Genomic DNA, 72089 nt, shown 5'->3' with positions numbered 1-72089 from the left:
TACTTGCTATAACTTCCACCTGATCTTTCATCTACTCTGGGAGCTCAGGAGGGGCACCAGGGATTGCTCCGATTTGTCTGATGGAGAGCATCTTACTTGCATTCAAAAACCTCCAATTCACTTGATGATCTCAAACGAAAGAGTCCATGGAAGATTTTGGCTCTGAGAAGCATATCAAAGAAGTGGGGTCACCAGACCGCTATAGGAATTACTAGTTTCTATGGTCATGCAACAACATCACAAGGTAGTTTCTCTGCAAATTGGTCCTTAGCTCAAATAGGAGATTAGCACAATTATTTTAGCTGTTTGATTTTAAATGGCCACAATTGAACGTATGGGTACACAAAATTGTATGAGTTTAAAAAGAAGTGGGATGCTTTTGATTTGATAAAGATTCTGTGCTGCATAATATTTCAAGCCTTGTGTGATTCTTTGTCTTCTTTCCTGTCTTTCTTAGAAATGCTCTTCTTAGAACATAATGTTTGATGGGATTCATATATTGGATAAAGGTACTCTTAACAAAGGTCTTTTGCACTTCCCCAAACACCCTTTAAGTAACAGTTACAATGAACAAACAAGCTGAAACTGGAGAGAATGGAGCATAGAAACTCCACCTGGGACTGCTCAGGTTCCTTGATCACTGGCACATTCTCTCAATTATTGGCTGGAACAGTCAGCACAATTTTATTAGAGGCCCTATTTCAGACTTAATTAGTCTCCAGTGTTAGTAGGTGGGTGACATTTACTTTTCTAATAACAGGGACTGTCTTTTAGAGATCATGACTGTATATCATACCTTTGAAACCAGGAACAAGATGGAGTTAGTTAAGAGCTTCAAGCTGAAAGTGAAGTCAAAGACCCTAGCTTTTGAACATAAACCTGTAGCCCAAACTAAGTTTCCTCACAGGTAGGATTGTCTGTGCACATCAGAAAACTCAAGCTCTCAAGATTCCCCAAATTGCTTCCTAACACTAATTTTCCTTGTGTCCACATAGTATTATACTTCGTTTTCCTTCCACACAAAATATTGTGAGGAAGAACGAAAAGTGGAACATCATGTCCATTTCCCCAAACGTACGCATTGATTTTGCACATTATGAAAATGTATGCATGTTTCTCCCATAGGTCAAAGTGTGTTTGTGCACATTTTTTCAAATATTTGCATTATTTGAGGGGGAAAATGTTCCACAAATTGACTTGTGAGCTCAGGAACATACCATCTTTAATCATCTATTATTGGTCAGGTCCACATATAGTTCTGGAAGACAGAAACTGGTCAAAATGATTGAAATGAATTTCTCAGAAGGCCCACTCATAGAATGTAATAATGAAAAGGTTAAAAAATGTAGTTTGGGTACTATGCTTTGGTGGTTGCAGTGAGTCAGTTTTTATTTTATTTTATTTTTTTAAACCAGTCACTGTGGAACTGGCTGTCAAAAAGTATTCCTTTTAAAGGTATTTCAGTGCCCCCTTTTCTGACTCACTACCCTTGCACAGAAGGAAACCAAGGATCTATTCATAATTGCCACATTATTTAATTCAAATGAAGTAAGCACCTCTGGCTTAGCTGCTGAGCCCTTTTGAAGACTTGGGCTTTATGTTCCCTGAGGCAGTAATGCATAATAAAAGCCACTTACACAAATGCTTATTATGAATCCAGAATTAAGGTAGATGCATGAGGAAGGTGGAGGAGAGCTCTAAAGGCAATTGTATTTGTGTACATCCTTGACATCTGTCAAAAAAATATTGTATGAAATCAGTTCATATTGCCATTGAATGCATCAGTTAGGGGGGTACCCAGTGGAGGCTGCTGGCTTGAGCATTACTGGAATCATGTATCCAGGGTACATTAACAGAGCTATTCACAGTGCTGATCCCAAGCCCTGCCTTAGTCCCCAAGTAGATTCAGCACCATGGATAGCTCCCAAAGATTTCTGACTGCAACACACACATTGGAGCCACCAGCTCCTACTGCTGGTAACTGTAGGCTGTATTAGTTCAGACTTCAGCAGTACTACTCATGTAAACGTTCCCACACAGAACAGACTATGGGCTAGGTGCAGTAATATTGTTTACACAGGTGCTAAGAGATAATGAAGTATAGTGAGCTGGCAAAAAAGATTCCTGCCTATATGGCTGAAGCTTCTTCTCTGCCTGAACATTAATGCATAGCCTCATTACTGCCTCTTGCTTACAGAAGTAATGCCTGATAAGGGATGTTTGAAGGCAGTGTGCATGGTCCTTCTGCCATTTCAACACTGGGAAAGGAAAACTCCGTAGTTTCATGAAAGCAGACTGCCATGGTCAGAGCAACGCTAACTAAAGCTCTATTGTACTTTGTAAGCAACTAGACTTTAATGTCAAGTGAAGCAAGCTATTTAAAGGACTATAGACCCAGGCCTGGCTTTTTGGGGTTCAGGCCTGTCACAGATACAGACTTCGTTGTTCTCAGAGTACACCCATCGAAAGCAATGAGAATGAAATCAGTCACAACTAGGATTCATTGACTTCAGTGAGTGTGCAACTAGGTTTGGATCAATTTGTCAATTAAGGTTTCTCATTTAACCAAACTTAAGCTGTTTCACCTTGAACACAGAGAGAGAGAGGTTGCTAAGTGTCATTAAGTCATCTCTGATTTATGATGACTCTAATTTTTACCCTCCAAAATGCCCTGTCCTTGACAGACCCACTCAGCTCTTGTAAACTCGGGGTTGTGGCTTCTTTATGGAATTGATCCAACTCATAGTTGTTCTTCCTCATCTTCTTTTGCCTTCTGTCCCTGGGATTATTGGCTTCTCCAGTGACTACTGCCTTCTCATGAGGTGTGTGAAGTATGTCAGCTTCAGTTTTGTCATGTTTGCTTCCAGGCCTTTAACATGATCTACGACTCACTTGTTCATCTTTCTGTTGGTCCAGGATATTCACAAAGCTCTCCTCTTGCACCATGTTTCAAAAGCATCCATCTTTTTCCTGTCTGCTTTCTTCACTGTCCAGTTTTCACATGGATACAAAGTGACTGAGAATGAAATAATGCAAATGTTCCTGACCTTAGTTCTGTAATTATTATGCAGTCATGATTTTTATTCTCTTCTTCAGCAGTAGTCTTGCTTTTCAACTTCTGTCTTTCTCTTTCATCAGAAATTTTAAGCCATTGCTACTTTCTGCCAGTAACATAGTAGAAATATCTTACATATCATAAATAATTGATGTTATCTTCCATCAATTTTCACTCCTGCTTCCTCTGATCCTAATCCAGTTTTCTGCATGTTTTCTAAATACAGATCGAAGAGCAAAGGAGATAAAAATGCATCTTTGTCTGATGCCTTTGCATGCAGGAAACCATTTGGTTTCTTCACAGACTCTCCTAACATTAGCTTCTTGTCCATGATATACAGGTTAAATATCAGGACAATAAAATGCAGAGATACACCAATATCTTTTATTCCAATGCATGCATTGCACACTTCCATTCTAACACATGCATTTTGACTAATAAACATATTTTGCAAGCATTTTCCTAATATATTTATGAACAATGTTTCTCCTAATATACACCTTTTTGTATTCATTCTTTGATTGGAGAATTCCTAAAATTTGGAACTTTGTGTAGTTTGGAACATGTGTGAATTTGGAAAGATCTCTGAATTTCAGTTTGCATAGTGGTTTGAAAGTGTGAATTCAGGTAAATTCCCAATGAAATATGAACTGAATATCTTCTTCAACTGTTGTCTACACTAAAAATGATTAGTCTGAGTCAAACCCAGTACTAGGGGAGAGGGCAATTACAGCTTCATCAGGAAGCTGCTTCACAGATTGCATTTTTAGCATGAAAGTATATGGTACACAAGAATAGGATGTGCTATTTTTCTGATGTTCAGATATCAAGAAGGCCTAATGCACCTAGGAAGGCCTCGGCAGTTATACATGGCCTATATATACATTATGAATGAATATCAGATGTGTGTGGCAATGAAATGATCCCTTAAACTTTTCTGTAAACAAGAAATCTGAAGTGCAGAATCCCACTGGAGTCCTTTGTGTCAGGTTGTTATAATCCATTCAGAAATTGCTACTTCACTGGTCAATTTCCCTAATGTCACTGGAATATTAAAATGTTCAAATGTGGCAGCTTTGATTCAGACAAATTGTAAGTATCAGCCACTTCCTCAATCAGCATCTTCCTCAGAAAATACCTTGGCTCTGGAATGCCTTTCTGCTATGCCATAAGAACTTTCATCTGATAAGAATTATTGCATTAATAATTACCAACTCTTTTACAGGCAATTTGCATAAGACATTTTCCAGTAGCTGGATGAAGAAGCTGCTTTCCAAAGGAGGAAAGGACTTCAAAGAATCTCTGGTGCTACTTTCCAGGCAAGGAAAGGACCTGCCTTCCAGAAAAGGAAGTGTTGTACTCATAGAAGACCTGTCCATCTGATTTTGGGGGATGCCTCCTATGCAGCCAGTTACTTCATTCAGTAGGTTTCGTCTTGGTATAGCTTTGTGTGTGTGTGTGTGCGTGTGTGTGCACGCACGTGCACGTGTGTGCGTGCATGTGTGTGTGTAAGGGCTGTCATGAGAAGAACGAGGCAGGAAAATCCTGAGGGTTCAACCACAGAATTCCCCATTCATTTAGAACTACCTTGTTGACGTGGGTGGTTTTTTTTTTTTTTTTTAGCCTGATGGAAAGTTTAAATGGTTTTAAATGATAGCCAGAGGGCGTGGAGATTAGTTTAAGGCTGTTAGAACTAGATACATGAGCAACAAGTTTCATTTGATGGTGAAGCCATTTTAGAAGCCAGCTGATGGTCAGTACATTTAACAATGTATGGATGATCTGCCAGCCTTGATTTTTCAAATACTGTTGAGGCTGCCAAGCACTCGTATTGGCTGTCTATTTCTGGAAGAACAGTTTTGTCCCCAAGGAAACAAACTGAAAGTGATAGTACCATAGGCCTTCTCAAACACGCTTTGAGACAGAATCACAGGAGCAGACCTGTCTCCAACGCACACCTATAATTTTAAGCATGAAACAGTTTTTGCAAAAGTACAACTCTCTCCTTTGATTAGGAGCACTGAAAAGCAGTATTCTGGTCTTGGTTCTAGACTTAGCTACACCTGGAATAGACCCACTATAATCAAAAGAGCTTCAGTTAGTTGATGCCTGTTTCATTGATTTTTGCAAGACGTACTGATTTGTGCAGGATGTGATTTAAGCAAAGCAGCCAATTTTGCAGAAATTGCACTAGACCTATGTTGATTCTAGATGCATATTTGCACAAAATTGGCCAATTTTGCATAAGTAGACTAGATCCACATAATTTCCAAGTACATATTTGCACACATTTCATGAGTGATTTAAAAAAGTTCAAGTTATGATCTGTCTTAGAAACAGAAATCAACTGCCCCCGGGCCTGACAGTGCTGCTGCTTAATGCCAGGTCAGTCCACAATAAATCGTCCCTCATCCACGACCTAATTGTGGATGAGGGGGCCGACCTGGCTTGCATAACAGAGACCTGGGTGGGGGGGGGATGTCGCCCTCTCTCAAATGTGCCTGCCTGGGTATCTGGTTCAGCACTGTCCATGCCTGGAGGGGAGGGGAGGGGAGGGGGTTGCTTTGGTTTACCAAGCCTCCATCTCCCTCACGGGGCTTCCAGTCCCTTCGAGGCCGGGGCTAGAGTGCTTCTACTTGGTGTTGGGCAACGAAGACAGATTGGGGATTCTGTTGGTGTACCGTGCACCCTTCTGCCCAACAGATTCCCTGCCTGAGCTGACGGAGATAGTCTTGGACCTGGCATTGAGGACCCCCAGGATGTTGGTCCTGGGGGACTTCAATCTCCACACCGAGACTGGTCTGATCAGGGCGGCTCAGGACTTCATGGCCTCCATGACGGCCATGGGGCTGTCTCAACATGTCATAGGCCCGTCCCATGAATGTGAACACACTCTGGACCTGGTTTCTCGATGGGCCAGGAAGAGAGTGGTCTGAGGGTGAGGAATTTATGTCTGACACCCCTGTCATGGTCAGATCACTTCCTCGTGAGGTTTGTGCTCAAGAGTAGCCTTTCCCTCTGTAAGGGTGCGGACCCGATTGTGTGGGTCCGCCCCCAGAGCCGGATGGATCCAGATGGATTCCTGAAGGCCCTGGGGGAGTTTCTGCCTGACAAGACTGGTGCTCCTGTCGAGGCTCTGGTTGAGCTATGGAATGGGGAAATGACCAGGGCTATTGACATGATTGCTCCTAAGCATCCTCTCCCACCGGGCAGAACCCACTCTTCCCCTTGGTACACACCTGAATTGTGGGCGATGAAGCGGGTTGGAAGACATCTAGAGCATAGGTGGAGGAAATCACGGGATGAATCTGACCAAACACACTTAAGAGCCCATTATCAGGCCTATGCTGTGACGGTGGGGGGGGGCGGAAAAGAAATTCTTCTCCGTTTCCATCGCCTCCTCACAATGCTGTCCAGCGGAGCTTTTCGGGTGATACAAGGGCTGGTTCATCCTGGCCCTAAGAAAGATCTGGTTCCACCCTCGAAGGCATGCTGTGATGACTTTTCCAAGCATTTCAGGGAGAAAATCACTCAGATTCATCACGAGCTGGACACCACTAGTGATTCAGAGGCTTCTGGGGAGATACCAATGTCGCCGTCTGGTCCAAAATTGATGGATGAATTTCAGTTACTGTGACCTGATTATGTCGACAACGTGCTTGAACGAGTACATCCCACCACTTGCCTATTGGACCCTTGCCCATCTTGGCTAATTAACAACGCCAAGCACAGGATAGAGACCTGGATCTTGGAAGTGGTTAACGCCTCTCTGAGGGAGGGCCGGGTACCTGCCCCTTTAAAGGAGGTGGTAGTTTGACCGGTCTTGAAGAAGGCATCACTGGATCTAGAGATGGCCACTAATTATAGACCAGTGGCCAACATCCCGTTTCTGGGCAAGGTGTTGGAGCGGGTGGTGGCGGGACAACTCCAAGCACTCTTGGATGAAACTGATTATCTGGACCCATTTCAGTCCAGTTTCAGACCCGGGTACGGTACTGAATCTGCCTTGGTCGCCCTGTACGATGACCTGTGCAGGGAAAGAGACAGGGGGAGTGCGTCCCTGTTGGTTCTCCTGGGCCTCTCAGTGGCTTTCGATACCATCAACCATGGTATCCTTCTGGATAGGCTAGCAGGATTGGGGGTCGGAGGCACTGCTTTGCAGTGGTTCCGCTCCTATCTCAATGACTGATTCCAGAAGGTGGTGTTGGGGGACTATGGCTCTGCACCATGGCAGCTATGCCATGGAGTACTGCAGGGATCCATTTTGTCCCCTTTGCTATTTAACATCTACATGAAACCCCTGGGAGGGGTCATCAGGAGGTGTGGGCTGCGGAATCATCAGTACGCTGATGATACCCAGCTCTACCTCTCGTTCTCTACCAATCCAGGTGAGGCAGTGGCTGTACTGAACCAGTGCCTGCCCAAGGTAATGAGCTGGATGAGGGCCAATAAACTGAAGCTCAGTCCAGACAAGACGAAGGTCCTGTTGGTTGGCAGATTGGGCTTCGAGAAAGGGGACCTGAACTTAGTCCTGAATGGGGTTGCACTCCCTCTTAGGGACAAGGTCCACAGCTTGGGAGTGCTCCTCGACCCAGAGCTTTCACTGGAAGATCAAGTGACAGCGGTGGCGAGGAGCGCTTTCTTTCAGCTTCAGCTGATCCATCAGCTGCGTCCCTACCTGGAGAATGACTGCCTGGCGACAGTTACACACACGTTGGTAACTTCCCGACTTGACTTCTGTAACGCGCTGTATGTGGGGCTGCCCTTGAAGACAGTCCGGATACTTCAATTGGTTCAAAATAGAGCTGCCAGGCTGCTGACGGGGACTGGGCGTTATGTTCACATGACTCCAGTTCTCCATCAGCTTCACTGGCTCCCCATTGAAGTCTGGGCAAATTCAAGGTGTTGGTTATGACCTATAAAGCCAGTAACAGCTTGGGTCCTGGTTACCTGAAGGAGCGCTTACGTCCATATATGCCAGCCTGCCCACCCCTTGAGATCAGCAGGAGAGGCCCTTCTCCGGGAACCCTCCGTGAAGGATATTAGGAGGGTAAGTACTCGGAGGAGGGCTTTCTCTGCAGTGGTGCCCAATCTATGGAATGCGCTCCCCAAATAGGTCCGCCTGGCACCATAGTTATTTGTTTTTCGGTGCCAGGTGAAGACCTTTTTATTTAAATGTCATTTTAATTGCTAATATTATTTATTTATTTTACATCTTTGGCCAGGTCTTCTCAAATTATATTGTTTTATATTGTCTTTATATTGTTATTATTTATTTATTGTTGTGAACCGCCCCGAGGCTTCGGCGAATGGGGCAGCATAGAAGCTTCCTAAATAAATAAATAAATCTGAGGATGGGGGAATTTCAATATACTATGAAACTGAAAACAAGTTCTTTCCTATCCTGATCTGAGCATCACATGGAAGGCGACCTTATAAAGAGGTCTGATTTCTAGAACAAAGCAGACCTGTGACTGAGCCAGGTGAGCTGAACTCTCCCTCATGAAAAATTAAAACAGAAGTATGGCTGATCTTTCAACCTTACATTTTTAAACCTTGGATTCTTAGACAGCAAAATATCCCACACTTAAGGATTAAAATGGCTTGAGAGTGGGTTGTCGTTCAACCATAGGTTGTGGTCACATTAGTTATTGTGTTGTCTGAACCCTTCTTAACTGCACTAAGAAGCCATGGCTTGTAACCACAAACAACCCATTAAAAGAAGCCATAGATTGCTGTTGGTTGAGTAACTGTATGTTGTTCAGCACGGTTTATTATTTGGCTAAGTTCAAGTCACTTCGTTCCTTTCAGCACCAGGCAAAACCCTTTTTATTCTCTCAATATTTAATTGTTAAATTATTTTAATTTGTGGTTTTACACCAAACAATGGATATTATGCTAATTTTACTTCCATTTTTATTCTATTTTATTAATATTGTTGTGAACCATTCCAAAACATCTGTGATAGGATGGTACAGAAAAGTTTTAAATAAATAATAAATAAGTCGTCACTGTTTTCAACTGTGCGCCACAGGTCAGTGTCATTCCACACTCAATTCATAGTCAGCCTTGAGCATGTATCGACATGATGTCTGATCCTGCTCACAGTGTCATGTGCCAGAGTCAATAATACAATTCCTTCCTCTTCTAAAGTTTTTGCAGTGATACAAATTAGAACCCCAAGCACCGATTCTCACAGCTGCCCTTTGTACAGGGGTTAGGTCTTGCACTCATCTTGCTGCAAATGCTTCCCCAAATAGTTGTCCTATGCACCAGAGGTAGACTTTGAGGTCACTGGGGGTGGTCTCCGAAAGCTCCTTCTAGAGCACAATGCTAAAAATCAGTGCATGAAGTCTCTGTGTGAGCTTTTGACCTGTGAATCATCACTGTAGTACATGCCACAAGCAGCAAGAAATTAGTGAAGTGGCTGCCATTCCAGGAGCAATTCTGAAAATCAGACCCAAATGCAATCCAGTAAGGGAATGTCCATCATGAACAAAAGTTAGTTTGCTGAAACCTACATCCCACTGAGTTCAAGTGAGTTATTTTCTGGAAATGTGCTTACGACTGAACTTTCTCTCTCTCTCTCTCTCTCTCTCTCTCTCTCTCTCTCTCTCTCTCTCTGTCTTTCTCTGGCTCTCTCTTTCTCTCTCTTTCTTCCACTGAGTGCAAGACTCACTAGAATAAACTATGCAAAGTAAGTAGAAACCTTTATCTCTAATGTGAGGAAATCAGATTTTATTGAGTACATCAAGTTTTATTGCATAATTTGCTCTCCATCTCTATGCAATCTCCTATGACAATTATTTAATTTCTTACTGTAACTTTTTAAATTCAAAGTTTTACTAAAGTTGTACAGTAAGACCTCCAAATGAAACCAAATGGAGGGTAAATCCAGCATTGGACATCCAGAAGACTGGAATGTAAATGACCCCATCATGGTGGAAACTTCATCTGAGTTGCATTCTACTTTTAGGCTCTTATCTTTGAATATTTGATACTGTTTATAATTTCCAGGAGGTTTTGAGTTGAAGGGAAAACTGCAAATGTGTGTATCAGTGAGATCCACCAAGAATTAACACAAGGGCTTATCACAAGTTCAGATCTTTGTATATTTATATCTCTGTGCTGCAAAAAATAATACATGATAATAGAGAGTAATTCTATTTCATCTTTTCAAACTTAACTTATAGAGAAACAGTGTGATCCAGTGGCTGTTAAACAGTGTTTAGATGACCATATGTTTTTTTGGAGTCCCATCATCAACCTTGGAAACCAACCCATCTCCCACCTTTGTAGTCAGCACAGAAAGAACCGTATGAGATATGACTCCAAGATCACCAGAAACACCAAGAGGAGGCTGTAGGAAGGCGTTGCGGGGTGTAGGAAGAGGAGACAGGAGCTGCCTTAATATGAGGAATCCTGGCAATGCCTCACTCCAAGGTGACACAATTAATTGACCAAAATCAAAGCTGTCCAGGCACAAAAGAAGTGCAGTCCTTCCTGTGACCTTGGCAAAAGCTTCCAAATTGCAGTGGGGACTCCACTTCTGGAGGATTCTATCTCCATCTCCTCAGAAGGATTAGACTGTACCTTGGGAGGCTTAAGTAGTATCTGGTGATATGGTGGATACAAATTAAGTAGCTCCAGGAATCTTTATAAGCTCAGTGAACTTAAAGTAATTGATCATCAGTATTATTTTAGGAGGCAAAAATAAATAAATAAATAAATAAGAAAAAGGCAGATTTTCAAAAATAATTACCCTCCAGTAGATGCGGAATAATTATTGCATTGACATGTGTGCATTCTTTTGTAATTCTTCAAGCTGTTTGTTAGGAATAACCTTAATTTTGTACTCATATACTGGTCTTTTTAAGACAACTTATCTAGCTAAATAATAAGTAAAAATAGTCATGAGAAAGTACTCCTTTAAGATTAGCAAAAGGTAATGATTTTGAATGTAGGACCTGGCATGGAGAGAAGGACAGTACACATGATTAGAAGTGCTTGATTTGATAAGTCAACAATCAAAGCCAATCTAGCCCTATTCAGGTGGGCAAAACCTGAAAAGAGCACTCTAGCCCTGCCCGTCCCTTCATCACATGTTGTCTCCCTCTACTTGCCATGAGCATCATCTTAAACGGAGAACCTCCTTCATCTGCAAGAGCTCTCCTTGTGACCTAAAATGACTTTTGAAATGGAAGAAGAGTGTATTCTGTGCATAGATTTTTAAACATTTGCACTTTCTCCCATAGAAAATGAGTGAAATTGTGAGCAGAACATCTTTCCCTGTTCTGCAAACAGAACTGAAGCGTGGGTGTATCGTTAGTTGGGTGTGGTGGGTGGAAACTGGATACTATATTTGCACGGTGCCCTTGCATTGGTACTCCAAAAAAATTTTCTCTGGAAGCACTCTGGATAATTTAAGACAAGGGTGGAATCCAATGAAGTGCTTTTGCTCCCACCACTTAATTCTCCTACCAATTCTCTTTTGCAATCTTCTAGAAACTAGGCACTTTTGCTCATTTCCAGTTATTCGGGAAGTGCTAGTTCCTCATTCTTTAAAGAATGAGTAGTGCTTGCACACTGGAATTGGTGACAAAGGACAATCGGGGAGACATGAGCTCTCAATTGGATCCTGCCCAAAGTGAGCTATGAACTTCCGTATGAATAATTCCAAAATCCAAAATCCATGTCTAGGATGTATCCTTAATAGGACAAGGCAAAGAAGCATAAAATTGTGGCCAGGATTCCAAGGCTTCAGCAGGGGAGCTGATACAGTAGGAAAGAATAGACAGGAGAAAGAAATAGACTTATACCATTCAAATAATCAAATCTTCATTGTCAGAACCCAAAGATGAGTGTAGGAGGCAATGTTAAATATCCAAAAACCAGGAATCCAATCATACTAAAATAATGTTAAGGGAATTCCTACTTCTGAAGTCCTTTCCTTGGTGTATGACTTTGGCTGGACACATTCTTGTGTAATGCTGCATGAACTGTGTATGGGCAAGGGGAGGGAGAGAGTTTTCACCATTTCATTCATCTTCTCCCTGGCACAATTCATGACCTCCTTTGCTTCTTGCGCACGGTAAAAGGCAGTGTTTTATATCTGTTTAGGCTGCACTTGTGACTGAAGCTGCAGCAAAATACTTTTTATCAAATGATTTCTTTTCTAATCTAAAAACCAGCAGAAATAGAGCATTATTGCAATTCCCTCCCTGCTTCAGCCTTTTCTAATACTTGTCAAATTATGTGGATGAAAAATGTTCAGCCCATGAATTGGCTTGGAAAAAGAAAACACTTACAGCTAACTACTATAAAGTCAGAGTAAGCAATGCATCTGCTCTCTTTGCATTTCACAGTTAGTCGGAAGTCCTGGGACTGGCCATATTTGAATTGATGCTAGCTTGTGGGACCATTCATGCATCCTTGTTCATGGACAATGGTGAATTTTCCATTGGCTCGCAGGAGTTGGCACATAGCTAGCAGAATGGAAGAGGGGCTCAGAAGTATCCACTCCATTTGCAATGCTGAACATGAGCACAAGTGCATTTCATGTAGGAGAGCATGAAATCCACTTATTTTTGAGCTTGTGAACATGTCAGCAAAATGTGTTTGATAGAAGACTGTGCATTTTGGAAAGTAATAATGCATTTTTATGTATAGTGAATGGGGGGAAATATGCATTTGGCTGTGCACTTTAAAGAAATGTGTATATACTTTTCCATTCAGCCAACAATTCCAAAGAAGCATTTGCTCAGGAACATGAATGAAGCAAACTGACCTTCAAGATGGAAACTGGAGAACTCAGTGATCTGAAGGCTTGATGATTCTTGCATCCCAACCTATCTGATGACCTGAAAAATCAATAACTGCTGAAAAAAAGGAAAGATTTCCCTTCCCAAGTTTTTGATACCAGCAATCCTTTCAACAGTGATGAATGAAATAAATATCATCCCAAATCCAGACATACCAAGGATCCTTACCTGTGACTCCCCACCACTTCCCCACCCTCCAGAAAGCTGGAGAGACAGACAAAAGGGTGAAATGTCCAGGAAAAAATTGATAGAATTTCAAGAAACAGGTTCCATGGGTCCAAACACAGAATCACCATTCCTAGAGTTGCCCATGAATCAGACAGAAGTCTTCAATCACTACTTACTGGAATGCTCCTAAGGATGTTCTAGGAATGAATTTCTCCTTTTCTCCTGATTTTTTTCCTTGGGGCCTTGTGGGTCACCAAGACTAGTTGGAGGAACACCTATGTTCTATAGGGCACACTGGTTTTGCACTTTGGGGGCTGCTTAAAGTGTTGACAGGGGTGCCTACAATAATGATTAATCCATTGCCAACAGCCCCTTTCCCATCACAAATATCAAAAGTTCAATTCCATCTCCATCTTCAAGTCCATCTTACTGCAGCAAAGAAAGTATCCCAAAATTTGATGAAAATGGGAAGCAATCCAAAACTGAATTAGATCAACAGTGTCACCTACACTTACTGGCAGCAGTTCTGAAATATTTCAGACAGGAAATCCTCCTAGCTCTGTTTGGAGATGATGGGGATACAATCTGCGTTCGTCTGAATCAAAGAGTGTGCTGTACCATTAAATAATCAAGTAGCTACCAGCAGTCCAGTCCATCTCTTGAATACTTCTAATGTCAGGAGGGACTCCTGGGCCACCTCATTCCTTTCCCACAATTCATTCTGTTCTGTGATGTGGCATAAGATGTGGATAAGGGAAAAGTTACTTCTTTGAAGGCATAATGCTAGGTCACAATCTTCTTCTGCAAACAAACAACACTTACACAGTGAACGGGTTGATGCATGCACTCTTGAGTGCATCTCTTGTTTAATCCAATGCCTCCAGTTGCTTCTACAAAGCTTGATCCAAGGGTTGAGCAGAACTGCCATTGTGCCAGTTCACTGAAAGCCACATCAGCAAAAATGGAAGGGAATGTGTGTGTGTTTAGGGGGAGGTTGCCATGATCTCTGATGTCATCCACAAAATTAAAAATTCTGGTTAGTTAACAGGTGGAAATGATGATAATAGCCGCCCCGCTATGTTGTAAGCCGCCCCGAGGCTTCGGCGAATGGGGCGGCATAAAAATGTTTTAATAAATAAATAAATAAATAAATAAATAAATAGAATCATAGAATAGTAGAGTTGGAAGGGGCCATGAAGACCATCAGGTCCAACTCCCTGCTGTTGCAGGACACCTCATTACACTATCCCACTCAGGTGACTGTCCAGTTTCTTTTTGAATGTCTCCAGTGTGGGAGAGCCCAGCACCTCTGTAGGTAGCTGGTTGCACTGTTGCATTGTTCTGAGATGTGATACACTTGCTGAAAAAGAGGTAAAAGGATAGTCAGGTAAAGCAAGTGAAACCCAACAGTCTCAATGGGAGCTATAAGGCAAAGCCATGCTTGACCTCTGATGCGGTTGTGAGTGATGGCTTGGATGGTACCATGATCTTCCATTTTACTCATTCTCCTCCAAGATCCTCTTCCTAGCTAGGTAAAAGGGGCAGTAACAGCAGCCTCCTGCAGATTCCACCTTTTCCTTTGGAACAATGAAACATCATCATGTAGGAATGGGCAAAAGGTTCAGCATCCACCAGCAGCAATTTCATTGCTCTTGTGAAAGTGGGAAACCAGCATGTTAGGAAAGTGGATGGAGACAATGCTGCTGCTGCCTGGCTAGCATTTACTCATGCAACTTCGGGTAGTTTTATCCCACCTCCTTAACACGATCCAGCCACTTGTGACTGGAGCAGCAAATCTGAGAGACTTGCTTCAGCACAGTTATAATCAACATTTCAACACATACTGACATTGTGAGTTTGCATTAACCAGCACAAGGATCTTTCTCTTTTCTGTGGCCTTCAGGTTCTATATGATCCGTATAAAGCTCAGTTCTTTTTGCATACAGCTCTGAGGTCTTTCATAGAAATGGCACTGACTTGGTCAGTGAATGCGCCTTTTTCTTCTTCTTCTTCTTCATTGCTCTGTTGCCCATTTTAACTTCTTTTCTAGGATTTCAATATCCTGTGTCATGAGAAAGGCTGGTGCAAGTCATCCAGTTTCAAACTCCTGATTCTGACTCATTAATTCTGATTGATGATGGACCATGTGGAAGCAGAAATAAATGGAGTTCTTTAAGGGTGATCGATCTACTTTTTTAGAATATATCTGTATATGCAAGAAGCAAAAGTTGCAATAGTGGATGCCATAATAAGTTAATTATCATTCATAAGGAGGGCAGTTATGCATTTATCTGTGTCAGCTCCAGATGATGGCAACTTTGTTCATTTATTCTTCCATGATAAATTGAGGATTGAGAGATGGGCGTGTCACATCAACATCTGCATGTTCCACCATTGTTGATGAGACAACTGGGGACCTCATCCATATGTGGCAAAGATTAATCCTTACCTCCCTTGTATTTCTCCTGGAAGTGATGAATGCTAGGAACATGGTTTTCAAAGACACCATGTGGGCCAGCACAAATGGAAGAAAACTGCTGTGGTATAATAATAAAGAGAATGGCCTATGAGTCTCTCATTTCAAATCTCAGTTCAGCTGTGGGTTTCCATCATTCATCTAGCACCATTTTTCTCTTTTATGTTGTAATACAGTCTTTGTGTGGTGGTTAAAGGGCTGGACTAAGAACCTGTCAGAACCAGATTCTATTCCTCACTCAGGCATGAAGGTCATAGGGGATCTTTGGGCCAGGCAAAGACTCTGGTCTTTGGTCCAACTGCCCCACAGAGTTGTTGCTGTCAGGCTACGAGTATGTAAGCCTCTTGAGTTTTTCACAAGAGGAAAAAGGTGGGCTATAAATGCAATGTTGTTGTTGTTAGTAGCAGTAGTAGGAGTATTGCTAGTATTATTTACCCCCTGACATAATGATAAGTATGTGTGAGATGTGATCTGAAGAGAAGAAAGAGGGAGAAGGGGTGAAAAATCTAGTCTGATGGGAACACCTCCTCCTATAATTGAAAGAGATGTAGCATGCAAGTATGTATCTTGAGGAGGGGTTCTTTTAAAAGACAAAAGTATGTAGGTTATACTTACAGGAAGAAGAATATGTAGAGTGGGGAGGTTTATCATTTTCCATTCAGTGTGATCAAAACAATGCTTCTTCTTGTGAGGCTAATAACGTTAGTAGGCAATCTCCATTGGTGGCCCATTGGCATGGTGTTGCGCAAACATGTAGTTTGGCCCTAAATTAGGCTAGATCATGTTGTGTGAAAAGCAGATTCCACACTGGACAAGCAGAGCAAAGGAACATCATGGCTATCTCTGCTTTGGAGTTTAAAATTCAACCATTAATTCCATACTTACTCTGGAGAACATGGAAGTTTGCTCATTATTTTTGCTATTCCTGTTGTTATTTATAATTCATTGAAGGATTTGTAAAGAGTCTGTTTACAGTAAATGTGCTCCCTTCCCATTCACATAGATGATACAAGATAGAAAACAATAAACCTTCATTTCCCATGGTGCCTTTTCCCTACTACTTCTAACTTCAGCTTTCTGCCATGAATTAAATTTTGTGTGTTGCATATGGGAAGAGCAATCCTATGGTCCCCAGAAAGCATCTGAAGCACCATAATATTATTTGGAGCAACCTGCCCCAAATCTATAGAGAGACTACTGATCCCTACTTCTACATTCTCAGCGTGAGGAATGTATGGCACAAGAAAACTCATTCTATTTGTGTTTGCTTAACTCTCAACACATTTCCAACCTAATAACCAAAAGCAGGCTGAGCTGGAGAGAACAGGCTTCCAGCTTTCCCAACATTGCTCAAAAAGTGCATAAATTGAAGTAGAGAACTATCTGTATCATTATTTGACATTATAGGGGTTGACGCCTTAGATTTGAATTGCCATTGTTCTTCTTGTAGCATTTAACTTCCAAAGTTCAAGAACATCCCATGCAAACATTCCAACCTTGGCCACCTTGAATTTTCTGGCAGTTCATTTGATGTTTTCCACTTTGTACTAAAGTACCCCAACTATGAAAATGTGCAGGGTGGATAATCATAGTTTGCACAAATTCCCCCAGTTTGTTAAATATGCAAATTGTGACCCATTTTAAAAACCAGAAGTCTATGTTTTTATCCAGAGGAGGACCTTCTCTACGGTGGCACCCCAATTGTGGAACACGTTCCCCAGAGAGGTCTGCCTGGCTCCAATGCTTCTTTCCATTCAGTGTCAGACAAAAATCTTTTAATACTCTCAGTATGTTAATTGTTAACTTGTTATAGTTAGTGGGTTTATATTTTAACATTGGATGATGGGCAACTGCTATTTTTATATCTACTTTTAGGATTAATTTGTTGTAAACCGTCCCAAGACATCTAAGTATGGGATGGTATAGAAAAGTTTTAAATAAATAAGTAAATAAGTAAGTGCTGGCTTGACTTACATCAGATATTGCTGGTACCAGTGCAAGGTTGACAGAAGATCCTATAGGGCCAAGTCAAAATGCATCAGATTTTCACCTCCCCTCTATACACACTGGATTCTTCACATATCCGTATTCCCAGTTACCACACAAAAAAATCATAAAGGGTGCCTTCCAAGGACACAAATATGGATTCACAAAACCTCAATGTGGTCAGTAAAGGGCTGCTCCAGCAGGCAAAAGAGAGGTCAGATTCTGAAGACTCTTCTGGCATCTTCAGATCACAACACCACCAAGCTTGCATGCTTTCTTCAGTTGGGCTCAGAAGCCAGTACAAATGGAAAATGAAACAGCAAGAGTATGGAGCAACAAAAATCACATATGCTATTCTTCCTGCTCTGTTGACAGAAGGTCAGCAGGATATTCAATAGATGGAAACCTCCAAGTTTGAAGTCTTCTGTCCAACAACACTGAAACCAAAAGCATTGTAACCTAGACTCTTTGCAGTTATCATATATCTTGTAGAGTGTTAAAAAGAATGGTGGTAAGAAAAGAAAATAAGTACTTGCCATGGAAAGGAAAGAAAGATAAAGACAAAGCAGAGGATGCTGGGAGCCGCACCGCTACATGACAGTGGACCCACGCTGTGACTAGAAGAACCATGACAGAAAAGGCAATCTGTGCCTGATGCCACCGCAAGAGGGATTCAATCTCCAGATGACATGGAGTGGGTGTGTTGTGGCAGATCTTCTGGTTCAGGAAAGGTAGCAAGAGGAAATAGCAGAAAGATGGCAGATGGCAAAGCTGCAGGTGAAGATGCTAGTGTCACAAACTATATTTCCTAGACTATATGCCCTGGGGCAGGGTCTGTGCCTTATTGTGATTTATGTCCAGTACTGCAGAAATAAGTAAATACAAGGAATATTAAAATATTTTATTGTGTTTTCATCACAAGGGCCAGTGGAGAGATGGAAGCACTTCTGGGAATCAGACTTGTGCATCTGTTGTTTTATTCTTCAGCAGCAGTTGAACAAAATCTTTCTGAGTGCATGTTGATGAAACACTTGACACTGATAAGGGAATATGTTACAGGATATGAAAATTTCCTTTAATGCTATCTGATGCACTTTGGAAATGAAATCTTTTCCTTCAACCCTAGCTTCTGTGATTCCCTGTAAATATTTTGACTTACTGGGGGAGCATCTTGAACTCTGGAGGTAATTGTTTCCAGGGTCATTCAATTTGGTCCTTTCCCAGTGAATAAGTTGTACCTAATTTTGCTTTATTGAATTAACAGTATTCCCTGCTACCCGCTGCCCCAAAGCACACATCCCTGGCTAGAGGGTCTAAATATCTCAAACTGCTATGGATATTGGCAGTGCTTTGTTGTTGTTTCGTTGCCAAGTCATGTCTGACCCATCACGACCCCATGGACAACATTCCTCCAGGCTCTCCTGTCCTTCACCATCCCTCAGAGCCCATCCAAAGGCCAAACCCACTGTCCCAGTGACTCCATCTAACCAGCTCATCCTCTGTCGTCCCCTTCTCTTTTTGCCATCAATCATTCCCAGCTCCAGGGTCTTCTCCAGTGAGTCCTTCCTTCTCATTAGATGGACAAAGTATTTGAGTTTCATGTTCAGTGTATGACCTTCTAAAGAGCAGTCAGGGTTGATCTCCTCTAGGACTGACTGGTTTGATCGCCTTGCGGTCCAAGGGACTCACAGGAGTCTCCTCCAGCACCATAATTCAAAAGCCTCAATCCTTTTGTGCTCAGCCTTCCTTATGGTCCAACTTTCACAGCCATACATCGCAACTGGGAAAACCATAGCCTTGACTATACGAACTTTTGGTGGCAGGGTGATGTCTCTGCTTTTTAGTGTGTTGTCTAGATTGGCAGCACAATGGCAGCCATTAAAGGAGCTGTTCATGGTGCTGAACTCTACTCCCAGAATAAACTCTGCAACCTAGATAGCAATGTAAAAGTTGTGAGAGGATACAGAGCCCCACAGACATTGGTGCTGCTGCTACATAGCATGTTTCAGCAATAAATCCCTCTCAATATATTGCATACCCACACAGGGCTAACATTTTCTCCTTTCTTTCGGTGAACAAGCTGCTGGTCAGACTAGATGATTTGAACATTTGATTATGGATTATAAAACTGACATTTAAATGAAATTTCAAAAAGAGCCTGAGAAAAACATAGATTGTACAGCTAATTTGAGGAGCATTAGCTAGAGATTTTATGGCCTTGGCCTATAATTGAAACTTCAAAAGAAAATAAATGACTAATATTACTTCTTTGGGAAAGAAAGGTTTATCTCAAAGTACCTTCTGTGAAAGGTATCTCTCCTAACTTATGCCTGGTTCTTGCTTTAATTAGAAAAGCTTATAATATTGTCTTGACATAGCTAGATACTTCTTGCTTTTTCTTTAAAGCAATTTTCTTCTTTCTTTCTTTGTTTAAGCATTTGTTGCCAACTGGGTAGGTTTGCATGCAATAATATTGTTAGGCAGTATTTGTATTCAACTTCACATATAGCTACACATGATTAACAGCTTATTTCTATGAAGGACTGATTGAGAAGCACAACTCAGCCCACTGCAGTTAATTACCTATGTTTAATCCCAGAGCTCAGTAAATCCAGACCAGTCAATGCTCAGGGATGCTCAGAAGCTGGTGGGAATACCACAAGAACAGAGAAGAAGTGGTCCATTGGTTTCATTTAATAAATGGTGCAGAATATCATGCCTGGTGGCCAAATCCTGCCCAGCTGAGGTCCCAGTCCAGCCCTTGGAGGCTTCCCACAAAGCCTGACTTCTTCTCCAGCTCCATCCCTTGTGTCCTCACTGGGTATTATTTAGCTGTTTCCATCCTTTTCTGCAGTTTTCCCTCTACTTGAAAAGGATGACATGCTTCTAAAGCCTGGTTTTGGGCACAAACAGCTCTCAAGAGACCTTGGGCTAATATAGCAGAATATAAGTTTAATAATAAATAAAAATAGCTAAAATCTGGACATTCTGTAGCTTGGTAGTGTTTAGGCCTCCCTCTTCAGTCCTGCCCCTTTGGGATCAATCCACCATGTCACAAACTTCTCTTCTTAACAGCTTCTGTAACTGAAAAGATTCAACACTCCTCAACCTGCTTCTCCACTTAAATTTTGCAAAGCAATTTAGAATGTGTGTGACATGGTGGGTGGAGCCCATCAGCGGGTGGAGTCAATAGCCTAAGGGGCAGGGCTAAAGGACTTGTGCTTATATATGCCTACACTAAAGTTTGTATCTGGCAGAGAGTGGATAGCTCGTTTCTTTTTTTCTGCCTCTCTTAATACACCTTCTTCATTCTTTGCATTTTTGTGACTTATTGGTAGTTTGAACTTTTCTACCCACCACTTCTGTTTCTGGACACCTTGCAGAGTTAAGGGCTTTTTTTCTATTCCATAACTTCTGCTAGGTGGGACTGTGATATAGAGGAACATAGCAGATCAATGTAATGAAGCTGGTACAGAGTTGAACTTCTTCCTTTCACTGCAAGTTGAACTTCCAATGCTGAACTTTCAATGAAGACAGCATTTCTGGAAAACCGGGAAAGTGGTTGGAGAGCACAGGAGAAACAGAAGGCTGACAAAATTATCTAAAGAACTGGTCAACTTCCATCTCAGGGGGATGGCAAGAGTGCCTTTTCAAAAAAAGCTCTTTGAGTGCTACTCACAAGAACTTGCCTGAACATGTTATCCAAACCCTAGAAAATAAAGGAAATCCAAGCCCTATTCACATTTTTTCTTCTCATATGACTCATGTCAGGGCAAAAAGAGCATTCAAATGTCCTCTGAGCTATAGGATAACCAATGGTCTCTGTATTAACATAATCCCACTGAAATAATGGTTTTTGTTAAGTTCTTCTGATACGTTGAGGTCTGTAGACAATTATCATATGAGCTGCATATGTTAGTAAGAGCAGTTAAGAACTATTGCTTATCACAGAGGTTTATACTGCTCCACTTCCAGTATTGTTAACTCAGGCACTTTGTTCTTGGATTTATTCTCAATACTGATTATTCCTTTGGTGAAGAATGTATGTTTCTAAGTGTATGCTTGCTGACTTAAGCATGTGGAGAAAAGCCAATTCTATCACTTTTGCAAAACCATTCGCTTTGATGTTGCAGAATTTTCTAGATTGGATTTAGATGCTTGGTGCAATTTAAGTAGTAAAGTCCTAAATATCACAATGATTCTCTACGCCCCCCCCCCCACATATCTAGATAGAAAGAAGTCTTTAAGCTAGCTCTTAACTTCCTTCAACATTCAGCCTTTTCCTCTAGTACACCTTGGGGTGTTTGTGGAATCTAGTCTTTAAATCAAATGACCTAATCCACATCTCTCTGATTTTGGACTGGAACTTCACTGTCTGTGCAGTTACTTTCTTCTCTAAGCATCACAACTAAGGATACAGGAGAAAGAATTTGTGATTAAGAAAATTCAGATATGCGAGAAACAGAATCTAACTGATGCATCCATTCAGGCCCAGGGCTTGCATCCTTTGTAGCATTCTAGGCTTGAATCCCTCTCTGTTTAGCCACATTTATGGTGCTGAATTTGATTTACTTGGTCTTGTTACTTTTTCCAAGCTGGATGTAGCATACCTATTGAATTTGACTGATGCCAGTGCATCAGAAACTTGTTTCAGTCCATTTTTAATAAGAATTTACTAACATTTACTTTGAATTTAGTAAAGAAACAATGTGCATCCTTCTCTGTGGGAAAATGTGGGAGAAAATGGAACTGGAAGATTTGTTCTTCCCTAGCTGTAACATGGTTGAGACCAAATTAAATTTATCACAATTAGGAATGAAAGAGAAATTTGGTTCCATTTGTTTCTGAACTGGATTTACTTAATTCTCACCTTCTGAACTGACACACAGATTCAGATCCTAACTGTTGCCATAGTCCATACATTTCTGAACTAGCAATGTGATTTTGCAAAAAAACAACAACAAATAATTCAAAAGTATTTGCATATTTCAAAAATGTGCATGAAAAATGCACATCAATCAATGCACATCAATCAATTTAATCAATCAGAGAAGTATGAATAGATTTCAAATATGTACACAATGGATGCATGCATTTGGAAAACTGCATGAAAACTCTTTAGAGTTTAGAAATAGAAAAAAGATAAAACTTATGATCTGATAAGGACTTAAGTTGGAAGAAGCTTCAAGAAAGAATTTGGGGAACTTTGGTTATTTCAGAATTTGTTGATTCACACATTGCTACAAAATGATTTTTGATATATGTTTTTGGAGGAATTCTTTTTATATGTCTAAATCAGATTGCTACAAGGCAGAACAGAAATATAAGGAAAGACATTGTGAAAGTGGAATAATCTAATGATAGACAAATTCCCTTATCCCCAAATGGAATTGGTAATCTTCTGAGAGCAGAGCACAGGTGAAATATTGATTGCTGCTATTTTCCTGTTTGGAAAGAGGAGCCACTCTTGGCTCCTGGGATTTTACTTCTGGGATCAGATTACCTCTGGGAGTGATCCTAACTAGGATTGTAATCAAAATGTCAGTTAAAGCAAATCTGGAGGTTCTTCATTAAGCCCATCACTGAAACAAACAAAAAAGAGTTGCAATAGTATTGGCAAGATTTCTCGGTGGGTTTTTAATGCCCTTCCTCCTAAATACCACATCCCATTGATATGAAGCTGTAGGCTGCAATCATGCACACATTTACCTAGCAATAGAGTTTCTTGAGAATGTTGTTTGGACTGCAACTTAAAACAAATGATTTTACTACTTTATACACCCCATACTAATAAACAGACTGGAAGAACACAGATAATTTTCAGACTACACACTTTTTCAAAGTTACAACAAAAAAGGGGTAAGTATACAGAAAATGACTAAAATATGTATATTAGAAGAAATTATATGTAAAAATGTGAATTTACATGCATTTTTAAAATTTCATAATGATGTTGTAACTGCCCAAAATGGATTTGTGGCTGAATACTTGTGAAACTGACACAGATTAAATGCAGACCAATTCATGTGTCCTTACTTGAAAGTACCCCATTTTATTTACATTATTGTGCTTCATGTATTAACTTTATTTTAACTTGCTTCTGAATAGACATATGAAGTGGGTATACATACTTAAGATTGTATCATGGGGCAGTCTACAACAGGGCACTTATGATTCAATGAATTCTTTCAACCAGTTCCATTGTGTAAACAAACCCTCAATGTTTGCTGAATGACAATTTATCATTCTGGGCAACTTCTACTTTTGACCAGAAATCCTGGTTGTGTAAGGGGGTTTGGCTGACCTGATCCACCCTAGAAGTCAATGTTTCTGCTCATTTTGTGACCTCCTAAGGAAGCCCAAATCTCCCTTGTGTATGAGGGGACTCCTGCTTGGTGGAATTGGCTTATGGGAAAATATCTGCAGTGCAAAAGTGCCCCATTGGATTCTGGGCCTGGGTTTAAACTGAAAACACAGAAGACTGTTTGATAATGAGTCAAGGTTTTGATGAGTCTGTTATTCAGATGGAAAGGTTTGATATTCAATCTGAAATATACAGTATAATTGAGAAACAGTGAAACCAAGCTGAAGGAACAAGAAAAGGGTATATATTCTTTTTTCAACAAAAATAAGATAGGATCATATTTTGAAAGATATGCATAGCATTCTGAGAGAAGTAGACAGCCAGACTTGTAACCTGTGAATAGAATATATGCAGAACATTACTCACAGCCTGATTTCTCCCCTGGGAAGATACAAATGAAACTTGATATAAAGAGTGGAAGGCATTAGTGTTCGAACAAATGGAGCACGTGGCTAATGAGATTTTCACAACAGTGTTAAGTGACATTATGAAAGATGTTGAGTGTTTTTTTAAAGGATGCAAAATGTTTGGAAATCTCAGATAATGGGTTATAAAAGATGTCTTGGATGATGAAGTGAATCCCACAGAGCCAACGAGAGAAGGTAGAAGCAGAATAATTTGAATCATAACCTTTATTGAGATGTGCGTAATACAGTCCATCCATGTAAGTACATTAGATATACAGTGAAAAAGTAATGAAACTGGGTTTGGAAAAAAATTAAAAAGTGCTTGTAGTTGTGATGTACCTCTCTTGAAGTCATTAAGGTTTTCACTCAGATTAATAGTAGCTTGAAACCCAGCTCCTTGTGCATTCATTTCCTGAACTTTATAGAATGAGGCCCACATCTGAAAGTTAATTGGATGTCTACACTATTTATTTGTGTATCCTTCTTTAGGGTACAACTGAAGGGTTCATATATCTGTATTGGAAGAATTGGTTAAAATCTGTTTTGCTTTATTTCCCTGCTTAAGAGGGGGAAAAAACCAGAACATTACAGGACGTGAGATAGCTGTTCCTTTCATTACTTTTTGTTGTTTAACATTAGCCTTACAAATGATATGTGTTCTAAGGTATGCAGGCAACGGATGTTGATATACCAGAATCCAGTTGGACTTTGCTTATATTTTGGAATAAATGAAAAAGTGAAGGAGACTTGGTCAATTCAGTTCGAGTTTGATTCCAATTTTCATCCCCAAATGACTTTATTTATAAAATTGCATAGCAAAAAGAGATTCTGAATGGTGAACAGTTTAAAAAAAGCCTAACAGTCAAAATACAGAAGAATACAAATATTTAAAATTAGATTATATCAATAAAGCCATGGCTGGTCATTCAAGAAAGGCTCATTTATGTAAAAATGTCTTTAGCAAGCACCAGTCTGACATTGGATACCAGGGAAGTCTGCAGAGGAGTAAATCTTCTTTGGGATGTGTGAATCAGCAAAATTCAAGCTTGCTGGAGTTCTCCAAGTTTTTTCTGATTCAAGTCTGTATCAGATTATGTGCTTTGTTTTCTTTTCATATGAACATCCATGAGTATTTCATGCAATTTACAAATGTATTTGTAAATTGTGCACATCTCTGACATGTTTTCCTTCTTCTCCCATTGATTGATGTAGATTTGAGCAAATTTTTCAAGCTTATATACTTTTGTCCTGGACATTTTCTAAATGTTGTAATGCCATTGCATGTGATTTCCTTTGCAGAGAGATTCTGAAAATCACACTAGAAGCTCAGAAACTTGGAATACAGATTGCATCTCACTTTGCAAGATGGGAACTAAGTGAATCCAGGGAAAAAGGGGGGGAAAAAAACCTGAAATGAATTTCTCACATAGTCCTTTGTAAACTGACAGCTCTGTTCTGAGAGCACTCTGAAAAGACCTCTGGTCTATCTGGAATCACTAGAAGTGCCTCATCCAGGAATATCAGTGACTAGATATGCAGCTAAGGAAGGAACTCTAGCAAATGAATGCCAAAAGTAACAAATAGATATGCCCTTTTTCTCTATGGATACACACAAGAGGCCTTTTTCAGTGAGGCCTTGCACCTCTGCAATCAATTCCATCAGAGGTTATTAAAACCGTTCTTTGCTGGTCTTCAGGAAAGCTCAGGAAATCTCTGTGTTCAAGCTGGCCTTCTCGTAAGTCTAGGCTGTTTGTTTTTATTGGGGTATTACATCTGTTATCAATTTTAACTGGCAATCTCTGCTTTTATAGAGTTTATAGAAACATCTTTTTATGGATTTTTCATCTACGCCATGATTTTTTAAATCTTGCTTGTTGTCTTGAGAGGGTTCCGCCCAGAAAGGCAACCTAGAAATACTTTTAGATGGATAATTTGCTCACACCTGTGCCAGTTTGTATCAGTTCAGGACTTCAGGGAACTTAACTTTCTCTGGCAGCAGAAATAATTTCATTTTGCCATTTCACTTTTTCCAGAGTGTCCTGGAGACTGCAGTACCAATAGTGGGGTGGGGGGGTGTGATGGCCACCAGTGAATCCCCACCATTTTTGTTGCAGTCATCTCATCCCTCTCATCGCCTGGAATGACATGGGATGTGACAACATCCTGGGACTAATCTACATTAAATCCTATTCCATGCATCAGGGGATGCTGTCACAGTATTTATGCAAGGGGAAGCATGCCAATAAATGTAGAGCAGTATCTGCCACATTAAAAATGTGATTGTGCATGATACACTAATGCAATTAAGGGGGAAGCAAAAGGATTGGAAGTATCACGCATGCAAGCAAAATGACCCTTTAAGGGTTTTTCCTTAATTCATACTTTTTCCTCAAGCCCAAGGAAGCAAGAAAAAGAGGATGTTGGCCACAAGCCTATGGTTGTTAATATCTTCATGGTATTGATATCTTCTGGATCCAGGATCACCTCCTTCAGAGAGGCATTTACCATCTCCCAGATCCAGGCACTCATCTTCTCCTTGGCTTGGGTGATCAGCCATGAAGAGCAAGGGTGGAGTGGGCAGGTGGTCAGCAGAACAGCTCCAAGTAAGTATCTTGCATATATCCTCAGGGCTCAACAATTGAAACCTATCCAATAAAAGAACATTAGATGGTGCACTGGACACCTGTGTTAGAGGAACTACATTAAATGTGGAGTCCAATCCATGCCCAATCTGAGCAATTTTATTTTATCATTTATTTATTTAAAACACTTCTATGCTGCCCCCTTTGCAACAAAGCCTCGGGGTGGCTCACAACATAAATAAAACATATAAATATAACAATTATAAAATTAAAATTAAAAACCCCGGTGGCATCTCGGCTTAAAAATTTTAAAATCCTATAAATACAATAAATTAACAATTAAAATAAGTTTTAAATAAAAAGGTCTTAGCCTGGCACCGAAAAACAAATAGCGACGGTGCCAGGTGGACCTCTCTGCGGAGCGCATTCCATAGATGGGGCGCCACCGCAGAGAAGGCCCTCCTCCGGGTACTCACCCTCCTAATATCATTCACAGAGGGTTCCCGGAGAAGGGCATCTGCTGCCAATCTCAAGGGGTGGGAGGGCATATATGGACGCAAACATTCCTTTAGATACTCAGGTCCCAAGCCATTGAGGGTTTTATAGGTCATAACCAACACCTTAAATTGGGCTCGGACTTCAATCGGGAGCCAGTGGAACTGACGGAGAACTGGGGTTATATGAGAACAACGACCAGTCCCTGTCAGCAACCTGGCAGCTCTATTCTGCACCAATTGAAGTATCCGGACTATCTTCAAGGATAGCCCCACGTAGAGTGCATTACAGAAATCTAATCGGGAAGTTACCAGCACGTGTGTTACTGTCGCCAGGCAGTCGTTCTCCAGGAAGGGATGCAAAGTGTCCTTTACCCTCAAAGTGCTGAGCAAACTTGTCACAGCAGGACACTGATCAGCTTTTGGGCCAGTTTGTAGTAGACTTGGCACAGCTCTGCTGGGCTGTACTCTGAGGATGTGATGCTGGTGGAATTAAATAGGTTCCTTGCTGCCTTCACCAACAAGGAATGAGCTCAATATTGAGCTCTTAACCATGTTCGATCAGGTTCAGCATAGTTTTTCCTCCACCTGTGCTCTAAGCCATCTTCCTATTAGCTTCTTTGTCAGCAATTCAGCGGTATTCCATGGGGCCAAGTGGGCTCTGCACAGGGGAAGCTGGTGTTTAGGGGTGATCAACCCCAGTCACTTTTGCATTCCACCGAGTGATCTGGACTTGGATGGGAGCACCAACCATATCCACAGAAGGCTGGTTGAATATTTTCAAGATCCCAGTAACTGTAAGTACAGCTTCTTTATTCTCCATAACCTATTATTCCTACCCATGATTAGTGACATCAGAAGAAACTGCAGAAAATATGAAAGGGATTATGCAAATTCTCTCAGGTTATACACGGTTTTTTTCTTCCCTTTGGCCTGACATTGGAAATCCCTTGTGAAGAATGTCTTTCTCTCTCTCTCGCTCTCTCTCTCATGTATAGTACAGATCTTTCTAAAAATGCTTTGAAAAAATGATTGGGTTTACCGGGTCTGTATATGGAAGAAAAGTTACCCTTCTTTCTGGATCTTGAATTCTAAATATGTTCTACTATGTTTGAAGTGAATCAGAAAATAGTAACACTTCATAGATCATGCTGAGAGTTGGGTCCATTTGTCACAACACTTGTTCCTCTAGCTATTCTTTTCCTTGATAAACCGTTTGGTGAGTAACCTGTAGTCTCTTAACAAAGGGCTAAAAAAAAAAGAAAAAAAAAGAATCAGATGTATCAATGTGGAAATGACTCAGAACTTTCTTATGTGTTCCTCTGCTGTTTAAACAGTTCCCTCTCCAACAAGCTATTATCTATAGCTGAATTTTAATATCTGATAGGAGATAAAGCTTGCATAATCCTTTGACATGTAGAGAGATTAGGAACAAAGGAGAGATTAATTTGAGATTTGTTTATATCATTCCTGTAAAATCTTTTCTGGGAAATGCTGAAGTTGCTTTGTAATCTGTGATTAAATTGAATAGCTCTTTGTCAAGGCTCTAATTATATTTCCCCCCCTGTTAAACAATGTGTGTTTTAAAACACACATTTAACATCAAATCTGCATGTTTATATTCTTCATTTAAACAATGTGCTTTATATACATATGGATGCATTTATTTTCAGAGAGATAAATTGATCTTTATACTTGCTCATAATCGTGATAGCTTTACGTACATGCAACTACTATAAAATTAATATGGGGATGCGTACTTTTTAAAAACAGCAAAATACATGTTTGCGAGTAGTTTTCTGCTGATGCTGGGGAACTGTGGATGTGTTACACGGTTTCACTGCAATTGTTGCAACACAATCCAGAAATTATTCTCAGGACGTTTCTGGTCTCATACTCTGCTGAGGTGACTTTTATGCAATTGTGACTAGCACAACCGAATTTTGCTCTGCAGATCACCTGCCATTTTCATCTCCACCCTTTTCCTTCCTTTTCAACCATTTGGAGAAATCATGCATTCTGAGGATCCAAATATTATCAATAGTGAGTTGACAGTGACTGCCAACTAACCGGTAAGGAGCTAAAAAGCTAGGGACTTTATAGTTGCTTGTTTATATTACGGTTTTATCACTGTTTTTATTACTGGATGTATTTACATGACAGACAGTACAGAATACTTATAAATAATAAAAATAAGCAAACATGTTTCATATGGTTTTCCAACTCACTGCTAACCCTACCTGGGATGTAGTTAAGCATTTTGGAAAACTTTTGCATGGCAAAATGGGTGGAGTATTTAAACGAACAAAGAAAGGATCAGTTAAACAAAAGTAAGCTGTTCTTCAAAAGACATAAACCAATTATGTTTCCCACAAATGTGTATAAATGTGTTTAAAGAGAAATACAGAGAGATATTTTATTTCTGCATCTCATGTGTTGCTTTATCAAATATCCTGGTAACACCAGTTTCCCATAGCAATCTTAATATGTTGCACTGCTAATCATTGCAAGCAGATGGAAAGAAATATTCTGCTGTATGGACTGAGTTACCATAGGTGTGAAATACAATAGGTAAAACTGAGTTTGTTGGAATGGATCTTCAGTCCTTAAAATACATTTTCTGTTTTAACTGATTTTTTAAAAAAATCCATGAATAAATTTAGCCATAACTTAAGAAGTTTCTGAATTCATATCATTGAGCTCCTTCACAATTAAATTCAAATTGGCATTTGATCTTAATTTGGTCATTTAAGGACTGAATGACGCTTGATCAATTCATTTGAATTTCAATTAATCCATGGAATTGCAAATCATTAAACTGAAACTTAGACTCAAATGTGTCTCAACTATAAATATTATTACCGTGAATTTTAGCTTTGCTTAATCTAGAAGTTCCCCTTCGTTCACCTTTAAGGACTTCTTATAGGCCTTGTGGTTACTGATGAGCTAAACGAGTGTTTAGATCGTGATGGCATCGGATGATTTACAGGATAGTCCTATTCATGCTCCCTCAACACTCAGAAACAAATCCACTGAGTTCCATATGACTTATACTTCCACATAAATATGGCTTAAATTTACTTCCATGCAGAAGAAATATTGATCCATATAGAAAACAAGTTGTCAGAGAAAAGAGTTCTAACCAAGCCTTTTCTTAGCATAATAATTTCATGCAGTCATGGAACTGGGAAGAGGGCCTGAATCAGTTTGAGGCAACTGTCTGAAGCTGTTTCTGTCTCTTCTACATACCGAAGGCACAAGCCTGTGGCTTTTAATTTATTAATTTATTAATTTAGCAAGCTTCTATGCCGCCCCATTTGCCGAAGCCTTGGGCAGCTCACAACAATAAATAAATACACATTAACCATATAAAACAATATAATTGGAGACACCCTGGCCAAAGATATAAAATCAATAAATAATGTGAACAATTAAAATGACGTTTAAATAAAAAGGTCTTGGCCTGGAGCTGAAAAGCAAATATGACGTCAAATAAAAAGCAAATAAATGAATCCTTTGGATCGGTGTGGATGGTACTAGAAACATTGCATCTGATCAGCCCAATGCAATCGAACATCTGCCAGCAGCACTGGGTAGGAGCCAGTATAGGGACGGGGCTGACTGGGCCATCCAAAGGCATCTACTGCTTGTCCTTTGTTAGCTGCTGGAACTGGGCTGAAACCCAGTAGCGACGTGTTGAGTGACAGAGAGACTGCTGAGCCCAGACAAATAAAACTGGCTGCTACTTGGGGTGGGTGCCCAACTGCAGTTGTCTTCTCCACATGGGAAATTCAGCATTAACATACAAATGCAAAGCAAATTCAGCAAACTGAGACTTGCTAACAAGTGTACGTTTTTATTTGTGAATTGAAATCTGTATGAGCATTTTAATTTTCATTAAAAATCAGAGTAGATGGATGCAGTCAGTGATGATTATGCTTAGAAGCAATGAATGAAAATATAACATGATGATAACACATGGAAATCTAATGCTTAATTATTACTGCTGGTGTAATTGATGTGCTTTGCTTGTGCTGTTTCATCATGTAAATTAAGATGAAATAATTTTTCTTCTAAGGAAAAAAACACCAATGTCTACTATTGTTGTTATACTCTAATTGTACCAGTTGGCTTCATGTAAGATGAATCATTTTTTAAAATCTGTGCCTAAAATCTGATTCATGCTACCCGGACACTGAAGTCTTTTAAAGGTTTGGGCTGAAAAGCCCACTTCACTGTTGAGTAAACCCATTTGCAATCTGCAAGATGGCATTGCCATAGTCCTAAGCATGGTTTCTTGCATGAAAAAGAAATGTGCCACTGGAAATTCTCAAGCACTATTGATTATGCCCCAAATACCTGTTGAAGTGAGAAGGAAGGAGTCTCATGTTCCTGCCTGAACATCACACCAAAGCCAGTAGACTTCTTTCAGGCATACCTGAAATGCTGGCCAGAGGCTGAGCTGAGGACTTTAGCTATTAATCTTTATGCAGAGGATTTCTGCTTCGAATCCCTCATATAAGCTCCTTGCATAATAGAATGTGATAACCTTATCAAGGCAAAATTAAGTATGCAGGAGGTCTGCATTTGTCAAGGTCTTGCTCATGCTCCAGAAATATGCATCTCCTGGAAGCATGGCAAGCTGCTGCATAGACAGGGGTGGGAATTGCCCTGCAGTTCTCTTACATCTGCCCCCAAAATATAAAGAGGTTGGTCTGACCACCCCTAATAATAATAATAATAATAATAATAATAATAATAATGTAAAACATTTTTATCTTGTCTTTTCACAAATGTCTCAAGATGGCTTACAGTGTATAAAATCAAAACAATAAAAATAGAATCCATAATATAATAAATAACAATAAATAGATCATAATAAATACAGTCATTACTAACAGAATAACATTAAACCAATAATAAATAAAAGAGAATAATCACAATCATGAAAAACATAAATAACAATGGGTAAAATAGTAATGTAAATAAAATAGTAAAGTAAAATAAAGTGTGACTGTTAAGTTTAAAAATCTAAAAACTCTAATTCTTAAAATGGCATTTAAATGAAAAGGTTTCAACCTGGCGCCAAAAGGAATATAGGCTCGGTGCCAGGAGAACTTCTCTGGGGAGAGCATTCCACGATGTTGTTTCATCTCCACTGATTTCCATAAGAACTGACCATAATTAGCTTGGTCTAGATATAACAACCCGCCACCATCATTTCATTTTCAAGGAAAACAAGGAAAGTATTCCTCAGACTTATATGCATAGTGAAGAAACCAAGGCCCTTTACAGGCATAACAAGACTTGTTCTCCCTCTCCTTTCACTTGAAGCCGTCCAACTATGATTTGGGACAGGAAGAAGAATAGCTCTTCTCAGTTCTGTTGCTGAAAGGAGTTTTATCAGCAGAGCAATTAATCTAGAATTCATGTGTATGGCACATTTAGACCCACTTCCAGTGTAGCCCCCCATGTCTACTCAGAAACATATCCCATGCAAAACTATGTGGCTTACTTTTGGGCAAATGGATTGCGGCCTCAAAAGTTTATCACAATAGTCACCTGATGTGTGAGTTGGCCAGGGATATGGATGCTTCTTACATCTAAGCTCTTGGGATGCTACACAAAAGGACTGACATTACATTAGTACTGCTTTTGTGAAATGCTGCAGCTTTAAGTTCTATCCCCTAACAAACCCCAGGGTTCCTGTTGGCCCCTCAGCTCCATTTTCCTGCTTCCAAATCTGCCCATCATTGCTTTTCTGTTGCCACTGCTTGTGTCGATCCCACCCTGCACTGAATGTTTTGTCAGGTGCAAAAGACGAAGTGAGAAGATTAGCTCACAGACTCTATTTATGAAATGTGATTCTTTTCACAGCTTTCCATGCAAAGACATCATGCAAGGACTCCCGCCCCACTCCCATCCTCGCCTACCCTATTTTAGTCTTACAGTGGCTAAACACTGGGTGTCTAGATTTAATGTTCCAAGTTATAAAATAAAATGTGTAAAAACACTGAACTGGATGGGAGAGAGAGGTTGGAGGTTTTATCTTTTTATTGGGCAGGCAAGCACAAGGCACTGTGCTGCCTGGAATTGGGGTTTTATTTTGAGCGCTGTGTGATGAAAGTGCGATAGATGTTGGTTTAATTCTCCTCACACGGAACACTATGGACTAAAGATGCTTCACCAGAGGGAAGAAATTATTTTGTCTTCACGCATTCTTTTTAAACAGCTCTGCTTTATTAAAATTACGACATCAAACCTATTAAGCAGAACAGTGCACCAAAATATACACTGTGAATGCAGGCGAAACTGGAATGCAGCTTTGGCAGACTTGTAATGCTTGTCTCAAAGAAGAGGCAAGCATTGGAAGCCAAATTATTCTCCATTGAGCATTCAGAATACAAGGCAGAAAAGAAATCATGTCCTATCTATCTCTAGGTAGGTGAGAAGTGGAAAGAATCAAGAGAATAAAGGCAAGAATGGAGATCTCCCTCTTTCCTGTCTCTCAGTGGTATCCAACTTGATGCTTTGCAGGAGGAGGAGGAGGAGCCAGTGGCGGCGGTGGCTGCGGCAGCAGCCGCAAAGGCCTAGTGCTCCTTGGAATAGGTAGTTGTATTTCTTTACTTACTTATTACAGACATTTGTATCCCGTTCTTCCACATAAGTAGTCAGGATGGCTTACATAGTATAAAATTAAAATAATACAATAATAAAACCACAATTATTAAAAGCATATAAACTGAATATTATAAACTAAAAGGAAAAGGAAGAAAAAATGGAAAATAGAAAATAGAAAATGTGACTGTGAGAACAGAGAATAAAAAAATCTTAAAACATCTAAAACCCTTGATTATTGATATGATAGGTAAATAAAAAGGTCTTTACCTGGCACTGGAAGTATAAAGTTGATGCCAGGTGGACCTCTTTGGGGAGCACATTCCATAGCCTGGGCACCACTGCGGAGAAGGCTCTCCTGTGCATTGATACCCTCTGTACTTTTTTCAAGGAGGGTTCCTGGAGCAAAGCCTCCCCTGCCGATCTTAAGGGGCATAAGGGCATATAGGGGAGGAGGCGATCCTTCAGGTATTCTAAAGGGCTACTGTAAAGATTGGGCTATACCAGAAGAATGGCAATGATGCTTCCAAAGTTCAGCAAGGAGTGTAGCAACTGTTCATGATTCCTCAAAGCCAAGGTAGCCTTTTTGGATATTTGCTAGAGTTCTGTGCATCACATAAACTTGCACCAGCAATGAGAAAGAGTAGAGATAAATGCCTCAGCAGCTCCATTCCTCAACCACATTTGTTAGAGGTGAGAACAGATTTATTTCCTGTGAGAACTGAAGCTTCTTTGCACCTTGTTTCTCAGGAGGGGAGATCAGTTGACAGCTTCTTAAACAAGGGAGAGGGAAAACTCCAACATCCACACCCCCTTCAATGCAAGCATGGATAAGAGGAGGGGAAGGTCTCTTCAATATTTACTGTTTATATTCTGCGTCTGTATTCCAAATTAGTAATCAATAAGTTTGTTATTCTTTCATGCTAATAGTTCTGCCTCATCTTGGCAACCTTCCACATCTGTTGTATTTGACAAAAGCAGATGGAGCATCTACATTTCTGCATTGCTACCACGGCCTTAGGTACTCTTGGAAGCAGATTTTGTTGTGGATAACAGGGCTGGTGGAAGTAGACCTTGCCACTCTCATCTCCCCACAGCAGCCTTTCCATCCTCTAAACCAGGGATGGCGAACCTTTTAAAGACTGAGTGTCCAAACTGCGACTCAGAATCCACTTGTTTTTCGCAAGGTGCCAACACTGCAATAACACTTGAATTTGCTGACCACCAGCACTAGGGGGCAATGTTCCACTGACCACCAACTTTTGGCTGGCCCTGAAAAAGTCATCTGAGTATTTACTACCTGAGTGTATTTCCTACCTTTCCTACCTTTTGCTAAAATCACAGCCAGCCCAAGTAAATCCCCAGCAGCTCACTGACTGGTCATGTGAAAGCTCAGCGCATCACGGCTAATGAGCGACATTGCCTGGTGCCCTTAATCTTTCTGAATATGCACATGGCTGCTGGGGTGATCATGTGCCGACAGAGAGGGCTCTGCATGGCCCTTTGGGCACGTGTGCCATAGGTTCGCCATCACTGCTCTAGAAAATGCTACACAGAAGATTGTGGAACTTTGCTGAATGGGATAAGGTGTGGTGGAGGCATGAACAGGGTAAAATATAGTCATAAATGGACTGAAACATTTCCCATGCATAGATCTGAGATCCATGTATGCTATCCAGTTCAACAGATCTGAGTAGCATGATGAAACTTGGTGTCCTGCAACAGCGAAGGTTGGACTTGATGGCCTTCATGGGCCCTTCCAACTCTACTATTCTATGAGATTATGAGATAAATCCTCAGCTGATGCAGTTTTGGGAACACACAGCTGACTTTTTGTTTTGCTTTTTTAGTACTATCTGAAACTTCAGATTAATCTTAGAACTATAAACTTGATTTAGATGTATGAGCTGTTCTACAAAGCAATATCCATGAGCTGTACAAACATTTATATTTAAAAAACCCTGAGGTTTAATAGATCTTTCATTGACATTTACGCACACAAAAGGCTATTAAATGGGATGCTTGGAGTACAGGATGTAGAAAGGGATTGGGGAAAGAAAGAGAGCGGGAGTTTAAAAGAAAACCATGGGATGCCATAGTTCCCAAGTGATGTCCTAGGATATTGCACAACTTGACAATGTAAAGCATGTCTCAGAATATTGTGATTTTTGTGAATTCTGATATTAATGTAATGTGTGGGTATTCTGACACCTTCCATACTTTTTGCATTTTTCAAAACAGCTCAAAACCTTATTTAAATAAATATAAGAAAGCGTATCTTGAGATAAAATAATTTAGAGATGTGTCTTCTCAAATTAAATAGTTTTTAAAACTACATAAATATGAAATGTGATGCTTTGAGCAGATTAAAAAAAACAATTCACAGATTAAGACAGAAACAGAAGAGATGGACTCATGTGATGATCGCACATGAAAGGGACAGAAAGAAGAACCAATCTGATTCAATCTTCTCCAGCTTAAACCAGGTACTTTATTTCTTGGCAATATAGATATTCTGTTTTGAATTGTTTGAACATTCTCAAACATCATTTGGGGAGCTTCCATAGATTATAAATGCACATATATATATACTGAAACATGTGCGAGAGATAGAGAGGGAGAGAGGGAGAGAAATACACTATTTTTGATAATTATTTTATTCTTGGAAAGTATAAATTTCCCACGACCCTTAACTCCAACATACTTACATCCACCCACCCAAACTTTTATATGGACTCCTGAACAAATCTGCATCTATAGATATTGGACCTTTTCTGTTGTAAATAAACTTTGAAATGTTCCTGAAGTTAACATTGAACAATTCTCTGTGAATGATGTCTCTAAGAAACAAAGGCAGACTATTTGCCCTGAGTTTCATGCTTTGTTCTGCTTTAATCTCTTGGTAAATGCTAGTGCTTATGAAACTGAAAAAGCTAGTTCAGGTAGTAATCATCAGTCCCTTTCTTGAAAACATACTGCTTATTGTGTTACGACCAAGATCCTAATAATTGCAATCAATTGTGTTTTTTATTGATAAGGAAATAGCTTTGTTTGGAAAATCCACACATTAAGGAATTTTCTCCCTTTCTTCGTTTGAAAAATGGTTTGCAGAGAAGGGAAGGAAATTCCCCTTTGTGCACAGCACAATTAGTATGAATGGAACTCCCAAACCTAAGGAGGGCTCTTCTATAACCCGCAATAGGCATGATGAGTATGCATTTAAGAAGAGAGAATGCAGCTTGCAAAATGACTTTGGAATGCGGCAAAGGGAAATATAACAAGAATGAATCTTGCAATTAGAAAACAATTTCTCTTGTATTTTAAGCAAACTTTTCTTTTGGTCTGATTGTGATCCAGTCATGAACATTAACTTGAATTCCCATTGTATGCTAATGTCTGCATCTGCTTTGACTGCCAATTCTCTTCTTGCATAAAGTGCAGAGCACATAAAACAGCAGTGGAGGGGCTGTTGTTGATACACCTGGCTACTGCCCTTCCGGGCAGTCTGCCTTCTGCATAAAAATGACTCAGTTCCCCAGCTCTGTAATATTCTTTGTGAATGTTCATTCCCTTTGGGAAAGGAGAAATGCCTGAATAAATTTTAAGCCTGCTCAAACTTTGGTGCTTTGAAATGTAACCATAATAAATGAAACAGAAAGAGGAATATAAGCTAGGGAAGGGGCAATAAAAATTTTACTTGGCAACCTATGGTGCACAGAAATGGGGGATTCTGATGAACCAAATTGAAACCTGCAGCCCTCAAAATGCAGACCCATCATATAAAGCTGACTCTTCCCCTCCCCAAATTATTTGGTTTGCAGTTCATATGCTTCAAAGGCTGTCAGTATTTGAGTCAGAAAGAGTTTTAAGCAAGGGGAGTCAGATGGCAGCCCATGGTCCAGAACAATTTCCTCTAGCATCAGATAGGACCTCACCCAGGGGCAAAGACTGGGGTCCCACAGTCCAAATGGCCACCCAGAAATTGATTAGAATACGAGTGAAGAGGACAGGGCCATCAAAACTGACTCAGCTTGCAAGCTTCCATCTCTCTCTCTCTCTCTCTGTGCATGTTTTTTAAATACCAGATATGCATGATTACAGATATGCATTACAGATATGCATGCAGGCCAGATATGCATGATTACAGATGCTCATTTATATTATTTTTACTGTTAAGATCTATGTCTCCTATCCCGCAATACAATGATGCTACTTCTCAAGTAAATTTGTGTAGCATAGAACAGCAGAAGCAAACTCAATTCTATCCCATACATATACTTGCTGTTGGTTTACTTGTAAGGTGTTTGGCTAGGGTTTTATCCTGAAAGTTGGTACAGTGGTACCTCGGCTCACAAATGCCTCAGTTCACAACCAAATCAGGTCGCGAACAGAAATTTCATAAAAATGTTGCCACAGGTCATGAACTCTGCATTGGGTGACAATCATGAGCACACCTGCCTTCTCTGCATGTGTGCGATCACGGTCATGCTGCCACGGGATGGGGGGAGGTGACTGTGATCATGCTTGTGGGGAAGATGGTCGAGGTTGCACCCATGTTCCCTGCCCGAGCGTGCTTGCGATTGTGCCCATCTCCCCCACAGCGTGCCTGCAATCGCCCTCCAATCTCCCCCCACCTCCCCGCATGATTGCTGTGGTGGTGGTGGGGGGGGGGAGATGGCCATGATCTTTGTTGTTCTTTGTCACTTTGCTTCAAATTTTTGTGAGTAAAAAAAAAAGTAGTTACAAAACAGATTAACCTTATTTACATTGACCCTTATGGGGAAATTTGACTTGGCTCATGACCAATTTGGGTCATGATCAGAGTCCTGGAATGGATTAAGTTCATGAGCTGTGGTACCTCGGTATAGTGCTGCCTCCAATGAATCAGAAGAATCCATTCAAAAACAACATTTCAGATTCTTGGTTACTAAATTGGGCATTCAAACATATATGCACCAGCAATCTGTGGGGAAGGAGGGTGGAAAGAGAGAGAGAGAAATAGGATCATATGTCACAGAGACAATGACAGGCTGGGCATAAAATCATTTTCCAATGGGGCTTGACTTCACCTTCAAAAGCAAACTCTGTTGTTCTCTCTGTGTATGCTTGTGCATAGTTATTTACTCCAACCATGGACTAAGGTGTGGTACTGATCGTACTTTATCCTGATAGGGAGAAAGGTAATACATGAACAAACATCATTCATTGAATTGTAGAATCATAGAACAGTAGAGCTGGAAGGAGTTATGAAGACCATCAAGTCCAACCCTCTACTGTTGTAGACACCAAGTTACACCATCCCACTCAGGTGGCTGTCCAGTTTCTTTTTGACTGTCTCTAGTGTGGGAGATCCCACCACCTCTCTAGACAGCTGGTTCCGCTGTCATATTGCTCTGACAGTGAGGAAGCTTTTCCTGATGTCCAGCCTGAATCTGGGTTGTTGCAACTTAAATTCACTGAACTTCATAACTGAATACATACGTACAATATATTAGGATATAATATATTGTCATACACATCTACTGAGACTTTCTTCCTTTCTTTAAAATGTTTGTAGTCCACTACCAAACAGGATGATTTTACAATAATGCTGTTTAAGTTCAATAGGACTTACTCCCAGGCCATTGTGTATAGTGTTGAAGGCTCTGGGGCCTGTCTGTGTCTCTCCTGTGTTTGCTTTTCCTAGTATGCTGCAAATAGTAGGCAAATGTTTAGTAAGGCAAAACTATTGAGGGAGTGACAGAAACTCTCTTTCTTCTCTCTCTCTCTCTCTCTCTCTCTCTCTCTCTCTCTCTCTCTCTGTGTGTGTGTGTTCATCTGTGTGCCTGTGGTTTCACATTCACCCTTTTTAATGCAGGAAAAAATGGCAACAAGACCTTGGAACTGGACTGAAGTAGATTGTTTTCTGTGAACACCTGAAAGAAATTGAACCATTCTCATGCTGATACAATAAAAAGTTGTTTCAGGGAAGATGCAAGTATCCCTAAAGAGAAAACATGCAAGCCCAATAGTTTTAAGAAATGAAAAATCACAGACTGTACATCCTTGCCTCAGGTCACTGTATGTATTGTCATTGCATTAAATAGGAAAAAAGCCAGAGTGTAAAATATAAGTACATGAATTAATTTTGAATGATATGGGAGAAATCACATGAAATGTTTGTTGTTCTTTGATTTCCATAGAGGACGAGCTGATCTGAGCTCTTATCTGTGTCAGCAAAAACATCAAGATTCCAATTGCAAGGAAGAATGATGGGTTCAGCATTTACAGCAACAAGAAGCCCTTGGCAAGGTGTGTTTTACTGCTGCGTCAAGATCCGTTGCAAAGACAGGGAAGCAATCAGGAAGCTAGGCAAAGCCAATAAATATTATTATGTATTTCTGCATAATACTTTAGATCACTTAGTATTAAAACTCATGCATAGTATCAAAAATCACAATTACATTATTGTGAACAATGTCAAAAATCACATTTAACAATAGTATGAAAACACCGTTAACAGCAATTTCAACAAAAGGAACAAAACAAATACATTTAAATAGCATCGTTGAAAACTGCACAAAAATATTATAGAAAGACAGCCACTGTCATTTTTTTTCAAAGTTACAACTTCAAGCTCTCTTTATAAACTAGCAATGCAATGCAGCACATGATGCACATTAATGCAGGGACAGACAACATATTTGGACCATGGGAAGTGCTGGCAATTTGCAAATGTGTTTTGGGCAGGGAAGAGGACATGCAATCTGCTGCAAAGACTGCATGCATGAGCTGGGCTCTGAGCCTGACAAATGAAGCACCTGAAGCTGCCTAAATTTACAAGCTAAGCAGGGTTGGGCCTGGCTGAAATCTGGATGGGTGACTTAAATGTCGTGAACTGTCCAGAGAGCTTTGGCTGTGAGATATTAAAACTGTAATGTAACATAACGTAATGCAATGTATTTATAATAATAATGATTCAACATAAAAGTAATCCCAACTTTTGGTAAGAAAATCTGTGGGAAGAATAGAACATCTTGGTGGGCAGGAAGAGATAGCAATGCATCCAGGGGCACATTGCTATGTATAGGCATTATGTTGCATGCCCCACTGCTATTGTTGTTGATACATTGCATGTATGACCCTGCTTTTCTTCACCTTGCAAGGAACTCAAGACAGTTTGTAAGCTGGTCCTCTCTCCACTTTATCCTCAGTACAACAACCCGGTGAGGTAGGTTTGGTTGAGAGTCCTTGCTTGTCTCAAAGGCACCTATTGAGCTACAGGAGACCAAAACACAGACCCCCCTATGTCCCACTCCAGCCACTGAAACACCCTGGCTCTCAGCATGTTTACTTCTCCTCAGATCCCTAAGAATTATCCTTCAAAACTAGGACAGTTCAGTCCACTGCTGAAAGTGACACAGATAACACTTTCCTTGCATCATCATCATCATCATCATCATCATCATCATCATCCCTTTACATTTTTATGGAAAGTGTGGGATGTGTCAAAGCTGCACGGAACTTTTTCCAGCTTTTTCCTGCTGCACATGACTTAGAAGAAGGACACTGCACATGCTGCATGAACAACTTCCTTTTGCATCATGCAAAATTTTGCATCATTGCAGCACAAAACCTGTTGCATGCGACATAGAAGAGGGGTGTCGTTTGTATGGCATTCATTGGGGCTTCCTTCCTGAGGAGTGCCATGTCAACACTGGGCGTACTCAGTGGGAAATCAGACTCATGGTTGCATCAAAGCAGACCAGAGCCCCGGATCCAATGGATTCCCACCTCCAAGATGGATTCCTCACACAACCCTAGTCCTAACCCTGTGACCCACTAGTGGGATGGATGTGCCCCTCTACTGGCAGAGAAGAAAGCTGTTTGTGGATGGGACATGTCCACTTGTCATCTTCTTCTGGCTGTAGGTCTCCAAATAGGGTGTTCTGGGATTTGTGGTCAAGGCAACCTACCTAAGCCCAAGGCATCTTGCCTTAGCCCAAGGATTTGCCTCCACAATGGGACCAATGAGAAGGGAAACGATACTTTTAATAATGCCAGAAGTGATTCTGGAAGTAGTGGATGTTCAACAATGTTGGATTACCCAGTTTAGGATTGCTTTTTTAGAAAATTCATATTCCACTTTTTGCTTGGAGTCCTAAAATTCCTATACAAAGTTTAGAAAATTCAAACCATACATTTCAGGCAAAAATAAATCTGGCACTTGGATCAGACAAGCATTAGAAGTGGGACATTTTACTTGCCTCACTCACTCTCCTGAATTCCATCCTGCAAGACAAGGGGATGGATAGATGAAATACTTTTATGCTACCTTTCTGAAATCAAGCAAGGCCATTTACACAAATTTCAGAACTTAAAAGCCATGACCAAATAGAAACATAGAAAAGCATTAAATGCAACCTTTAAAAGGTAATAACAACTCCATTAAAATTATAGCTCTTGACTACCTTCTAACCTTTGGCGTTAAAAGTTTACTGTGGTGGAAAATGCATTTTTGGCCAGTATTTTTCTCTGCACCTTAGAAACAAAAAACAGGGACTCAGACATCTGACATCGTATCTTTCTCTCCTCTTTAAAATCCAAAGCGAGCTCTCAGAAATCTGAAATCTCTACCATTTTAACTTCAGCAGGTTGAGTGTTTTTGCCCAATTAGCAATGCTTTCAAATATACAGTGTGAACAGTAAAGAGTGAGAAAGCTGGTAACATACACTTGTCATTAGCCTGAGTTTTACCAGAATATTGCTGAGAAGTGCTCTACAGATTGGAAAGCTAGATGGGAAGTTTATCTATTGCATTTCTTCCAGAAGGAGAATGCCACAGGAAAGTTTCTTTTAAAAATAATTTAAAGAGTCCTTGCTGTGCTAGAGCCTCTTAATGCCAACTGCTTGCAACAAAAGTCAAAGGTATTTAGCATCTTCCTGGAGGCATCTGATTCCTGGATAATGCAATTTAATACTTGATTTCCATGTGTATATGCCATAAAAATATCTATAGTCTCTTGATCAAATTTAGTAGAGAAAAAAGGCTTTGCTGCATTTCAACTACTTCAAATCACTTGTGCTTATACTTGAATGTATGCGTGTCAAGTGGCATTTGCTTCCATGCAGTGATCTACCGTATTTTTCGCTCTATAAGATGCACCTGACCATAAGACGCACCTAGTTTTTAGAGGAGGGCTCCATGGAAACCTTCCTGATAATCATAGGCACATTCCCCATCACTTCCCCATGGGCTTCATTAAAAGACGGGTTGCCATTTGAAAACACACACCAACCTGTGATTAACAGCTCTCACCTGTTAGGGGGGAGGAGCAGAGCGCGCCGAGTGCATGCCAGTCAGGAGTGGTGCAGCCGGGCCGGCAGCGTGCTGGCGGTGGTCTTCCAGGTGGCACGGCGGCAGGTCTTCCCGGGCGGTGGGAGTGAGCAGTCCGTCTCTCCATGCGGCCGATGGGTTAAAGCCCGCAGCTCCTCCTCCTCTGCACCTCTCCCCCTGAGCGGCACAGCTCTCACCTGCACCGGAGGGGGAGGCAGAGCAGCGCGTGCCGAGTGCATGCCGGCCAGGTGGTGCCACGTGGTGCAGGTGGGCCGGCAGCATCCCGGGCATCGGGCACACACACATTCGCTCTATAAGACACACAGACATTTTCCCTTACTTTTGAGGGGGGGAAAAGTGCGTCTTATAGAGCGAAAAATACGGTACCTAAAAAACATGGCCCTCCTACTGCTTTTGAGCTGACAACAAAGGGAATTGGACACACAATTCTAAAAACAGCAGTCTGACAGGCTTCTGACCAATGGGGATGCCAGGGAAAGCTTCTCCTGAAATGCAAACAGCAGCTTTGAAGATCCAATTTTGCCTGGACAGGAAGACAAAGAACTAATTTCCTCCTCAACATTCCCAATGGTCCTGAGCTTCTGTAGGTAAGGTTTGAGTAAATAATACAATAGGGGAATTTAAATCCAGTGGGTTTGCACAATTCTCCACCCACAAGATTAGTCTTGTTTATTAGTTCTCTGCTGATGACAACTTCCAGCAATGTAAGTTGAGCTACTTCATAGATTTCTGTCTGTAGGATAGAATGCCATTTCCATATATTTAAACCACTAATGTAATTGGCACAGCTGAACAATCCAAAGTCATGTGGATTGAGTATGCTTTGAACAGAACTTGCTGATTTGCACAGGCCCTAATTTGCACCAACACCAAGTTTAAGGAAATCAGCCAGTCTTGTACAAATGCTGCTTGTTGCCCAAATTTCGTTAGTGGTGGAAAAATGGCGGTCCATCTTAGAAGCAGAAGGGTCAGCTTTGACTGCTTCTGATCATCAGATCAAGGACAGGCAGGAAACCCTTTGAAGTCAATTGACATTTTGTTGCAACCAAACATCCAGGGATACTCTCTATGTGTTGAGAAAACATGCAGAAAGACAGCACTCAGGTTATCCTTGTTGACCACTCACTTTCCATGCAGAATCCAAGAAAGTTCCTGAGTATTCACAGCAGCAAAGGGACACAAGCTTTCCTAAAGCTAACCCAAACCATAGCTGCTTCCCAGCCTTTAGCACCCAGGGGTAACCCCTATACATTCAGACAACATGCAGACGGCAGGGCTGAGAGTGTTCTTGCTGACTGCTCACTTTGCTTGCCCCATCAAGGATAGCTCCAAGGCCTGGAACATGAGCAGGGACCCAGGTTTCCAAACCTAACTCTTAACTCCAACCCAAACATGCTGCGCTAATGCCTATAGAGTCTGACAACAATGAGAAAGTCACCACTTCTGGGCTGTTTTTGATTACTCACTTTGTTTGAACAATCCATGCAGTGAGAGCCCCATTTCCTAACTCTAACCCAAACCTGAAACTAAATCTTGGCACCCAGGTGCAATCTCTATACATTTGGAAATAATTCCCCTAGTCAGAAGTTCGGCTGTTCTTACTGATTGCTTGCCCTTCTTTCCCAGTTGAGACTAATTCCAGGCTCACGGGCATGCAGAGAGACTCAGGTTTTACTAATTATTACCCTAACCTGCATCACCTTACCCCCAACTCCCAGGTATATTTGGAAAATATGTGCAGGGTAGCACTTGGGTTTTTATGTTGTCCAATTCCTCCTTCTGCCCAAAGAAGCAGCTGTCAGGCTTCCTAACATGCACAGAAATCTAGCTTGTCCCAATCCTAATAGTAAGCCTTACCTGCATCTGAACCCCAGTTATAACACCTGCAGAAACTCACTGAACTATATGTGGTAGCAGCTTTCAGTCATTTGGCATCAGGGTAGACTGTAATGTGTACTTTAAAAAAATGCTAGTGAAAAATGTGCAAATTAGCACTTGAAAAACATGTGACTCTAGTGTGATTTTTGCAGAATCAGCCAAGTTGCACAAATCATGATTTGTGCAAATTGTAATTTATGGAAATTGGCCAATTCTGCACAAATTATTGAAGAGCCATATGGCTATAAGGCATTTATTTATTTAAAACATTTCTATGCCGCCCCCATCACAACAAAGCCTCGGGGCGGTTCACAAAGAATACATAAAACATACAGAATTAATAATAATATAGCAATTAAAAGAAAAAAAACCCACAACAACATCATTTAAAACCCCCCGGTGCATTCTCGGCTAAAAATTTTAAAATCCTAATTAATACAATAATTTAGCAATTAAAGTAAGTTTTAAATAAAAAGGTCTTAGCCTGGCGCCAAAAAACAAATAACGACGGTGCCAGGCGGACCTCTCTGGGGAGTGCATTCCATAGATGGCGCGCCACCACAGAGAAAGCCCTCTTCCGGGTACTCACCCTCCTTATATCATTCACAGAGGGCTCCTGGACAAGGGCATCTGCTGCCGATCTCAAGGGGTGGGAGGGCATATATGGATGCAAACGTTCCTTTAGATACTCAGGTCCCAAGCCATTGAGGGTTTTATAGGTCATAACCAACACCTTAAATTGGGCTCAGACTTCAATCGGGAGCCAGTGGAACTGATGGAGAACTGGGGTTATATGAGAACAACGCCCAGTCCCTGTCAGCAACCTGGCAGCTCTATTCTGCACCAATTGAAGTATCCGGACCGTCTTCAAGGGTAGCCCCACATACAGCGCGTTACAGAAATCTAATCGGGAAGTTACCAGCACATGTGTCACTGTTGCCAGGCAGTTGTTCTCCAGGAAGGGACGCAGCTGATGTATCAGCCGAAGCTGAAGGAAGGCACTCCTCGCCACCACCATCACCTGAGCTTCTAGAGACAGCTCAGGGTCAAGGAGCACTCCTAAGCTGCGAACCCTGTCCCTCAGAAGGAGTGCAACCCCATTTAGGACAAGGCCCAAGTCCCCCATCCCGAGGCCCAAGCCACCCACCAACAGGACCTCCATCTTGTCTGGATTGAGCTTCAGTTTATTGGCCCTCATCCAGCCCATTACCGCGGCCAGGCACCGGTTCAGCACAGCCACTGCCTCACCTGGACTGTGGAAAACGAGAGGTAGAGCTGGGTATCATCAGCGTACTGATGATTCTGCAGCCCACACCTCCTAATGAAGTCTCCCAGGGGTTTCATGTAGATGTTAAATAGCAAAGAGGACAAAATGGACCCCTGCAGAACTCCATGGCATAACTGCCATGGCGCAGAGTCATAGTCCCCCAGCACCACCTTCTGGAATCGGCCATTGAGATAGGAGCGGAACCACCACCATGCGGTGCCTCCAACTCCCAATCCCGCTAGCCTATTCAGAAGGATACCATGGTCGATGGTATCAAAAGCCACTGAGAGGCCCAGGAGAGCTAACAGGGATGCACTCCCCCTGTCTCTCTCCCTGCACAGGTCATCGTACAGGGCGACCAAGGCAGATTCAGTGCCATACCTGGGTCTGAAGCTGGACTGAAATGGGTCCAGATAATCAGTTTCATCCAAGAGTGCTTGGAGTTATCTTGCTACCACCCGTTCTAGCACCTTGCCCAGAAACGGGATGTTCGCCACTGGTCTATAATTGGTGGCCACCTCTGGATCCAGGGATGCCTTCTTTAGGACTGGCTGGACTACCGTCTCCTTTAAAGGGGCAGGTACCCGGCCGTCTCTTAAAGAGGTGTTGACCACCTCCAGGATCCAGGTCCCAGTCTCATCCTTGGCTTTCTTAAGTAGCCAAGATGGGCATGGGTCTAGTAAGCAAGTGGTTGGACATACTTGTCCAAGCACCTTGTCCACATCATCAGGCCGGAACAACTGAAATTTATCCATTAATTGTGGACTCAACGGCGTCGATGGCGTCTCCCCAGTAGAATCTGATTCAATAGCAGAGTCAAGCTCGTGGCGAATCTGAGTGATTTTCTCCCTGAAATGCTTGGCAAAGTCGTCACAGCAGGCCTTCGAGGGTGGCACAAGATGTTTCTTCGGGCCTGGATGTATCAGCCCCTGCACCACCCAAAAAAGCTCCACTGGATGGCATCGTGAGGAGGCAATGGAAACAGAGAAGAATTTCTTTTTGGCCTTCCTCACTGCAACAGCATAGGCCCGATAATGGGTTCTTAAGTGTGTTCGGTCAGAATCACCCCGTGATCTCCTCCACCTACGCTCTAGACGTCTCCCAACCCGCTTCATCGCCCACAATTCAGGTGTGTACCAAGGGGAAGAGTGGGTTCTGCCCAGTGGGAGAGGATGCTTAGGCATGATCATGTCAATAGCCCTGGTCATTTCCCCATTCCATAGCTCAACCAGAGCCTCAACAGGAGCACCAGTCTTGTCAGCCGGAAACTCCCCCAGGGCCTTCAGGGATCCATCCGGATCCATCTGGCTCCAGGGGCAGACCAATACAATCGGGTCCGCACCCTTACAGAGGGAAAGGCCGCTCTCGAGCTCAAACCTTTATGTGCACAAATTTATTAGCAGTTAAAAATGTGCACAATTTGCAGTTTGCCATTAAGCTAGTAGGCTGCAAAAAATTCCTTTGCCTGGATGGCTTCAAATCAGAGGACTAGAAGCGGGCCAGAAATCCATTCAGATCCAATGACCTGCTTTTCTCTTCTTCCATATGCACCTTGTTTAGGCATCTCACAGCTGCTGTCTGTAAAATAAAAACAGCCCCATTAATTGAATTCATATGATCACCAGCACAATTACTTGGCATGCAGCTATCATAGCACTGAATTTCTTACTGGTGTGAAGAAGTGAGGAACAACTGGAATTGTGTATACTGAAGCTATGAACACAAGCATGAGCACACAAGGATGAGCAAAAAAAAAAAAAAAAAAGTGCTTCTATTCAATTTTGAATACAAAATATCAAATTTCTTGCCATATCCAGGATGAAAAGAACTTGAAATTTTAAAACAAATGAACAAAATGGGTGCTTTGCTTCAAAAAGCCAAGGCTAGCATACAAACATATTTGCTGTATTCTGCCAAGTCAGTGCTGAATCAGGGTTGACAATGCTCCTTAATTTTTTCTGGCAGGTCCCTTATCTTTGACAGCTGAATGACAGGAATATATATTATGTTCCTTTCTATGCAGGTAATAAGTGTCCCCATGCAATTTTGCAGTACAGATGGGTGACACTTCAGTTCTTCTGTGACCATAATTCACATAATTCAAATTCACACACACATATGCATGAGAGAAAGAACTTGAGATTATAAAATTTTGGTTGTGGGAGGTCTGGTCTGGTTGAAACCTGGATGGGTGTCTTTAGTGTTCTGAATTACCCAGAAAGCTTCAGCTACAGGGACTATAGAAATATAATTTAATAATATGATGAAATATAAATATCAACAGCAACTATAAACAGTATAATTGTATTATCAGCAGCTGATGTATATCCTTACAAATTGTGCTGTCCAGAAATTATGGCTCATAGAACAGACTGTACATTTTGAGTTCCTATACTGAGAAGAGAAGAGAAGAGAAGAGAAGAGAAGAGAAGAGAAGAGAAGAGAAGAGAGCAAATGTTTGAACAATGCCTTCTGAGGTCTTAGATGGAAAACTCTGAGAAAGAGGAATTTGAAGACTAGCAAACACTCTTAGCAATTCTATGGTCTCTGGAGATCATCCCACGAACCATAGAATTTTTCTCCAAGCAATCTGACTCTGCAAGGTCTCTCCAAAATCATTTGCCCCTGTTCCCTTTCAGTTGCCACAGAAAGAACAGTAGACCAGCTTCTCAAGGTTCTAGAAGCCTCCTTGGAGGGCACTTTAGAGGTCTGAATGGGGGTGTTTCAGTGGGTGGAAAGGAGACAGGAAAGGAGGGGCTGGGATATAACAAATCCTTTGGACTATCCAGCCCAGCTCCAGCTGTCAGCACCCATTCCCTAGTCAGACTCAGAGAGGAGGACAGATAGGCAAAACCCACCTTGGATGCTCCTCCTGCTCCAGGCCCTCAGAAATCTCCAGGTACAGAGGTGTCCATCTGTTGAGAGTGCAACCCCTGGGAATGCATACTAAAAGGGTTCTTTCACATCCCTAGGTGTGATGAGATCAAAGCCAGACATGTGTCTTCCACTGTTCAGCAAGAGAGAGTATGTACTTTACTCTTCCATTGCAATGGAATGTGCCACCTAGTCTTGTCTTATGTCTACTTTTTACCATTGGACTATAGATTTAAATCTATACATCATGCCCCAAGTACATAATATTCCAAAATATGCCTATCATTTTTAACACATGGAATTATTGAAGTTTTCTTTAGGGGAAGCCCTTTCCTGAAAGATACTGTATTTAATATTCATGGTAAACAAACAGTCCTCAGGGCTGCTCTTTAGTATTTTGTTTTCAGTAGATAGGGATATTTTGGGAAATTGAAACTTGAATAAAAAGGGAAAAAGTGAATTGCTGGCAAGTACCAAAGATGAAATGATTCTGTGGCATTCACAGAGTAAGTGATGATGAACAATTGAGTGTAATGCAGTTCAAGTGCAATCCTATGGCTGCTAGACAGACCTCTGAGAGACTTCGGGGTCCCAGCTACATACTCAGAAACTCGCTGCAAGTGTTGAGCTAGGACTCCAAACTTGGGACACTCTATTTCTCTCCTCACAACTGGTATGGAAAGAACAAAACCCCACTGTGACTCCAAGGCTGCTGCAGTGACAGATTTTTGTGTGCGGAAGAACAGAAAGGGACAGAGACCAATGCTATCTGCAGTATGCTGGTGATGCTTCCATCTCCTCTCTTGGTACTCCTGGGAAAAACACTTACTGTAGATTACCAAAAACAGCTGTCCAACCTCTCCACAATGCTTCTTTCACCCACCATTGGATGTTCCTAATCTGAGTTTTGAAGGGTGTAAGCAGCCTTACTGGATTGTGCTTTAGCTTAACTAAAATATATGTCATTAGCATGCTGTAGACTAAAGATGTATGAAATATCTACAATAGTTCAGAGAGCCACTTGTCTAATAAGTAAGTAAATAACAGTTTCCCTAAAACTCTTTCTTTGTTTGAAATTTCTCTGATGTTTCATCAGATTTGATGTCCAACCCAATTATCTCAGTGTTTCTCCTTCCCATCACATTTTGGAAGCATTAGAAGTTCAATAATATATTCAAAGAAATAGCAAACAAACCCAGAAAAAAATTAATCCCCCACTTTTTGTGCCTGTGTTGCTTAGGGACGGGGGAGAAATTTGTTCAGTTCACATGTTAATCTGAACTTATTTTTGCACTTTCAATCCAATATATGAACTCGATTATCTCTTGAAATTTGCACTTCTCCAGGTTCTAATATTGAGTTCTCCAAGCGGAAATGCATACAAAATGAGGACATTAAGTAAATGTGCACTCAAAAATGCAGACATTAGTGAAAAACAATAAAATTTGTAATTTGAGGGGAAATGTTTGCAAAATGTGCATCTTACAACAGTGCATACAAAGATACATGTGTTGGGGAAAATGTGCACAGAAAACACGAATTTGCATGCAAAATTCAGAAAATGAACCAAGCTTAAAATTAGAAACATAAAAACTAAGAGATACTAAGATAAATTCAATCATCCTTGTAGCACTGTGAAGATTTGAGCTTCCCCCGACTTGAAAAGGACCACATTTTCATTCTCTTTCCTTATGACCCAAAGTCCCAAGTAAGTGATGCTCAAAGCATATTGTCCTTACTGCAAAGGTGACATCTGAAGAGTCTTACTTCACAGTTCTGTGACTCTCTCAGTTTGGCAGTAATAACTGTATTCTGTTGCATTGGTGTAATATCTTGGTCTAGAGCAGCCTTCCCTAACCTGATGGCCTTCATAGACATTTGGACCTCAGTTTCCAGAATTCCCATCCAGCAGGTCCATTGACTAGGAATTCCAGGTGTTGCAGGAAGGCAAAAGGTTGGGGAAAGCTGGTTTAGAATGCCTGGACCATGAGTTTGCAATGGATGAGCCAACTCTTCCAATTAAGAAAACTGACTCCCCGTACTTTAAGTACCTTCTTCCCTATGTGCCCTCCCACCCCTTGAGATCTGAGGCAGAGGGCCTACTCCAGGAGCCCTCCCTGAAGGAGATGAGGAGTGAGAGTACCTGGAGGAGAGCCTTCTTTGTGATGGCACCCTGAGTATGGAATTCTCTCCCCAGAGAGGTTTGCCTGGTGCTGACGTCATACTATTTTTGGCATCAGGAAAAACCCTTTTTATTTACCCAGTATTTTAATGTTTCATTGATTTTAATTGGGGTTTTAGTATATTATTGATCAGATGCTGTGGGGCTGTTCTATTTATTTATTGTAAGCCATCCCAATGATACACCCAATTGAATGCAGAATTCCAGAGAATAGCTAGAAGAGATAAGAATGCCTTCTTAGATGAACAGTGCAAAGAAATAGAAGAAAACAATAGAATAGGGAGGACCAGCGATCTCTTCAAGAAAATTGGAAATATGAAGGGAACGTTTCATGCAAAGATGGGCATGATAAAGGACCAAAATGGCAGGGACCTAACAGAGACAGAAGAGATTAAGAAGAGGTGGCAAGATTACACAGAGGAACTCTACAAGAAAGAGCTTAACGTCCCTGATAACCACGATGGGGTGGTCACTGACCTCGAGCCAGACATCCTGGAATGTGAAGTCAAATGGGCCTTAGGAAGTCTGAGCAAAAACAAAGTTAGTGGAGGTGACTGTAATCCAGCTGAGCTATTCAAAATCTTAAAAGATGATGCAGTAAAAGTGCTACACTCAATATGCCAGCAAATTTGGAAAACTCAACAGGGGCCACAGGATTGGAAAAGGTCAGTTTACATTCCCATCCCAAAGAAGGGCAATGCCAAAGAATGTTCAAACTACCGCACCATTGCAGTCATTTCACATGCTAGCAAAGTGATGCTCAAACTCCTACAAGCTACGCTCCAGCAGTATGTGGACCGAGAACTACCAGAAGTACAGGCAGGATTTTGAAGGGTGAGAGGAACTAGAGATCAAATTGCCAACATACGCTGGATCATGGAGAAAGCTAGGGAGTTCCAGAAAAACATCTCCTTCTGCTTCATTTACTATGCTAAAGCCTTTGATTGTGTGGATCACAACAAATTGTGGCAAGTTCTTAAAGAGATGGGAGTACCTGACCATCTGATTTGTCTCTTGAGAAACCTATGTGCAGGTCAAGAAGCAACAGTGAGAACTGGGCACGGAACCACTGATTGGTTCAAAACTGAGAAAGGAGTTTGGCAAGGCTGTATACTGTCGCCCTGCCTATTTAACTTATATGCAGAGCACATCAAGAAAAAGGCGGGGCTAGATGAATCACCAGTTGGAATTAAGATTGCTGGGAGAAATATCAACAATCTCAGATATGCAGATGATACCACTCTCATGGCAGAAAGTGAAGAGGAACTAAAGAGCCTCTTGATGCAGGTGAAGGAGGAGAGTGCAAAAGTTGGCTTGAAAGTCAACATTAAGAAAACTAAGATCATGGCATCCGGTCCTCTCACTTCCTGTTAAATAGATGGGGAAGAAATGGAGGTAGTGACAGATTTTATTTTCCTGGCCTCCAAGATCACTGCAGATGGGGACGGCAGCCAAGAAATGAAAAGACGCTTGCTCCTTGGGAGGAAAGCTATGGCAAATCTAGACAGCATACTAAAAAGCAGAGACATCACCCTGCCAACAAAAGTGCATATAGTCAAGGCTATGGTTTTCCCAGTTGCAATGTATGGCTGTGAAAGCTGCACCATAAGGAAGGCTGAGCACCAAAGGATTGAGGCCTTTGAATTGTGGTGCTGGAGGAGACTCCTGCGAGTCCCTTGGACCGCAAGACGATCAAACTGGTCAGTCCTAGAGGAGATCAACCCTGACTGCTTTTTAGAAGGCCAGATATTGAAGATGAAACTCAAATACTTTGGCCACCTAATGAGAAGGAAGGACTCCCTGGAGAAGAGCCTAATGCTGGGAACAGCTGATGGCAAAAGAAGGGGACGGCAGAGAATGAGGTGGCTAGATGGAGTCACTGAAGCAGTTGGTGTGAGCTTGGGTGGACTCTGGGGGATGGTGGAGGATAGGAAGGCCTGGAGGAATGTTGTCCATGGGGTCGTGATGGGTTGGACATGACTTCGTGACTAACAACAACAACAAAGCCATCCCAAGACGTTCTGTAGGGGACGGGATATAAAAACTTTTAACAAGCAAGCAAACAAACAACTTCAATGCTATACTGGTGTGTTGAAGAAGAATGAAATCTTGCCAATGGTAAAGGATGATCAGCTGGTAGATATTTCCTGTATGTGAGCTAATGGTTGGGAAAATCATTAATCTGTTGGTGGAAAGAGAGAAAGCAGATTTTGAGAGTAATTTGGAGAGAAATTGAGAGTTCTAAATTTTGGTTATACTTGGTGAAAACTAAAATGGATCTTAGTTTTGGAAGATGTGATTTGTCCCAGGATGGGTGGCTACACTCTTTCACAGAAATCCATATTGTTCTATCCCACCTGTAAACAGAGTAGCCATTGAAATTAAGCGTGGAATCAGATAGACTAGTCTGGTTCTGGTTTGTGTTACTTTGCATGAGTCCTTATTGAATCCATTCAACATTCATTCTGTGTTAATGTGCAATCCCCCATGCCCACCCTAACAAAAGCCCACAATTCTCATCTAAACAGTGATTTACAAAATAATTCAAGAGCTTCCTTTCAATGCATTTTATTAAATTTTAATGTCCCCTTTGAGGGATTCCTACAGCCTCTCAAGATGATCATCACATTGGAGCTGCCTGTGACTCACATGCAACCCTATTTCACTGCTGGCCTTTGTTATAGATAGGGCTCTGAAGGTTCAGGCTTAAAAGACTTCAGTTGCAGACATGTCATGCTAGTGGTTTGTCTTGTGTTTCTTTGATGACCTAGCTATTTTCTGGAACTCTGTGTAATTGAATTTTGGATTACTTGCTGACCTTGCTTTTGGCACTGATCCTGACTAATACCCTGGAGCTCAGTGCCTGAACCATTCAATGGGGGACACTTGGAGATGACAACAATGAGATGGCTATCCAATAACATCCAACGGACATCTTGTGAAAATTCATTTGGTTTTTTTCTTCTCTGACATTGGAAATGAATGTGTTTCTTAACTACAATGATGTAGTTTCTGTAGGTTTTCTATCACCTGGTTAATGGTGGTCAAATGTAGGTTTAGGAAGGTGTGATTGATATTGAATTATTGGCATGGCGAGGAGGAGTTATAATACCTTCCACTGAATCATGGTCCTAAGCTAAATTGGTGTACATGACAACATTTTTGGAGGAGGAGGAGGAGGAGGTTCCATCTCTGGAAGTTGAGTGTGTGACCCTGAGTATTACTATATAAAGTCAGGTGGGGCATCATAGACCAATCAGCTGGACAGTATGTCTTGTCATAGTTTAAATATTTTGGGGCTGGGTTGTTTGTGTTTTGTCATTTTTTGCCTTTAGCTTAAGAAATTCTTCATTGAGTTTATTATTATTTTATGCCATTATGCATGCAGTTGGCATTTTAGTGGTTTCTTTTGAGATTCCTGTGATCTTAATTTAGCATTAGGGATGTTACTATCTTAATGTCCCATTTTGGATGCCTCAGCTTAATATGATTAATTAAAATGCACAGAAAGATGTAATGGCAGTGGTGGGGAGGAAACCAGGCTCAAAGAGAAGCGGTGTACTGTTAGCTTTTCTTTTCTTTTCTTTTTTTGAATTAGCAGAGACACTGATGCCATTTTCCTAGTCTGTTAGAATTCTTAGATTCCTTTGAGCCTAGAGTGTCTGAGTCTCTTTTGATATGGTTCAATGCAGGTGCATGGATTTCTGGATTTTTCCTGGAGATCAGCCATTGGGAATTGTCACAATGACCATGTTTCTTTCAAAATTTAGCAATCAGTATGCCATGGACCCAAAACCAATAGGGCTGAGTAGATTTTGGATGGATTCTCATGACATAACAAGAACAGTGAATATTTCCCTTTTCTTTTTGGTCTGTCACATTTTCCCAAATCCATCGTGGTATTTCAGCATGGTACACTTAGTTCTGGGAAAATAGGGGCAGAAACAATGACTGTTTTAAGGTTTCTCAGTCCCATGTTTGCATCTTGTGTCATCAGAACTGGAAAACACAACTCATCGTGGTACCAGGCCAGAACCAAAAAACCACTTGTTAAGACCAAATGCACACTCCTGAAGGTTGTTAGTGCTGGTGAGGGGCACCTCGAAACTTGGAGGGCCCGGGCTGCATTCAGACTCCAGACTGGGTATTGCCTATCCTGTTTTAATGTGTTTGTTAACATGTAAATATTTTCACATGACCTTGTGGAGATCTTCTCAAAAGATCTTTCTTTAATTTTAATTAGTGATTTTCAAAGGTGATTCTTTAGCTAAAATCTTTACCAAGTTCATGGCTGTAAGATCAGATAAATTTTTGATGCTCTTTGATGTGCTGAAAATATTTGACTTCAACAAATTGCATGATTTCTATCTCAGTCACTGCTTGAATGTGTAAAAATTGTTTTTTATCATAAGCACTTGCCTTCAAGTGACCATGCAATTAATTCACTTTCAGGCAAACATTTGCTGAGCCAAGCCTGATACATGCTTTCTGCATAATAGCCTACTATGCTATAGCATCCTTACTCAGAATTGGAAACAGTGAAATTGTCACATGGAGACATCAGGGACAAGGGCTTTTTTTATTTCTTTATAGTATGCTTCAAATAGAAAAATGTAGATTGAATAAAATGCACTGAATAATGTTGAGTAATGTCTCATTCAAAAGTAAAGCTATTTGGAAAAATAAGGCAATTTTTCACACTGTGTCTTCTGAAAATGGATCTGGAAGTACTGTCAAGAGCAAACTGCAAAAATAAATAGGCCCTTTTAAAAAATAGATATGAAAGCTTTGCTGACATATTTATGTATTGAAAGTTTAGTTACTAGGGATCAAGTTTTGCAGGAGTAGATACAATGATAAAATGTTGTATCCAGGTTTAAAAAAGAACCTGGTTTCGCTAAACAAGAGGTCATTTGAGATAGCAAACAAGTCATTTGAGATAAAGCACCAGTAACATAATACAAGGGGGGAATTTGCAAAACACTTGTTCATCATTTGCCTATTTCTTCCCTTTCTGCCATGATGGTTTCTGGATATGGGAACTTCCTGTACAATCTGTTGAGATCAGTATGCCTTCAAATAAGTACAGGAACAAGTGTAAGGTTGCTGAGGTAGAGTTTAGCACTGTTGTATTTTCTGCTGTTGTACACTATGGGCAGGTAAGGAGAGAGGATGCTTCTGCCAATTTGATCCTCCCTCTGTTCTCATAGTTGAGAGCAACTACAGCACCTACAGCAACCATATCTGTTAATTTGGCATCCTGAAAATCATAGGCTGCATGAATACCAAATCCTTCCCACCCCAGACCTCCCTCCTTAACATATGGACAACAATGACGCAGGTAGAAGCTGCAAAGTTGGTGAACTGTCTTCACACTTTTCCATCATATCCTGTGTACACACAAAGCCATACATCTCAACAGGGCTTTTGTGCATCTTTTTAAAAGAAGTAGATTATAGGAACAGACTAATCTTCCAGCTTCACTTTCTCCTGCATTTACTTGTTTTTCAGACTAAAGTTCTTTCTCATGTTTGAAGAACTTTATGAATTCTCATAAATTCTTACCAAACCAAAGGTGAATGAAATTTTCACCAGTAAGCATTGGTCAGGCATATTAAGTACAGCTATTCTCACTGCTGAAAGGATTATGTTGTGCCCATCCAGCTGTCATGTAACTTTTGAAACTGTCGTGCATGAAGCCCCGACAGAAACAGTGACTCATGAGGAGGTCTTGTGCGTGACACCCTGTGCCCAAAAGCCAACCCCACAACCCAGCCTGGGGGCGGATGAGCAAGCAGCTGCACCTCCCTCTGACTCCTGGCCCATTGAGCAAATGCCTGAGCCCTCATCAAAGCCAGAGTGTCCCAAGAGAGAGGAGGCTGCAGGTTCTACTTGGAAGGAGGCAGGGCAAACTGCTCCTTCCCCCTCTGATGCTGATCCTCCTGAGTATGAAACAGAAGACACAGTGGGTGTGGTGGATTTCTCTCAAGCAACCAATCATCGAATTCTACACAGATATAAACAGCGACAGAATTTGCTATGTAAGAGAGAGGAAAGGCGTGACTTAGAAGAGTAATCCCAAGTGGGCTCAGGGTGAGAAGCCATTAGAGGGTTAACATCTGCATACCAAGGGCCTCAATTGGAGAGCTTATCTATAGAGTTGTAAGTCTTGTAGACAATTAGCATTAAAGGACTGTAGTTTCATTGCTCATGAAAGTGTGGATTGTTTATGTGCTGGGCTGCTGCCCACAACAGAAACTAAGAAGCTTGTCAGAAAGAAGAGCCAGCAATCCTAATTTAGCTCCAAGCTGGTTAAAAACAGAAGGATTCCAAACAAGGCATTTAAGACCTAAGCACTCAAAGCCCTGGACCTGGATGGGAAAGCCTGTCAGTTTTGGTTTCTCCATTATACATCTATTTTAAATAATACATTCTGGTTCTTTTCTCTTTGTCCCCAAAGTATGGAGAACTTGCTGATTTGGGGAAATTCTAATCAATACTACACAAATGAAATTTTCATCGATCACTAGTAGAGAACACATCCATAATCATGTATAGACTATAAAAGTGAGCCAGGATGTTTCCCCCCCTCGTCGCCTCTTGGACCCTCTGTGTGGAAAAACCCTTCCTCTATAGCTTCTAGGAAGCGACGTGACCTGGCTGTCACTGCCGAGTGAGTCTCCCAAGTAATATCTGGGAGATTGAAATCTCCCATAAATACTGTGTCTCTCCCCTGAGATATCCTTAGAATCTGGTCTGTCAGGACATCACCCAGGCTCTTAAGTTGACCTGGAGGGCAATAACATACCCCCACTTGTCAGATCTCTTTCCCTGTCAAACCCCCTAAGTTTCACCCAGACTGCCTCTACTGAATCCCCATCTGTGCTGCATTCTATCTCACTGCATCCTATCCCTTCCCTGATGTATAAAGCCACGCCCCCAGCTCTCTTTCCCTTCCTGTCCTTTCTAAAAAGGTGATACCCTTCTATGTTCACATTCCAGACTTGCCTTTCATCCCACCAAGTTTCTGTGATTTCCACCAGATCATACCCTCCTATTCCCAGGAGAGCTTCAAGTTCTTCCTGCTTATTACCCATGCTCCTAGCATTGGTGTACATGCACCTCAACTCCTTCCCACCGCTTCCTTTCCTTGGAGTTCCCAGCCTCCTCCTTCCTCCCATCCTCCCTAATACCTGGCCCCTCTCTGTAGAAGTCCTGTCAGTCCCTGCAGTATCTCTAAAACCCTGCTCCCAGAGCCCTGATCCTCCCCCACACTTGTGCAGTGCAGACACATTCCTGGGGGGCCTGAACACCCCCCCCCCCCCGGCTTAGTTTAAAGTCTTCCGGACGAAGCTCGCTAGAGCATCTCCAAAGGACCTTTTCCCCATCCTTGTGAGGTGTAACCTGTCCCTTGCCAGAAGTCCATTGGCAAGAAAACAAGTGCCATGGTCGAGGAACCCTAAATGTTCCTTCTGGCACCACATGCACACACAGGCATGCACACACAAAAGCTGGGTTCACACAACACAGCAAACAACTCTGCACTGTTTCCATGGCACCTGGATTTTTGCCTGAACTCACCAGACAATCACAGTACAGTTTCTGTGCTCATTATTCTGTCCTCCCAGCTTCACAAAACATCCCAGCAGTTCCTATGACCAGAATCACATCCTTTCCCTATCCATGCCTATGGATTGCAGCATCCTCCCCTAGTTGGTCTGCTACAGTTCTGAGGTGGGTCCTTGCTTTCCCCATTCCAAGTATACCTGCATGTCTTGTACCTTTAGCACACCCTGACTGCTCCATAAATTATTTTAAAATGAAAATAAGAAGTTTGCTGGGAATTGTAGTCTACAAAATCTGGAGAACACCAGTATAGGGAGGGCTGTGTTAGATATTTCCATCAGCCCACTTCTACTCTGACAGTGACTTCTGGCTAGGAATCGGTATGTCCTTTAGCTACAGAGCCATGTTCAGATTGGTGGCTGTATTGCTCACAACTATGGGTGAAAATGTTGCAGGATGTGTTGTTTTGAACTATTTTTCCACGAAGAGAATGGATAGCTGGAGATAAAAGCTAATACTTATCTGGAAGAACCCAAACTTGACAGATTCATCCTTAGAGGTCCATGGCTTTGTGTGTTTCATTGTGGCTTTCAATCAATGCATGTTGTCATGGTGAATTAGGATTCCCACATCATCTTCCCTGCAGTTTCTCATTTTTAATAGCGATATGGCAGGCTGGAGCAACATGGTCCTTTCCAGGCTGGGAATAGCTGTGTGTGGTAAATTCAGGAAGTGCAGATAGGTGGGAATTTTTTTCCAGTTCAGTTTTGAAAGGAATTTTCTGTTGTAAACCATCCAGAGAGCTTCAGCAATTGGGCAGTATAGAAAATAAATAGCTTCATATGGTGGGTGGCATAGAAATATAATAAATAGACAACATCAATTTTACATGATTGTATTACAGTGCAAGAATGGGAAATGCAAAGACACTGATAATTCATCAGTTTGCACTTTTATTCATACTAGAGTGAACTGGAAAGCCTGTATGGAATTGAACCCTTGTGTTGAGCCCAAACAGTACAGAATTATCCAGTTGGTTTCATGTGTCACAGTGGTCTCCCAAAGGCAGAATGAATGACAAGAAAAGATGGCAGCCATGCATGAAAGTGAAAAGATGTAAATAACTCACCTTTTTACCCACAGAAAACAGACAGTCATAAAACACACAGCAATAGAAGTTCGTCAAGAGCAATCAAAGCCTCATCAAGCACTTACTATAAATCTGAGAAGTGATGGGAATTTTCCCATTCCCATAAAAGCAAACATGGAGGAAAGAGTATGAGAACCAAGGACTTAAAGCCTGGAAGGGGCAAGCTCTGAATACACATCTAGCAACCCAGCCTGGAATGTGGAATGTCTGCACCCGTCCCTACTGCCCATACAAGGGACTGCTGTTGAGAATCTACTGCACAGGACAGTACAGGTAATAGCCTTGGCCCTGTGTTAACTTTTCTGTTTCTCTAAGGCTATTCGAGGCAGGAAGCTCTTAAACTCTTTGGAAATACACAGTAATACTGAAGTTCAATAGGGATATTTGCTGCCTAGTCAAAATCAGGTTAAAAGCTTGTATCTGTCCTCCATTTTATTCTGAATAAACTTCTCTTTTGCTAAGTGGGCTGCATGTGTGAATGCAAGGCTAGGAAACATCCCCCTCATGCTAAACCCCAACAAAAGATTCAAATCATTCATGCTACCTGGAGAGTGAGGACCTCCTTTTGTGTTGTGTTGTTCTCTGAAATTACCTGGAGTTCCACAACTCAGTTGTGAGACTGAGTTCAACTATGGGACTGAGTTCAAGTCAGTACAACTCATCTGAATGTTGCTCAGTTATGGAATATTTTTCTGTCTAAGTATGCCTAAGATTGTGCCCTTAAGTTATTTCATCTTTCTACAATGAAAAGAAGGTAAACCCCTTATAAAAATATAGATGAACACTGGAAAGATAGATTTAAATATCAAAGTTTGCATAATAGGCTCTTCGATTATGATCTACAACATTTGTCACTGTTCTAATCGCTCCTTGCTCCTTTCTGCATCGGGCTGTGCAGAAATCAGGATAATCTCATTAATGCAAAAGAGGCAGGCAAGCAGACACCTCCTTCTGTGCACCTCCATGTATTTTAAATGTCTTTTTGTGCAGGCTGACTGGTTTGGAAGTGAAGAAATTTGTATATAAATGTTTGTCCTTAGTACATTAAACACATAAACAGCTGTGTTTGTGATATTGGTGCATCATTAGCTCTTGAAAAATTCATCAAATGTCCCGAGATCTGCACTGCTTATTTAAAAATTCATACAAAGTTTTGAAGAGTAAAAATGGTTTGACAAGTAGGCAGGCCACAAAGAAACTGACACATCAAGGGAAGAAGATCAAACAAGAATGTAGCAGGCATATTCATACTGTAGGCTGTAGAGTCTGGCTGCTCTCCAAGGGGGTTGAAAGAACAAGTCGACATAAAATATAGAGAAAGAAGAGAAACAGGAACCTCAGGTGGAAGAATGAAAGACCATTTGACATTCAAAAAATGATTGTACTTTTCCCCCATTTTTGACATGCAGTCAATAAATTCACCTCTCCATAACCATAGCTGATTTAACTAGATGCAAAAGTTTCCATACAATGGTAGCATGTTCTTTGAATGCAATGATTCCAGTCCTGCTTTAGAAGTCTTTCTGTATCATGTATCCTAGCAGCAAATTCATTCTCTGGGTTCCAATCTTTTTGTCACCAAAAAAGCACCATCTACACACAAGAGACAAGTATCAGCAGGCTTTGTGGAAATATAAAAATACTTGAGGGGAAAAATGACAGACATGGAGAGGGTGCTAAAACTGTCCTCTACTCCCAGGCACATCATGTCTTGTGACAGGACATGTCAGTCTTTTAAACAGGTTTTTAATTGTTTTAATTACTGAAATTGTAAAATTTGCTGTTTACATGGTTTTAAATTTTCTATACTAAAGGTATATGCTTTTTATGGCATCTGTATCCTACTAAATTCATGTTTGTATTTTGTGAATTGCAGTGAACCACTCAGAGAGCTTCAGCTATTGGGTGGTATAGAAATGAAAATAATAACAATAATTGAAATATTAATATTAACACCAACAACAAGACTCTAAGCTTAACTAAAACTGCAATATTTTGGCACGTCTACTGGGAATTAAGTCCAATGGCTAAGTATATATAACAAAGCAGCCTAAATCTGGTTCCAATTTATATACCGTATTTTTTGCTCTATAAGACGCACTTCCCCCCCCTCAAAATTAAGGGGAAATGTCTGTGCATCTTACAGAGCGAATATGTGTGTGCAGTAAGTCTGTCAGATGTGCAGCCCATGGGGAAGTGATGGGGAGTGTGCCTGTGATTATGTACCCATCTGATTCAGAATATTTTTTTTCTTGTTTTCCTCCTCTAAAAACTAGGTGCGTCTTATGGTCAGGCGTGTCTTATAGAGCGAAAAATACGGTATATAATCCTGTTGAGGGGTGATGTGCTCACTTCCTGTAATCAGTTCTTTCCTGGAGAAGCTTGCCACATGTAGTGTAAACTTTAATTTACATGGTCAGGAACACATTACACTGTGGAAGAACCTGCTTCCCTGTTGTGAAATAACATACTGCTGTACATAGATATATAAATATCAATACTGCAGTGTTTGGGTTTTTATTACTGATTTTAAAGCATTTTTTAAAATCTTGTATTTGTGCCATCTGGAAATTTTAAAAGTATACAATGGCAATAATAGGTCTATATTAAATTTGTTAAAATGTAAGCAAATTGGTGTACATGAGAGGTGAAAACCCAACTTTAATTTTTTTGTCCAAGTGTAGTGTATTTAACACAGCCCAATAAATGACTGTAAAATGTCTAGCCAAGCATTTGTGTGTAATGCCATTTAGTACCTCACTGTTCACCTGATGCGCCTTCTCATTGTCGTTTTCCTTTGCTTTTCCTTGTCTGTGGCTACAAATCATTAGATCAACCTCCCAGTTTATCCCCTTGGTTCTGAAAGCGCGTGGGAATAGACAGGCAATTGGCCATCGCATCAGATGCTGCATTGGCGATATAAGGTTAAATAACACTGGATGGTCATCACAGGTAACATATGCAGAATAAAGGTCTTGGGGAGCAAGGAATAGCTGGGTGCATCTATGGGAAGCACATACAGTCTCTGATGAAAGTAAGACTGTACAGCTTTGTCTATGCCACAAAGTGTTGGCCAGGAAAAGGGAGAAGGGGATGAGGTGCTGATCTTCTCCGCCACAGTCCAATGGAGTCAGTAAGAACTGTGTTTCCTGGTAATAAGGCCTGTTAATAAATGATAAATTATAATTGTTGATGCATAATTTGAAATCATTGTTCTTGTTGTGGTAGCATTTTCAACCCTAGTAGCATGGATTGTTCATGTGACTGTGATGGAGCTCATATTATTATTATTATTATTATTATTATTATTATTATTATTATTACATTTCTATGCCGCCCCATGCCGAAGCCTCAGAAGAACAGGTTAACAATTATCCTGAACATCTAGCTGCCACCACTTCCCTATGCCTTCTTCCTGGAAGGAGAGACATTTCCAAAGCTACAAGTTAGTTATCCTCTTAGGATGGGGAAACAAAAAATTGACCTCCGGTCCCTGTGGACAAATCAGAATGGTTTTTCTTGCCTTGCCACATCCTACATCTTTTTTGATAAAAGATCTAGTATTAGCTCCTGGGAGACCAACAAGAATTGAGACATGATCTGAATTCCCAGTGAAAGCAACAGTGTTTTTGTCCCATAGAGAGACTGATCTTACATGCTGAAAACTTGAATCAGGAAGAACAAAGGCTAAGGGCTATTCTAGTTTACTACCATGGACTGTGTATGCTTAAATTTTGAACCCTGTTTAGGCACAGAAAGGACAGTCTTCAGAATTGTAACAGAGGAATTCAGAAAGGTGGACTTTCTGTATACATGATGTTGTGCTAAGTATTTTTCTTGACTTTACTGTAACCCTTTGGCTCAAGAATCTGCTTCATTCCAAAAGAAGCAGAAGAGCTATAAGCCTGGGAGTCTGACAAGAACAAGTTATTCAGGAAGGAAAGAATGATTACATACATGCCAGCTTAAAGGGAATGGACCCCATAGAATTAGAGAATTAGAGTTCTACGTAACCACAAAGTCACCACCCAGCTAGCCATGCAGATCTTGATGAGAAATATGGTCAAATTAAGATGCATCCCCATCCATTAGTCAGGCCAACAGTTTGGATACTATCTGGGCATCTATCATGATGCATTGTGTTTTGTTCATAAGCTTCTCTTTCATTTGCAGCCTGGTGGTCTTAAGCAAACGAAGTGGCAAGGAACTGCCCTGAGGTTTACTATCATTTCCCACAATGCAAGATTTTGGGCTCGTTGGTTTTCCTCTTCTCAGGAACCACATGAGGTCCTTTGTCCTTGAAGCCTAGAACCACACTTGAATGCATACTCCATTTGTTTTTCATTTAACCTGGACACCCAACATGGTTGTGGGTCTTAGCACAGCTATAAGATTGACTCAGAATTCACTTGATCGCCAAGCATTTTTTCATGATCCTTTCCTAGCATGAGCTCCCCATCTTCTCTGGGAACATCTGACAATTCCAGAGCCAGAAGCCTTCCTTTCTTGTCTTGAACCACCCCATTATTGGCCTAGAGATATCTGTTTGTCTTATATACTACCCACCCCAGTTAAAGCACCCATTCAGTAGTCCAAAGCTAACTTACCTGTGAATTCTCTGTTCCTGTTTTTGGTCCTTTGCAAGGACTACATTCAGTATATGTTAATTTTGAGTCGAATGGTAGGGGTGAAGGAGGGAATCCAGAGCAATGAGAAATTTCCAAAAAAAGTATGCTTGGGTTAGGTGCAAGCATTTAAAACCTTTGATTACCTTTCAGCTATTGCACCATTTGCCTCTCTATAGATTTGGTATTTTCTTCAGTGTTGTAAGGATCTTAAAGGGAAGCTCCACTTTGAGGCTGTTTTTTGAATTTTATTCTCTAGCCAAATGTGGTGGCTCCCAGGTCCTCCAGTCAATCTTCCCAACAAGTTTGAAAGGACAGCAATTTTGTATGCACCCCTTCCATTTTTGTGTTGCCTCTGCAGCTGCAACTTTGAGCTTCTCCCTGGACCGGATGAAAGCTGTAGGATAAAAGTGCTTGAGGGCCTTTATGTCCTTATATTCTGACCTTTAAGCAGTGTCTCCTTCCCGCACTGTTCTGGCAAGGTTATCTTCTCTCACAGGTTTTCAAAGTGCACCAGGGGAAAATATCTTTAGGCTACTGAAAGGCAATGTGTTGATTTTGCAGGCCTTGGAAGAGTTGGACCTGGTTTGGCACAGATGGCCTGGTATAGTCTTTAGAAACATAGAAATGGAGCGAGTCAGAAGGGGTCTCCTGGGCCATCTAGTCTGACCCCTGGCACCAGACAGCTCCACTCACTACATGCCCACCATGTTCATGTCCAGCCTATCTTTGAACACCCTCACCGATGGGGCCTCAACGACCTCTCGTGGAAGCCCATTCCACACCCTCGGGGTCCTGACTGTCAGGAAGTGCTTCCTGGCATCCAAATGGAACCTTGGCTCCCTGAGCTTTGCTCCATTGCAGCACGTCCTGCCTTTCTCTGCAGGGGAGAACAGGTCTCTACCCATCTCCATGTGACATCCCCTCACATACCTGTATGTTGCCAACATATCCGCTCTGAGTCTCCTCTTCTCCAGGCTGAAGAGACCCAGTTCCCTCAGTCTTGCCTCATACCCCATCCCCTGCAAACCGGCCACCAACCTTGTGGCTCTACGCTGCACTGACTCTAACCTGACTATATCCTTTCTGTAATGAGGGGCCCAACACTGAGCACAATACTCCAGTTGTGGCAGCACCAGAGTCATATAGAGTGGTAGTAATACCTCTCTCGATCTAGAAGCCACACTTCTGGCTATGCAACCAAGGGTGGCATTCGCCCTCTTGACCACCACATCACACTGCTGACTCATGCTTAGCCTGCAGTCAACCAGTACCCGTTTCACAAGTGCTGCTCTCCAGCCACCTGTCACCTAACCTGTACTTATGACACCTATTCCTATGCCCCAAGTGCAAGACCTTGCACTTATCCACATTGAACGTCATCCTGTTGTCTCCTGCCCACTTCCATAGCCTGTCCAGATCCTTTTGGATCTGGAGAACCTGTTCCTCAGTTGTGGCCACTGCTCCAGTTTTAGTATCGTCTCTGAATTTGATCAGCAGACTGTTCACCCCTTCTTCCATGTCAGTTATGAAAAGATTAAACAGGATCGGTCCCAGGACAGAGCCCTGGGAGATCCCACTTGTCACTAGCTGCCATCCTGATGATTCCCCACAGATAGTTACCCATCAGTGGTCAAGCCTGATTTTTTGTGGTCAAGCCTTTCTGTGGTCAAGCCTGATTCCGCACACTCCTTGGAGAGCTGCTTCCTGTCCATAAGAGCTCAATCATGTATGTAAACAATTGAAAGACGAGATGCAACTCAGTTTGCATCATTTTGGTGATTGGATTATTTTTCACCTAGAGATTTCCCAGTTTAAAAGGGACTTATACCAATTGGATGGTATGTACCTGCCTGACTCAGGTAATTATATTTTCTTGGCAAATTGCAAAGGAGCCTTCTGGAAATAATGTCAGTCAGGTGGAGGGTGAGGTGTTAAGCAAAGACGTTCCTTTTCCATGGCAGGAAGCTGCAGTCACCATTCGTTTTAATATAAGGTTGGTGAGCATTCTTGATAACTCTTATGGTGCTTGGTAATTCAGGAGTTTCATATTCAGGGTTTTGTGGTCTTGTCATCCTGTAGGGTAGTAAGGATGTCTCACCCAATGATATTACAGAGTAGTTGCCTGGAAGAATAGAGGCAACCTGTTCCATCTCCATCCTTTGCAGGACTTCTGTAAATAAATGTGGCCCAAGCTTATACCAAATATCTGACTCCTTATTCCCCTTACCCCTGCTTCTCATTCACAACCCTAATTCTGCTTAAGGATCCTGTCTTGACCTAATGCTGCCTGTTCAGTAATGATTGGGAGGGCTGTGATTCAATGCTGTTAAAGAAAATACAGTGCATTTTTCTAGCAAGCCCAAAAATTACATGATAAAGCAAAGGTTCACTATTCATTTTTAAAGCTAAAAGTGCAGTATTAAGGTAGCTGAAGTATGAATATTAGTTAACTTCTGTATTCTGCAAAACACCTTAAAAATGCTTTTCAGATAATAATATACATATGTCTACTTGATGAAAAAATATAGCTTTTCCAGGTATGCTTCAACATATATCTGTGCTTTTAAATATGAGTGTTATCATGCAAAGGAAATTGCAAGCCTTTTGGCTTTCAGAAAGAGCATACAGGCATAACTGCACTCCCTATGGGAATGTGTGAAGAATGTTTATCTTCATACTATAGCAGTAATTGCAGTTTAATTTTTGGTGAAAAATGTATTTTCTTATCCATTGGGACTATTATGAGTCTAATAAGACAAATACTTTAAATTTACAGAAAAGAGAACTTTGTGCAAGACTGCTTATTTAGGAAATTCCTTTTGCAAGAAAATATGTATGCATCCCATTTGAATTTGGTGTTACTTTATATTGAAGGGATAACAGGATATTGCCTTCTGGTGGAAGCTCTTAGGGTTCTAAACTATGTGAAGCACTGTGTGGAAAAGCTGGATTTCAGCTACTTATAAAGCTTTTGATGGCAGTAAAAATTTCAATATTTTCAGTCTGTTGGAGAGGTGGGTGAGGGCAATCAGTCTTATCTTGCCTGATTTTGGGGGGGGGGTGGTTAGGATCTGAGATGCAGCAACAATGACGGCATTACTACATGGGAATAAGAGAAAAACAAATAGTTGAAAACAGTTTATTGAGAAGTGGGTCAGGATCATACGACATAAGAAACCATGGTAAAATCTTAGGATTAGTTTTCTGAAACCATTGAGACAATCAACAGTCTGTCCTACATTTTCCACATTTTCCCGTGTCTTCTCCAGTCATCCATACTCAGGGTTGCCATTTTTATATTGTTGGTCTGTAAATACCATTCCCATTGGTTGAAATATATTTTTATTTCCCTGTTTACTTTTGTAAATAGTGAGGTAGTATGAAAATATATGGTGGAAGAAGGGGGGATTGTGGTGAAACTTTCTTTTCAGTTAATAAAAATCTCTACAGAGACTGGAGAGGCTGGGAAAATCCAGTCTCTCCAGAGACATGCAGGTTCATACTGGAGGGGCAAGGGATGGACCTGCCTCAGGATTGCAGCAGACTCATAGAGAAAAGTAGGGAAAGGGAATGGATTTCTCTCATGGAGGGCTATCAGGATGAATGAGCAGACAGGGAGGACAGAGCAGGCAGCATGGAAACTGTACTATGATCTTCTGACCAGTAAGTTCAAGCAGAACTTTGTGCAACTTGGAACACTACAGGGTTTTTTACAGTGATGTGTAAAACCAGCTGTGTAATATTTTGAAATGATAAAAGGAACAATAATGCCTATCCTTACCAGTTCTCTTTGGCTGGAATTTCCGTTACATCTTTGTAACTTCTTAAATGATTTAATAAAAGATGCCTTTGTAATTTAGAAATTGCATGTAAATTTATTGCTAAATGGGCTCAACCAACATTAGTCTAACTTAATGCACATTCACTTCTGTAGGTCTACTCTAAGTACAATTGCCTTTAATCTGCCTGCATAGCTATACATGGAGCTAGCATGTTGCGTCTCCTTTGCTAAATTGGAAAGGTGGAGGCGTGCTGCTGGATGGGTGTCCAAATGAGTTATACATGAATTTTGTTTGTGCTCGCAAAACAATTAACAAGCCCATTCACAACCTCACGTACAGATATGAACAGGAGGCCATGTTCTTTCAAAATGTTCCGATTTGTTCAGCATGCAAGCACATTCACAATTTTTAAATTGTTCAGTTTCATGCTTTAGTGTTTGAGGAAATTTGCACAACTTTGGAATAAGCACAACTTTTTGGAAACCTTTTTCCCTTTGAAATTGTCCAATTTTTGTGCTTTCCCCATTTGCACAAATCCAACGGATATCCAAATGATCGTGACAATTAAGATAAGATGGTGGGCATGTCGTGAGCGGAGCCGGCTGGTGCCAGAGGTCAGACTAGATGTCCCGGGGGAACCCTTCTGACTCGCTCTGTTTTTATGTTTCTATAAGAAAAACATCAGAGACCCTGCGTGAACATGCATGTCACTGGGTCACCAATCCCTAGTTTGTAAACTGCTTCAGACCAGCCAAAAGCAGTTCTTTTTTCAAACTTACCTCCAGCAGGATGACACTCCTCTTACCACTAGAAAACAGGATATTGAAAGGTTTCCATGTCTCTGCAGTTGATTCTAGGCTACCCTCTTCTGCAGTCTTGAGAAGAGTCTTCAACACACAATGAACTCTACGATGGGGATCGCAATATCTGAATCATTCCAGAGAATGTTAATATAGGATGCTTCATTTGCTGCTTCTATTAACTAACTTCATAGTCCTGCTATTAATTCCAAGTTAACTGTCAAAAAGGAAGATCTAGTTTAACAGACATGCAAAGCACATTGCATGTTGGTCTGGAAGTAAGCCTGGCTGTTTTCAATGGGCCCAATTGTGAGTGTATTTAGAACTGCAGCCCAGGAAAGAGAGTTAACTTCAAGGAAGCATTTATGATGGCTGTTTTCATCTATTCTCCTGCTCCCTGTGTGTGGGGACCTGGATGGTGAAAGGAAGGAAAAAGGACATATAGATCATGTGCAAGACCTGTTTTTCTAATAGTGCTGCAGAGTCAGATAAACACACTGTGTTAGGTCAAAGATCATATTACTCTGGCTTAGTCAAAGGCTAGCAGTCAATACTTTTTTGACATCAAAAACAATGCTATGGGTAGAAGGTCAATAGTACAAAATGTGTAGATCTCGTGGCTCTCTCTTAATCAATTCTATTTCACAGAGTTAGGCAATCTAAAGTAGTAATGGCACAGCATATATCTAACGCGGCACTAATTTGAGGCTACAGGGATCATTATTTGAGAAGGAACCCTTGCATTATTTTGCTGTTGATTTTCATGCTCCACCTTGCTTTGCAGATCAAACCCTTAAGGCATGCTTTATTATTTTTCCGATAATTTATTATGTGTATGATCATATATTGAAATGCCTATCTTTCTTTATCTACCCCATTTATATACCACAATTATCTGCCAATATGTGGCACCCAAAGCAATATAACACCATAAATAAGATAGTATGTAGCAACTGGGAGCATCAATAGAAAACACATCTATAAAACAACTTATGTGAAAAACCTAGCCACAAATACCTATCAAAATATCCTATAAACAACTGTCAGCAAAGCACAGCCACAACAAGATTCATAAAATGCTGGTGTTAAGAAGAGCCAGTTCTTAATATGATCAAGCAGCATTTAGCAATTTCTTTTAAAGCCAAGATTTATTAGCCACTGCAATGCCAATTAAGAGGTTTCCCAGTGACCTTCCACAGAGAATAAATTCCAAACTTGGGCACCTACCTAGAGTTAGAGGTATGTGTGTGTTCTTACTGTCAGAGATTGGACAGATTAAGCCCTCTGCTATACATCTAAGCATTTGGGGAAGTAAAAATGGATTTGTGGGATGAGGAAATCCTAAAATCCACATGCTCCAGAACATACAAGACTTTAAAAAGGGAGTAGATAACCTTCAGATGTTTTAGTCTAGAAGTCACATCAACCCCAGCCAGGATGGTCAATGATCAGGAATTGTGGCAGTTGTGGTCTGAAACATCTGGAGGGGTCTAGGTAGCCTAATCCTGATTTAAAAAATGCTCTCCATTACTGCATATCTGTCCTTGACCTGAAACAAAGAGTACAAGCTGGGGTTGATAAGTCAATACTTAAATAACATGCTCCTTGAAGCCTGATCAAGTTAAAGCTTCAAATTTATCTTCAAAGACAATGACAGGCAGGGCTAGGAAGCCATGGATTTGCAAAGTTACCATAAAGAGATGCTGAATGAGAAGAACTCATCTGAGGGCAAGACTCACAGCTAAACTTACTGAACCAAGCCTACTGAAGACACCCAGCATTCACAGTGTATTAGGACATATGTTCACACAGGGATCCTACAGAACCATTCATCCATCTTTCATCCAGTTGAATGGAAGATAAAAGGAGCAGACTGACCTACCCATATTTCAGGGGCAGAATCTGGAATTATGCTCAATGAATTGTACAGTTAGATATCTCTGCCTCCTCTACTCCACAGCAACCACTCAGTCCCCTAGAAATGCTACCCAGATTGAGCAGATCCTGTTGAGTATGGTGCACAGTGGCATGAGAAGGGGATCCCCAAAATATTCATGTGAAAGTCCTTGTACCCCTTTTTGTATGATAATAGACAGGGAACACTAGAGATGCAAGTGTTGGGAGTGAGAAAGATGGTCACTTTGACCATTTAGGACTGCTGGCTGGACCTTGGAGAATTCAGAATCAGAATCTGAAAGAGAACTCAGCTGGGGGGAATGTGGGCCATGCCACATAGAAATGAGAGACATGGGAATGCTTATCACAAGGACAGACTCCCAGGTCAGCAGGGAGTCTCTGGGAATACCAATATATACAGTTGGCAGGATGGGACTTGAATCAGGGAAGCTTCTCAGAAAATAGATGAGGCAGTCATATCTCTTGAACCTGTGACATGTCATCAGCAGAGCAGAGTGGCCCAGTTAGAGGATCCGCACACAGAAAGGAGACGTGCTCATTTTCAGAAGGCCTCTCCCAAAGGAATGGGGTCCAGCATGCTCATATGTTAAGTTCTTGGAGGAGAATACTAGATTGGGTTCAACAACATGCTCTGTGCATGCTCAGAGATTCATTCTGGGTATTTTGTGGTTTTGGCCAATAAAAAGGTCTGTAACTTTTTGAATGCATGAAGGAGGAACCCTGACTCATAATAGTAG

This window comes from Varanus komodoensis, unplaced genomic scaffold (genome assembly GCF_004798865.1).
Source record: "Varanus komodoensis strain SLA01 unplaced genomic scaffold, ASM479886v1 scaffold24, whole genome shotgun sequence".
In the NCBI taxonomy this organism is placed as follows: domain Eukaryota; kingdom Metazoa; phylum Chordata; class Lepidosauria; order Squamata; family Varanidae; genus Varanus; species Varanus komodoensis.
Note: the sequence above shows the minus strand (reverse complement) of the source record.